The following is a 62,409-nucleotide window of genomic DNA, read 5'->3' on the forward strand; positions in this document are numbered from 1 at the left end:
GGGGATGACGGGAATGAGCCCAAACACCCAGCTGTCAAGCCCCTTCCTCAACCTTCAGGCTGGGGACTGAGCTCTCACCAGCCCCTTCCTGGGTTTTACCTAAATCACAGTTTGTACCAGAAATACCCTTAGAAATTAACCTTCTTCATGTTCCTCATGCTTTGGGTGGTTTACACTATCATGAGTATTACCTGAATAGAAAATCCAGACCCTGAATTCCTGTCTTCCTGCTCCCCCCCATTCAGGGGTTCTGGGGTGAGTCTGGGCATGTTTATTTTTAAACAGTTTTCTGGGTGATCCTGACCATCTGCCATGTTTGGACTCTCACAGGTTCACTTACTACCTTCACCTAAACACCTAATGCAGTAGGTGGCTCTCCCAAAGTCACAGCATTTACAGGCAAGGAAACAGAGGAAATGGCTTTCCAGAGACAGGAAGGAAAAGCACCCTGACTCCGTGCCATTCTGAGGATGGAACCCAGGGTCTTGCATCTGAGATGAATCCCCAGTATATATATAAAACTATATATAAAACTATATATATATATATATATATATATATATATATATATAACAATTTTATATGTATATAAAACAATCTTCAGTTTCTTTTTTTTTTTTTGGTTGTTGTTGTCAATGGATCTTTTATTTATTTATATGTGATATGTGGTGCTGAGGCTTGAACCCAGGGCCTCACACATGCCAGGCAAGTGCTCTACAACTGAGCCATGACTCCAGCCCTAAATCCCCAGCTTTTTTAAAAAAACTTTTGAAACAGGGTCTTGCTAAGTTGCTGAGGCTGGCCTTAAAAGTGTGATCCTCTTGCCTCAGCCTCCCGAGTCTCTAGGATTAGAGGCATGCACACCACACCTGGCAGGAATAGAGGAATTGCTTTGCTGTAGCTGTGGCTTCTTGCAAAAGTGGCTGGGGCAGAGCTACCTGCAGCCAAGGTTGAAGGGAGGGCCCTTGCCTGCACTGGTACCTGCTGCAGGGTTACAAGGTAGGGAGGGGCAGGATGAGAAGGCACTGACAGGAGTTATTTTCATGCTTTTGGTGAGAATAGGGTCTTTCTTTTTTTTTAATATTTTATTTTTTTTAGTTATTGGCGGACACAACATCTTTGTTTGTATGTGGTGCTGAGGATCAAACCCGGGCCGCACGCATGCCAAGCGAGCGCGCTACCGCTGAGCCACATCTCCAGCCCAGAATAGGGTCTTTCTGGGACCCTGCAGCCCAGAAACCTCTGCTCTGACTGTGCTGATAATCCCTCTGCCAACAGAAAGCAGGGGAGGGAGGGTGAAGCCCCCTCTGGTGTTTTGATGCATTGCCCTGAGTTCAAATGGTAGAATCTGGCTCTGTGGGATGTATAACTAAATGAATATTTGAAATGGTAATTAATGCAGGAACTTTCATTAACCACTTGTTATAGGCTGGAACTGCAGCATTCACTCTCATGTGGAAAGGGGCACAGTAGGATTTTGACAGGGCCTGTCACATTCTGTGCACCAGAATGTGTCCAAACCAGGGAGACCACCCTGAGAAATGGTACCTGATAGAGACCTGCCTAAGGCTTTAGATGAGCCAGACTCATGGGGGTGCTTGCACGGTAGTCATAGAGCCCATCAGCGTAACACTGGCCTGGCACTCACTATACAGTAAGCACCTTCACCAGTTAATTTTACCCTTCATGATGGGTAAAATTCTGGAGTTTGAGAAACATTTCTGAGCTAGTTAAGGGTCATAGAGTTGGAAAACAATATAGCCAAACCTTCAATCCACCTGGCACCAAAGCCTGCAGAGAGGAGGCTCTATCCAGTGGCTCTATGTGCCTTTCCCTAGGCATCCTGGTTATTCAAGGCAGGACTGCTTGTTGCATGTGGCTTTATATTCCCGGCTGTACTAGCACAGTTCTAGCAAAGCTGACTGAATTGAAACAGAAAAATGAAGTCCCAAGGGACTTGTCTCCATGCACACAAATCTACAGCTTCCATCGTTCACATGCAAAGCTGTATCAAAATAAGAATAAACTGCTCAGAAAATAAAATGGATTAAACAAAAAAAAATTGCATCCTATACAATTTTTTCACTTGGTTTTCTATGGAAAAATTTAAAAAAATATGATCGATACTGTGGGAAACCGTGTGCCAAAAATAAATTTTTATCATATTATCAATGGTTCTTTCAGAAGCTTTCGTTGCCTTTTCAAAACCTGGAAGAAGCAAGGTGGTCGATTCATTTAATTTAGAAGCGTGTACCTTCATCTGAATAATAAAAACCTTTTTAAAAGAAGTAATTCAACGGACATTGTTTCACTCGTACGACTGACTTTCGCAGCCCGTATCTGCAGTGAACCAAGGAAAGTGGCACCGCGGTAACCAGGGTAACCGGAGGGGAACTCCGGATACTCGCCCGCGTTCTGGGAAGCACGGCAAGAACGCTCCCAGAGGCTTGGCCCGCCGGCCACGCCGTAGACTGCGGTGCACGCCGGGCCTTGGCAACATGGCGTCCTCCTTGATGTGCTGATGAGAGGAGTTTCACTGTAGCTCCAAGCCAGAGGGCAAAACTCCTCTAGCGCAGCAAGCCCAGGTTGCCCGTTCTCTCCGCAGGTCGGTGTCGCCCGCTTCTCGGGACTCGTCCTCCGGCAGGAGAAAGCCACGGGGCCGAAGGCCAGCACCAGTCAGGCCGCGGGGACCCGGGGCTGAGGAGCCGGCCGCAGGCGAGCACGATGGGCCGGTCCTGGCTCCTGCCGCAGCAGCTCCGGCGAGTGCGGGATCCGCAGGGCTGAGACTGCTCGCGCGAGACCCGAGGCGTGCCGAACCTGTTCCCCTGGGCCGGAGGCCTCGGTCCGGTTGGCGCAGTCGGCGAACCCGCATCAAGGGCAGGCGGCCTGCCCGTCCCTGTCCTTGGGTCTGCCGAGGCGTTGGAGGCCGAGAGCGGGGTCGTTGCGAGGCCTGGAGGCCCTCGGCCCTTGACAGCTGGGCTCGCAGCCCCTCCGGGAGCTGAGAGCCTGGGACAGCCGGCGCCGCCTGGGACCCCGGTGTGCGTGTGTCTGTGCGGAGCTCCTTGGGCTGCCCCACTTGCCACCGGCTCTTCCCTCCCCACTTCGACTTCCCGCGCAGAGTTAAGAGAAAGGGTCCCGGACTTTTTGCTGAATAAGGATCTCCGCAAACTCTCCATCCATTTCTTTTCCGACCCCTCCTGTTTCTGTATCTTATTTCAGTGATCCTGGTACACACTAGTTTTTAAGGCTGGAGGTTCTCCAGCGCTTGCTGCCAAGGACTCCCCCACCCCCTCCCCCCCTGATGGAGTCCGAGATGCTGCAGTCGCCCCTTCTGGGACTCGGGGAGGAAGACGAGGCCGATCTTACAGATTGGAACCTGCCTCTGGCTTTTATGAAAAAGAGGCACTGCGAGAAAATCGAAGGCTCCAAATCCTTAGCTCAGAGTTGGACGATGAAGGATCGGGTAAGTGGATTCTCACGGCACCCCTTGCACTTGGTAGTTTTTCCAGGGAAGAAAGTTCAGACTTAGAATGAGTGTCGCTGAGAAAGTGTCAGTATTATTCCCCCAGCCCCCCCCACTCGTGTTGCAAACCAACCAAAGAGCAAAAACTATTTGATTCCAGTTTTTGGTTGAAAATGGGAAAGGCTATTTTGATTAGCTGTTATTCACTGGATGAAAACGAAATTTTAATTCAGACAATAAAAATTAAGCAAATTAAAAAATACAGCTTTGCAAGCATTACATGTTCTTGGATATACTTATTGCTGTTAATACTTAGAAGAAAGACAACTTGGAAAAAAAATTTTCTCACCCATGTAGTGTTAAGTGGGGTGAAGTGCAGAAGTTTGGTACAGTTACGCCAGGAAACTGGGAGACTACTGGAAAAGGTTTAACTGGTAACAAATTAATGCAAACTTCTTTTAAAGTTGCAGTGAGCTTCATCCTAGTCTTCTAAACTTTACTCCCTATATGTGCTTTCTTGTTGCTATAACTTGGACACATTTTCTCCAGTGGAAATTAGGGAGTCTGGGGTGTGGTGGGTTAGCGTTTGGGTCTAGGTCTTAGGAGTTCTCATGGTGTTGGATTGTGGACAGTGATTACAAGTAGGTGGTAGGTAGGAAAGAAACAGTCAATTTTGTTGAATCTGCCTTTCACCAACCCTTACCTATTCCCTGGTCTCCAAAGCAAAAGAGTGCTAATATATCTCACCTATGTACACTTATAATATGTCTTTTTATGGTTTGTTTTCTTTTAAGTTGCTTTTATTTGTGTGAACATTTCAGTGGTATAAAAGGAAAAGCTAGTCTGACAGTGTGTGACTTGCTCTAGGCTTATGTATATTTTTATAGAGGATTTTTTTTTTTTTAGTATATGATGTTGAAAATTTTCAGGGGCACTTGACCACTGAGCCACAACCCCACCCTTATTTTATATTTTATTTAGAGACAGAGTTTCACCGAGTTGCTTAGCACCTTGCTTTTGCTGAGGCTGGTTTTGAACTCGCAATCCTCCTGCCTTCGCCTCCCGAGATGCTGGGATTACAGGTGTGCGCCACTGAGCCTGGCTCAGTCACTCACTGTTAACCAGTGCTTCATTTGTTGTTTTGGCTTACTTTTGAAAGGTTAGGAAAATTTGTTTCATCCAAAAGCAGTTTAAAGAGTAAAGTTGTCATTGTGAAAGGCTGTATAAGTCTATCTTATGGACATCTTTAGTACTAATTATATAGTTAAAAACATTTGTGGTTGCTATGCATAGATGGAAAGAAATTTATTTTAAAGCAACTCTTTAATTTTTTCCTGTTCTACTCAAAGAGCCTTCTTATGTCATTCTTTTGAAATGTTGTTCCTTTTGCTACATTAAACCTATGCTCAAAACTTTTTTCAAAACTGATTAATGGATATATTTTCGATCTTTTAGTTTAAACATTAATTTATAAATGGTCAACATCCCCTCAGAAGCTCTTATTAAGAAAAATAAGGATTCTGTGAATCTTAGTAACTACCAAGATTGCTATTTAGAAAAGAGCAGGTGAGAAGGTTTGCTGTTTGTGACCTTTGCAATGAAGCAGAAAATCAACAGCTAACATTTTTAGCTACGTGAGAGTTTGGTGTCTTAAAGAGTTCTTGTAGTCTCTTTCCTCAGGTAGACCATGAGAACTTTTCAGCATGCCCTGCTAGGACAAAGGTTGCAAATCCAAATGATACTAAGAGTTTGAAGGAAGGTAGCATGAATGAATGAAACAAGCCAGATTTAAGAAGAATAATAGCACAGATTCAAAGGTAAATGGCTGCAGATGTCTGATGTGGTATATGATCATTTTTTGGAAGGTGGGAACATTGCAGCTCTGGAGCTTATGTGTCATAGCTAAAGGGGCAGCTGGGCCTTGGTTAGCCTTTTTTTTTTAAATAATGTGAAGTTTTCCAGTTTTGAAATCTTAGCTACTAATTCAGATATTATAAAACAAAAGCAGTTGTACACTACAGGCAGAACAAACCCTATTTGTGGGGCAGTTTTTGTCCAGTGGGTTACCCATGTATGACTTCTGCTCTATCATTGCAATGATTAGCAGCTGGTCTAACTCTGGCCGTTGTGAGCAGCCCGCCTCTTGGCCAACCTGTGCTGGGGCTCCTTCAACTTGATGGAGCAGGGCCTTTGTAAAGCAGCACCTGTGGATCTGCTTGTGCTGTATGAGGAGCTGCAGGTACCACTTCCTGGTGACTGTTCACTGCCCTGTGTGCAAGCTCAGTTTCTGCTTCCTGAGACTGATGTGGATTCTATATAGTTTTTATATATGTGTTAGTGCTTAGATACTGTGTCCTGGTTAGTGTCCTTGTTACAGATTCCTAAATTTATAGCTTCACCAAAGTTGACTAATGACCCCAAGAGACTTTCCTGCCCCTCAGCATCTGCCATCCTTCCAGCTATGGCACATGTTCATTCTCAACTAGGATTGCTTGTCTTTGTTTTTAGTCAGTCTGGTTTTCAGATACTTCTATTATCACATTTTAATTGCTAAGTTACTATTAGTTTGATATTGTCATTGTCAAATTATTTTGTTGTTTGGTTAATTCTGTGTATAGTGAATGATGCATACATGTATTAACAGTGTTTTGGCTTGTAATTTATAAATAACTAGACGTACATAAATTACAGTTCAAAATGAATCATTTATAAACTCGTGGCTAAACAGGTACATAAATATATGTATCTCCCCCATGTGTGTTTTGCTACAGTAATTTATAGTTATTACAGTTTGTTTACCTACTGGAAAGTGGGCATGGGGATAATTGGTTTCAGATGGATCTTGTGCCTGGAAGATGTGGGATGGAATCAGGGAGGCCTGAAAACTGTTGCTCTGAAATAAACCATTGACACACTCTGCATGTGTGTGGGACTGTTGATAAACATGCCCTTTACATGCATGTTGGGCTGTTCACAAATGTGTGTGCATGTGGGCAGGATCACTGGCCCACGTGTTCTGTCTGCATGTGTCTAGGCTCAGGGGCGCTGCTTTGTGGCCATCCTGTGAACATAAACCTTGCTTGGAGGAGGCAGAGAGGACACATTCAAGAAACAGCAGATGGGCAGTCCCGAGGTAGACCCTCTTCTGAGTGGTATTGCATCTCCCTGCCTCTCTCCTTCGCCCTGCACCCTCCCCTCAGCTGCTCTGGGAGGCTCTGTTGTATGCCCCTGGGACTGCTCTTTATGTGGTCATTGTTTGTTGCTGAATCAAGGTCCCTTCTCTGTCTTTTTAATTTTTTTAAATTTTTTTAAAATATTTATTTTTTAGTTGTAGTTGGACACAATATCTTTATTTCATTTATTTATATGTGGTGCTGAGGATTGAACCCAGGGCCTCACACATGCTAGGTGAGCGCTCTACCACTGAGCCACAATCCCAGCCCCCTTCTCTGTCTTAACCTATGTGACCTCTCAGCAGCCTTCCACGCAGTTGACCACTCTGTCCCTCGTACAGTTCTTTACTCACTTGGCCTCAGTGTCTCCCTGAAACTCTGGATTCTTCCTCAGTTTCCTTTATTGTTTGACACCTAATTGGCTAGTTCTGATGAGTGGCAGCCTCATCAGGCCCGTGATTTCAATGCCATCTGCATGCCCATGATGCTCTGACTCCATCACCATCTCGGATCCCCTTCATAACATGCCACACTGCTATTCATTCAGTTATTCAAGCTGTAAATCTAGAGTTTATCATTGATGCTTTCTCCTCATCACCCTCCATTTTCATTTGTAGATCCTATCACCTTTACCCCCAAAACATATTCCTTCATTTTGTGTCCTTGCTGTGTTCCCAGCCTAAGCTCCACCATCTCTTGTCTGGATGACTGCAGGTACATTCTGATTCTTGCACTGCACATAGTGGTCTTCTAAAGGTTTAAATCAGATTCTTCCTGGTGTTTTCCTGGCTTCCTAAGAGTTTGAGGCAGAGAGCACACTCTTCTCCTGGCTCACAAAGTCTTCCGGTCTGGCGGCAGACTTTGTGTCTGGCGCCTACTTGCCTTTTCTGTTTCCTGGATAGTGACACCTGAGATGCTCTTCCCTCTGGATCTTTGCACACCTGACTCCTCCTCCCTGGTTGCCCCATCTGAAGCAGCTACCCAGACACTTATGGCCATTTGTGATCACTAAATTTCCCTGACATCCTCCATGCTCCTTACTCTGTTAGTCTACAGTACAGTGCTTGGTGCATAGTAGGGATGCAGCAAAAATATACTGAAGGGTCCAGACATGGTGGCCACCCTGTAATCCCAGTGACTCAGGAGATAGAGGCAAGGGTTGCAAGTTTGAGACCAGCCTGGCAACTTAATAAGTTCCTGACTCAAAATAAAACAATAAAAAGGGATGTGGCTCAGTGATAGAGCCCTTGCCCTGATGTGCGAGGCCCTGGGTTCAATTTCCAGTACTACCAAAAAATAAAAAAGTACTGATGGAAAAGTGAACAGTGTACAAACGACTTCCACACAGATTACATCTCTTAAGGCTCAACATTATTATAGTTAGTTACTTAGGGATCCTGATCTCTGTTACTGATGAGGAAACTAAGGCTTTGATTTAAATGGCTTGCCTAAAGTCACTAGGTTATATGGCTGGCACTGAGAAGAAGCAGAACTTGAGAAACAAAGCCTAGTTGGAAAAAAGCAAAATACAAAATGGTCAAAATCTCTCTTTTTTTTTAGTTGTAGATGGACACAATACCTTATTTATTTATTTTTATGTGGTACTGAGGATCTAACCCAGTGCCTCACATATGCGAGGCAAGTGCTCTGCCACTGAGCCACAATCTAACCCCCCAAATGGTTGTAATCTTCAACTAAAAGGCTGAGAGCTTATGGGCTCTCAAACAGGATATATTAGGAGAATAATTTAGGTGGTGATGGTTACCTGGAAGTAAATGGGAGACCAGTGTTAAGCAGACTGGGAATGATGCTGGAGTCCAAGCTTAGCCCAGTGTACTTGCAGAGTGTTCCCTGTGCTCCCAGGGCTCCTGTGTCAGGACTGTCTCATGGTAACAGAAGACATTATTGGTCTTTACACCCTGCCCATTCTGGCACTGATGGTGCAAAAGTGACAGTGAATCAGACTGTGGTGTCTTAGCACGACTCCAGGCAGCAGTGCAAACTGTAGCCGTGGTTCCTGTCTTCTTTGCCATGCACTCACAGTGAAGAAAATTCTAGTTTCATGTGAGAATATCATTAATAAAGCAGTGAAAATAATTAGTTTTACTGAATCTCGACTCTGGAGCCCACAACCTTTCAATTCTTGGTATAATGACCTTTCTGCTACATGTGAGCCCAGTGGCTGTCTGGAGGAGGAGCCGAGGCTGCAGGCCAGCTCCTGCTTCCCTGGATACCAGGTGCCCCAAAGGAGTGCTGACAGGCCTGCTCTGGACATCAATGTTGGCAGTTGACAGGCACATGTTCAGATATGAGCAAGTGAACTGTCACTTTAAGAAAAACAACTGGCAATATTTGTTGCCAATGAGAAAATTTGAGCTTTCAAATGACAATTAGAGTTTTGGAAAACTTGTATCTCTTCCTGTGAGCCCCCCAACTCCCTGATACTTAAAGACTCTTATGATGACAACATGGTGATATTAATACATGTAACTTTTAAAATATCTTTATTTTCTTTGTTTTTATTTTATTTTTTATGTGGTGCTGAGGATCGAACCCAGTGCCTCACATGTGAGAGGCAAGCACTCTGCCACTGAGCCACAACCCCAGCCCATGCATGTGATTTTTTGACTGGTGTATAATGAATTATGTCTACTTTTGAAAACATCTGCATGATTCAGCAAACCAGTATTTCAAAATGACCAATCCATGAAAATGCAAAATCATTCATAGGCAAGTAATCCATTCAAAGTTAGACCAGTGGATTTTACTATTCACTGATAGGCTTTCACATTGATAGATGTTGCAACAAAAGTCTAAGAAACTCTCACTCAGTGTTGATAAAAATCAAAGGAGAATGCTCTTAGTTGTTTGGACACTCTGATACTCTTGCCCTTTCTAACCATGTGTCTTTCTTTGTGAGGTCAGATTTTCTTCCTATACTTCAACCAAAATAGCATATCATAACAAAATGAATGTGGAAACAAATGTTAGAATTCAGTTGTATTTTCTTTCTTTCTTTTAAAATTTTTTTTTTTTAGTTATTGACGGACCTTTATTTAATTTATTTATTTATATGTGGTACTGAGAATTGAACCCAGTGCCTCATACATGCAAGGCAAGTGCTCTACCACTGAGCTACAACCCCAGCCACCCCAGCTGTATTTTCTGAAGTTACATAGTAAAAAGATTTGGAAGAATGTAGCAGTGCCACTTATCTCACTAGCACCAAAAAACCCCCCAAAACAAAAAAACATTGGTGATTGAACCTATAGCCTTGTGTGTGCTAGTCAAGTGTTCTACTGCTGAGCCATGTCCCCAGCCCACACTAGCACTTTCTGAAGATATTTTTTGCATAGAAATATTGTTTGATACATAATGAGTTTATAGAGTTACTTTTAAGTGAATTAATTAATTATTTTTTTTTGTTTTAACCTCTAACATGGAAAATGATGATAAATATTAACTCATGAAAAAAAGGTCTTCAGGGGTCTCCAGAAATCTTTTTTTTTATGTTGATGGATCTTTATTTTATTCAATTATTTGTATGTGGTGCTGAGAATAGATCCTAGTGCCTTGCACATGCTAGGCAAGCACTCTACCACTGAGCCACAACCTCAGCCCCTCCAGGAATCTTTTTTTTTTTTTAGAGAGAGAGAGAGAGAGAGAGAGAGGAGAATTTTAATATTTTATTTCTTAGTTTTCGGCAGACACAACACCTTTGTTTGTATGTTGTGCTGAGGATCGAACCCAGGCCGCATGCATGCCAGACGGGCGTGCTACCGCTTAAGCCACATCCCCAGACCCCCTCCAGGAATCTTTAAGAGTGTAAAGGGGCCGCTGGCAAAAGTTTGAGAGTTGTAAGCATGGTTAAAAGAGTGGGCATCAGATGTAAACCAAGTGGTAGGGTTTGAGGAGATGAGGTGGTTGGCCAAAATGTCAGACAGTGACTGAAACTGACATTAGATTGGAGCCCAGAAGACCTAATAATTTGCACTCTTTCCATTCTCTCTTTGCCTGTGTAACTGTTGGGGGCTTCAGACTTGGAGCTGGGAGTGCTTTTCCGAAGAGTCAGTGTCTTGGAGAGGCATTGCCTGCCATGTAGCCTTACAGTGCAGGCAGGGCCTCCAGACTTCCACTGTGTCCAAATGGGGTATCACTGCTTGCTACCCAGTAGGATCTTTGAGTGGAGGAGAATCGACCCAATCTGGTGAGGAGGCAGACAGAAGTCTTTACTTCACTTGCAGCATGCTGTGCCCAGGAGGACAGAGACAAGCCAGCAGCTAATTATAGTACACTGATACATGTGTTGGTTATGATGTCTGCAGGGAGAATGACGCTATTACCAGGATAACCTTGGTTTTATGTTAAGTAGGAAATCATCTGAGTTGTACTTTTGTGAAACATAAGCTTTCATACTGACCAGTAGTAAACTCAGTAACCAATGACTTAATGTGCTTGTGGTTGGGGAGCTGCTTCTAGGTGTAAGCTGGGGAATGCCAAATATGATTTTTGTCCTCAGGGGCTATGGGTAGAGTGGAGGCTTTGGGGAGAGGTGATCCCAAGAGGAGAGGGAGCTGTGGTGTTCAAGGTGAGAGGTCACTGAACCCGAAAAGAGGCAATCACAGTAAGGCCGGAGGACAGGACATGGAGAAGGTAGAATCACTGGAGTCTGGTCAGAATGTGGGGCTTAAAGAGTGCACAGAGCTTGGGAGCGGGACATTGACCATCTGGTGGTCTTGTCACTCTCTTCATTGTACTTGAAATGTGAACTTTTCTTAGTGTGTCTCGGGTGAGTCTCAGGAGTGAAAGAAAACCATCCACCTAGATTAAAAAAAAACCCTGCTTTACGAAAATGTGCCATTTTCCATTTTGAGCAATGTGCTGTAGAAGAGTCCTGAAATGGATATGAATGCTTCCTCCTCATTATCACCATGTAGGATGCTAAAGCTACAGTCTTAACAAGGTGGTGTGTGGATTACGTGTGGGTGGTGACTCCAGGTTGCTGACTCTCCACCTTTACTCCAAACACACCAGAAGGGTACAGGGGTCTCTCTGTTTCAGCGGAGTGAAGTTTGAACCTTTTTCTTTTAATTAAATACATAGAAAAATGCCATTCTTGGTAAATTATTGGATTATGCATTGATGTCATAACAAGTTGTTAAACCTTGAACTTGTCAGGCACTGGAAGGTGTGACTCTGCAGAGAATTTTTGTACCTTTAGAGGCAGAACAGGAAACAGCTGGTGAGAAGACAGTCATTGATAACAGGTTTTAATTTTACCCAGCCATCATACTTTGTTCAGATGATTTTTGTTCTTGACTAGTACCATTTTGTATTTTTAAATTTTGGTGTAATTTTTAAATTTTTTTTAACATTTATTTTTTAGTTATAGGTGTATACAATATATTTTATTTTTATGTGGTGCTGAGGATCGAACCCTGTGCCTCATGCATGCTAGGCACTTTACCTCTGAGCTACAACCTCAGCAAATTTTGGTGTAATTTTAAGTTTATAGAAAATTTATTGGGCCGGACGCCGTGGTACAGCCTGTAGTCCCAGGAAGCTGAGTCAGCAGGATAGTGAGTTCAAAGCCAGCCTCAGCTACTAAGTGAGGCACTAAGCAAGTCAGTGAGACCTTGTCTCTAAATAAAATACAAAATAGGGCTGTGGGTGTGGCTCAGTGGTTGAGTACCCTGAGTTCAATTTCCAGTACCCCCCCAAAAAAAACAAGTTTGTTGAATAGCATAATGAACTTCCTTATACTCTTTTTTTTTTAAAGAGAGAGGGAGAGAGGGAGAGAGAGAGAGAGAGGAGAGAGATTTTTTTTTGTAATATTTATTTTTCGGTTATCGGCGGACACAACATCTTTGTTTGTATGTGGTGCTGAGGATCGAACCCGGGCCGCACACATGCCAGGCGAGCACGCTACCACTTGAGCCACATCCCCAGCCCTCCTTATACTCTTAAGGCAGATTCACCAGTTGATTACCTCTTATCTTGCTTGATTTATGAGTCTCCATTTTCATATGTGAAAACATATTTTTTCCCTGAATCATTGAAGAGTTCGTTGGAGACATTGTCTCTTTTTACTCCTAAATATGGATGTCTCCTAGGAACATGTCATTCTTTTATGTAACCCCAGTGCAGTTATAAAAACCAAGACATTTGTCATTTTTTTAAATTAATATATTTTTTTTAAGTTGAGATGGACACAATATCTTTATTTATTTTTAGGTGGTGCTAAGGATAGAACCCAGTGCCTCACACTTTCAAGGCAAGCACTCTCCACCACTGAGCTCCAGTTCCAGCCCTGTCATTGATATTTTTTAAAAAATAAAAAAATTTTAATTTGTTATATATGACAGCAGAATGCATTACAATTCATATTACACATATAAAGCACAATTTTTCATGTCTCTGGTTGTATATAAAGTATATTCACAGCATTTGTGTCTTTATACATGTTCTTAGGGTAATTATATCCATCTCCTTTCACCATCTTTTTTTACCCCATGCCCCCTACCATCTCTCCCTCCCCTTTGCCCTATCTAGAGTTCATCTGATCCTCCCAATCCCCGCTCCCCACCACAGTATGAATCAGCATCCTTAAATCAGAGAAAACATTTGGCATTTGTTTTTTTTGGGGATTGGCTAACTTAACTTAGCATTATATTCTCTAACTCCATCCATGTTCCTGCAAATGCCATGATTTTATTCTCTTTTAATGCTGAATAATATTTCATTGTTTGTATATAACACATTTTCTTTATCGATTCATCTACTGAAGGGCATCTAGGTTGGTTCCACAATTTAGCTATTGTGAATTGTGCTTCTATAAACATTGATGTGGCTATGTCCCTATAGTATGCTGTTTTTAAGTCCTTTGGGTATAGACTGAGGAGAGGGATAGCTGGGTCAAATGGTGGTTCCATTCCCAGTTTTCCAAGGATTCTCCATATTGCTTTCCATATTGGCTGCACCAATTTTCAGTCCCACCAGCAATGTATGAGTGTGCCTTTTCCCCCACATCCTCGCCAGCACTTATTGTTGTTTGTACTCTTAATAGCTGCCCTTCTGACTGAAGTGAAATGAAATCTTAGAGTAGTTTTGATTTGCATTTCTCTAATTGTTAGAGATGAACATTTTTTCATATATTTGTTGGTTGATTGTATATCACCTTCTGAGAAGTATCTGTTCAGTTCCTTGACCCATTTATTGATTGGGTTATTTGTTTTTTTGAGTTCTATATATACACTAGAGATTAGTGCTCTATCTGATGTGCATGTGGTAAAAATTTGCTCCCAAAATGTAAGCTCTGTATTTACCTCACTGATTGTTTCTTTTGCTGAGAAGAAGCTTTTCAGTTTGAATCCATCCCATTTATTAATTCTTGATTTTAATTCTTGTACTATAGGAGTCTTATTAAGGAAGTTGGGGCCTAATCCAATATGATGGAGATTTAGGCCTATTTTTTCTTGTATTAGATGCAGGGTCTCTGGTTTAATTCCTAGGTCCTTGATTCACTTTGAGTTGAGTTTTGTGCATGGTGAGAGATAGGGGTTTAATTTCATTTTGTTGCATATGGATTTCCAGTTTTCCCAGCACCATTTGTTGAAGAGGCTATCTTTTCTCCAGTGTATGTTTTTGGTGCCTTTGTCTAATCAATATGCATTAATGTCATAACAAGTTGTTAAACCTTGAACTTGTCAGGCACTGGAAGGTGTGACTCTGCAGAGAATTTTTGTACCTTTAGAGGCAGAACAGGAAACAGCTGGTGAGGAGACAGTCATTGATAACAGGTTTTAATTTTACCCAGCCATCATACTGTGTCCTCTATTCTGTACCATCGGTCTACCAGTCTATTTTGGTGCCAATACCATGATGTTTTTGTTACTATTGCTCTGTGGTATGGTTTAAATATAGCGATGTTACCTGCTTCACTCTTCTTGCTAAGGATTGCTTTAGCTATTCTGGGTCTCTTATTTTTCCAGTTGAATTTCATGACTGCTTTTTCTATTTCTATGAGGAATGTCAATGGGATTTTGACTGGAATTGCATTAAATCTGTATAGTGCTTTTGGTAGAATGGTCATTTTGACAATATTAATTCTGCCTATCTAGAACAAGGTAGTTCTTTCCATCTTCTAAGGTTTTATTTAATTTCTTTCTTTAGTGTTCTGTAATTTTCGCTGTGGAGGCCTTTCACCTCCTTTGTTAAGTTGATTCCCAGGTATTTTATTTTTTATTTTTTTGAGGCCATTGTAAGTGGGGTAGTTTTCCTTGTTTCCCTTTCCTGTCATTGATATTTAATACTATTAGTAACTTGCAGTTCACGTTAAAATGTTGCTGTTTGACCAATAATGTCCTTTTATTACCAATTCTGTCCTCTTCCACGCTTAGTCTTAGTATATAGAATCTTTTAAATTGAAATGTAACCTGTTTGAATCTACAGTTTCTTAAAAATTTTCTGACTTTGATTTTCCCTACTGTGGCAAGGGGTGCCATTTAGCTTTTTCTTGTGCAGTTCAGTGTCACTGGGTGCATTCAGGATGCTGTGTGTGGTGGGCCAGCTTTCTGTCCTGTAGTGAACACCTGAGATAATCCAGTCCACAGTCAGCTGGCTCCATGCTTTTACGACTGAGGCAAGGCAGCACACCATGGCTGCAGCCGTCAGAGGAGCAAAGCTGCTTCACCAGAACTGCTGGGCAGTGAAAAGAAGGAGCTGGGGCCCAGTGTCCCTGTTGAGGGCACCCCCCAGTTCAGTGTCACTGGGTGCATTTATGATGCTGGGTGTGGTGGGCCAGCTTTCTGTCCTGTAGTGAACACCTGAGATAATCCAGTCCATCCTTTGGATGTAGAGCATTGTATAGTTACTGTCTCTGGAACTTTCCACCTATAATAAATTCCAGCCCCTTATTCTGTCCTCTCCCATCCTCAGACCCACCGGGGTGCCCTGCTTTTCTTTTCCTCTTCCTTTCCAGATGTGATTTCGCTGTGCTGCCCAGGCTGGTCTCCGACTTTCGTGCTTTAGCAAACCTCCTGCCATTGCCTCTCAAGTAGCTCCCAAGTCTAGGTGTGTGCCAGGCACCTGACTTCACTGCTATACTTTCTGTCTTATGAATTTGTAGACTTTGATGCTTCTAAAGGGTTCATTTTGTAGAATGTCCCCAATTCCTCATCTTCAGATTGAGGTTCGCATTTTGGGTAGCAGTGTGTAGTAGTTTTCAGAGCATTGTACCAGAAAACATGTTGCTTGGTCTCAATAGTCTCACCTTTGGTCTTTTGATTCATTACTGTCATTACTGACTTTTCTTGCTTAGTGGGGACCTCCTTTGCCCTTATGTCATGCCAGTGTTGAACACGTACTTACTTCTGCGCAGCTGGAAGTTCCAGGCTCACCTTGTGCATTTTCTGCTCAGTCCTGGAATCTGCCTTTTCCCCAAGGAGGCCAGTTCCTGTTAGTGGAGAGTGGAATCTGGCAGCCGTGATCTGGGCGTTGGGTTTGTGCCTTGTTCCTGGCAGGGCGCATTGTTGGCAGAACCTCAGCAGAAGAGGTCTCATGGAGAGGTCTGCGTTTGTGGATGCTCACTCCATGCTGGGAACCTTGAGCACAGAGATAGCTTTAGTGCAGCCTTTCCCACAAGGCACGCTCTGCTCTTCCCCTTTTGTGCTTGCCTTGTCCTTCCTTGCCAGTGAGAAGCCACTCTAAGGTCCTCATCTACTCACTTGCTCAAGCTGGCGTGCACAGAAGTCTCTGAATCATAACCCATGCCTCTTGGGAAATGAAACCACTAAGGAGTTGATATTTATTTGTATTGATGTTTGAGGTAAATGTATGTACAGTGAAGTGCACACACCTGTACTATTAGAGGGTGAGGATTGGGGTTTGTCAGTGTTTTGTGGGAAGATCACTTTTTTTAAAATATACATATTTTTAGTTGAGGATGAACCTTTATTTAATAATATTTATTTACTTATATACAGCATTGAGAATTAAACCCAGTCCCTCACACATCGTAGGCAAGTGCTCTCCTACCACTGAGCCACCACCCCAGTCCTAAGATCACTGCTTTTGTGAACATCATAGGACCATTACATATAAAGTCTGGGACAGAACCTGGGGCGGTGTGGGACATAAAAGGATATAAGATATGGTTATGGCCTTGAGGAATTTTTATTAGAGAAAAATCATATCCTTATAAAAAGTCAAGTGGAAGCACAATGCAGCAATTATCCATAGGCCGTTTATTGACAAGGTGATGATTAAGGAGTTCTGCTTATTGGACTTCATTGGTATCTGTTGTGCACAGGGCACCTGCCTGAGCCCCCTGCTGGTGTAGTGGGTAGTGCATGGTGGGGGAGATGAAAATCTCTGTACTTAGGAGGAGTAACACAGGAAAAGGTCAGTTAATTTTCAAACAATTGACTTGTGGAATTTAGTTTAACTACTATTTATTGAGAACCTGCTGTGTGCCAAGCACCATGGTAGATACATTGGTGAATACTTACTGATTTGTGCGTGTGTGCTAGGATTTGTGTGGATGAGGCACATGCTATACCACTGAGCTGTACCCCCAACCAACAGCTCCTGCTCTTTAGGCAGTACCAGTTTCCTGGGGAAGATGTGGACACACATCAGGAGGCAGGGTGTTAGTGGCCCTGGCAGCTGAGTGTGAGGGTGGACAGAGGAGCTCTGAGGCAGTACGTGGAAGAGAGTAGAATGAACAGAGGCAGGGGGTGAGAGCCAGAGCCAGGCCTCACCTTCTCTCCCAAGGCCTCCTAGGAGATGCTGCTTCTGGCGCTTCTCTTCTCCCACAGCTCCTGTTACTGTGTGGCTTGACCTGGCTTTGTTTCTTATCATCAGCACTGCTACCACCCCAGCACTCAGTTATGTATTCCATATAACAAATGGATGTTGTTAGAGAACCAGGACTTTCCACTCCCCAAGATCAGGGTCATACTGTGTGGGCAATTTTGAATGTAGTTGGATCATGGGGGATTGATTCCAGGACCACCCCCTGCTGTGTGGGTACCAAACTCTAAGGAAGCTCAGTCTACATAGAATGGTGTAGTATTTGCAAATCACCCACACATATACTCCCGTGTACTTCGAATCACCTCTGTGTTACTTATGATGCTTAATACAATGTAAGGGCTATGTAAATAATTATTCAGCTGCATTGTTTAGGGTATAATGATGGGAGAAATGTCTGTACATGTTCAGTAGAGATGTTTCTTTTGAATATATTCTTTTTTTCTTTTTTTTTGTGGTGCTGGGGATTGAACCCAGGCCCTTGAGCGTGGAAGGCAAGCACTCTACCAACTGAGCTATATCCCCAGCCCTCTTTTGAATATTTTGATCCTGGAAGGTTGAGTCTATGGATGCAGAATTTTAGGATATGAAAAATTGACTGTATATATTTTTAGTAGTTTCTTCTTTGTTTTTTGGGTACTGTGGATTGAATCAAGGGATGAGCCCATCCAGCCCTTTTTTATTTTTTATTTTGAGACAGGTTCTTGCTAAGTTGCTAGTCTGGCTTTGAACTTGTGATCCTCCTGCCTCAGCTTCCTGAATTGCCAGGATTATAGGTGTGTACCTCTGTGCCTGGCTTCCTTTTTCTTCTTTTGTGGTGCTAAGGATTAAATCCAGTGCCTTGGGTATATTAGGCAAATACTGCACACTAGGCAAATATTCTACCACTGAACTACATCCCTAGACCTTTTTCTTTTCTTTTTTTTGTGTGGGGTATGGGAGATTGAACTCAGGGGCACTCGACCACCGAGCCACATCCCCAGCCCAATTTTGTATTTTATTTAGTGACAGGGTCTCACTGAGTTGCTTAGTGACTCTCTTTTGCTAAGGCTGACTTTGATCCTCCTGCCTCAGCCTCCCCAGCTGCTAGGATTACAGGCGTGCGCCACCTCGCCTGGCTTCCGTTTTCTTTTGAGACAGAGTTTTATTGCTAAGTAGTTGAGTCTGGCCTGGACCTTGCCATCCTCTTGCCTCAGCCTCTGGAGTAGCTGGGATTACATGCATGGCCACTGCACCTGACCTCACCCCCAGCTCTTCTGACTATACCTTTTTGATATCCTTGCCCTCGTAAGAGCTGAGACATTACAATAAGATGTACGCTAGGAAGAGAACTGGATTGTCCCCCACACTAGCTAGCTCTTACCATCTTTCCTGCTTCTGGAGGGTCCTAGTAAGCTTGGTGTAGTTTGAGGTAGTACATCCTTGGTCAGGCATCGTTTAGGCTTTCCATACAACAGTCCCTTTAGCTGCTATAGCAGTCCTATCAGCTACTTTTACACTGAGGACACTGAGGCAAGGAGGTTAAATTATTTGCTAAGGGTCACCTACCTGGTGGAGGGTGGAGCACAGGTTTGGAGCCAGGCAGTCTCCTGGGTCCTGCATTCTTGCCTGTGGAAGAATGCAGGTGCCAGTAAATGCTAGGCCATTGCCGGCACTCCAACTGTTTTGTCGTGCAGCTGGGTATTGACCTCTTCTTGTTTTACTTATTGACTTCTTTGTAAGTGCCTCTGCTGTACCATTTCCTCTGAGGGAATGTGAAGGTATAGACCCAGTTCATAACCCTGAAAGGAATTATAAACTACGTTGCAGATCAGCCTAGTGAATCTGCCACAGGGTTCTGATCCTGAGACGCTTTCGGAGTTGTGTAGGGTTGTTACATCACTCAGCCCTGCAGGGCACAGCAGCAGCTGAACCAGGTTTCAGAAGAGGAATCCCTGCTCACAGGGCTTCCCTGAAGGAGGGAGAACCTGGCTGCACCCCGAGGGAGGAGGGGTTGGCTGGTTGGAGTGTAGAGGGGGCGCCGGGGTGCATGGGATCCTGGGTAAGACGGGAAGCGTTTGTGGGAGACGATGATCATATTCACTTCAATGAGATTTACTAAAACATGTAAACATTTTAAGGAAGGGGCTTATCTTCTGATTTTTCTTGAGATCCTGATATTTGTTAGACTTGGTTTTATGCTTTTTTTAAAGAGAGTCTACCTTAAGGGACCCTAAGTACCTGGGTTTGGCAAGAACACCTCCCGCGTGGCAAGTGCTTTATGAATTGCTACAGAGGGAGCACACTGGGAACCAGCCGCCAGGCCGAGGCACAGCCTGCAGCCTCCTGGCTTTTCTGTGCCTTCCCCAGTCACCATCCATCCTGGGAAGCCACCCTCTTGGCCTAGATTGCCAGTCCGGTCCTTTCCCCTGAACCTCGTGACTCACTTGCTGCACTGTGTAAGATGCTCACTCTCAGCTCAGTGTGCCGTCCACCGTCTACAGCTCCGGCTGGCTTCTCCTGTGCGTCTAGCATGTATGTTGTTAGGACTGTACTGCAGTGACCCTTCTTCTATGCATCCTTTGGGAACCTGCACACTGATTTCTCCTAGGTAAAAGTGTAGGAGCAGAAGGCTGGGTGCTGGGACATGCACTCAGCCTCAGTGGACTCCACTGATCTGTTTCAAGGTAGTTGCACTCATCTGCATTTTTCCCAGCGTGGCGTGGAGTTGGGTTCTGCAAGGCCAGCGCTGGAAGCAGCCGGGTAGAAAAAGCATGAAGGCTCTCTCCCAGGTGTGTAGCACTTCTGGGAAGTGTCTGCCTCATAGTAGACACTTTGTAACCATTTGTTGCATGACTTAACCACGTGCTTTTGGTGATTTTGCTACATATGTTTTTATGGAGTATGTAGTTTAGTAGAAGCTGATTGCTGGGAAATAACTAGTTGTTTAGGAGGCAAGGGGAGGGCAGCTTTGGCACAGCCCCCTCCCAACAGTGGTGAGTATCTGTGGAGGCAACAGTAAACAAATGCTTCCTTGTGAAGGAGCCAGCAGAGGGGAAAGATTAAAGACACAGGAAGGCAGGAGAAGCTGCGCTGAGGGTGGAGGTGGGCAAGGGGCTCAGTTCTCAGAGCCATCTCACTCTGCACTCTGTGTCCCTTTCATATCTGCAAACATTTCTCGGCATGGATCCATCTATCTAGTCCAGCACTAGCAGGGTTTTGTTAGAGTCGAGTAACCCGAGGTTATTTAGAGAGGTCAGCCAACCTTAGGAATTCTTTTACTATTAAGTAACAGAGCCAGGAGTCCCAGCCTAGTGCCCTACAACTTGGACTCCTAGTGCCCACACTGCTCCCTGTTAATTCTCAGGGTGCAGCTTTTGTGGTTTCTAACGGCTCTCCTGATGTAGAGGTGGATTGTCTTGAACTTTTTCCGAGGATTGCAGATTTTTTTAATCTAAGAGATGTACTTTGGCGTGTGGCTGACCTTGGTCCAGGCTGTCTCTGTGGCCCTCTAGCTGTCTGCTCTAGCCTTAGTGTTCACATGTGCAAACTGGGTCTTAGACTGCCTGCCTTATGGTGCAGTGTTGGGATTTAGTGGGGGTAATACTTGTGAAGGACCTGGGATTGCAGGGAAACAAGGGACCAGTAAATGGCCTTCCTTATAGTTCTGAGGGCACTGGCTTGAGCCTCTTTGTATTTTTGTCCACATGCTCAATGTGGCAAAGCTAATAATCCACCCCATTCTATTTGTGTATGGTGGCTTAGATATTGTAAGTGATTGAATATTTGGAAGATAAAAGAGTAGAAACTGTAGCCTCTTGAGGCAGCTAGCCATACCTAGGATTTCTTTCAGTTGGTGGGGGGCAAAAGTTTCAACAAACACCATCCTAGTGGGTGTCCCAAGCTGGATGGCTTAGATTTCTCTCTCCATCTTTTCCCTTTTTTGGCCTAGGGCAGGAGCTCTCCTAAGATCCTTGTTCTATTTGCTCATGTTGAATGAAGGGAAAGTATTGCAGATTCATCAAAAACTATAGACTTTATGGGCTGGGGCTGTAGCTCAGTGGCGGATGCTTGCCTGGCATGTGTGAGGTACTGGGTTCAATCCTTAGCACCACATAAAAATAAAGGTATTGTCCATCAACAACTACAAAAAAAAAATTAAAAAAAAACTAGACTTTATGACATATTTCTTTAGGTTAGTGTTTGTGAATGCTCTACGGAAAATGAATCTGTTCTTATAAGCCATCACTCCAGATACTAGGTATCCAGTAATAGCTTTCACACTTTCTTTAGTGGTCAGATTAATTTCATTCAGAATGAGTATTCTTGTTCAAACAGTTCTGGGAATTTTCAGGATCTAAAGGGGGTGGAATTTTCAGGATCTGATAGTTATTATTGTAGCCCTATTTCTAATGAAGGTGCTACCAACGTGAGCATTTTCATTGCTCTACTTCGTGGTCTGTGAGGTGAACTGCTTGAGTTTAACAGGGAATTTTTTGGACATGTCCTAAAAACCCTTATTTGCTGCTGTATGTGCCTCTCTGGTTCTTCTACTCTGCATTTGTCACTTCCCCATTTGAACATTGACATTCCCTTGACCCAGCACTGTTCCAGGTAAAGTGCTCTTCAGGTAGGAAATTCTTCCATTCTCACCTGGAGGCAGATGTGGGGCTGACCTTTGGAATTTGGAAGTGGGTCTGAAACCACACTTCCTGCCGCCTGGATTTGGGTCTTTTGTTTCCTCATCTTGTTTGCAGGGCTTCTTCTTTATTCTGTCCAGGGATTCCCTTCTCTGAAAGCAAAGCCTAGGAACTTGTTGCTAAGATCTAGAACTTGAATTTCACCTGTGAGTTTTGGTTTGATTCACATTCTTCTGTGTTTGTGTTTGGGGTACCTTCTTACCCTTGCCTGGGTTCTGTGATGAAAGGGATCAAGCGATGACCACAGAGTGGCCTGGGGCTTCACGTGCTGTGTCTGCTGCAGGTGCCCTCAAGGAGCTCAGGTGCCAAAAGTGTGTCCGAAGGTTACAGTAGTCTTGGAGCTGGCTTTGTTCCCTTGTCCTCAATCCCTGACACTCTCTGGTCCTGCTGAGTAGGGCTGAGCCCTGGCCCTTGCTTATTTATTGCCTTAACATTGTGTTGATGATCAGATGTCCTGGTGCTGTGTCAGTGCTTTATATTGCTGTTCTTAATTTTGGGCAGGAACTCCTAATTTGTAATCTATTTTATTACCATATTAGAGGTTTTTTTTTTGTAGTTTTCACTTAACTATATGTATTTGAGAAGGAGTGGTCCGATTGTCCCTTATGCAAAAGAATTTTCTTCCAGAGGCATTTTATGCTAAGGAGATTCTATATATTATTTTTTCTTTCATTTGGTGACTTCCATAGAAATGCATTCTGAAAGTAGTGTGAATATTTTAAAAAATGAATGACTCTGCCTTTATCTTTACACAATTGTAAGCCTATTTTAAAATCTAGTTATAATAAATCCAAGCAAATCTGAAAAACTGGCTTTTATCCTAATTTTCCATAGAATGTTTATTGCAGCACTCATCCACTTGCTTACTTAGTATTTATTGAATGCAAATAAACTGCAAATAACTCTGCCATCAGTAGAGAGGGGATCATGTAAATGTGGTACATCAGTCAATAGATTTCAGTGCTGCTGGTAAAGACAGCGGAGTTACACTCTATATGTGCTGGTATGGGAAGTTTCCAAGATATTTTATTAAATAAAAACAAATGAGACATAGAACAGACTATATGATATGTTCCTATTTATTTTTATTATTTTAAAATTATTATTATTATCTTAAGAAAATGGAAAAAGAAGTTTTATTGCTTTGCTAGCAAAGGAGAAGCACAGGGGACTCCTGTTCCAGAGTCTGTGAGTCTGCCCATCAGAGGGTTTTTAAAGAGGTGTTTGAAAGACCACATTCCAGGTGTCCTCTGACAGGGTTGTAATTCACTTGTTAATTTGGAAGATTTCTTAGTGATCCTGTTTTTTTTTTTTTTGTTTGTTTGTTTTTTTTTAGGCACATATACTTATAAAATAATTGTTCATCTATGTAAAAATGTATGCAAAGATACAGACGGACAGGAGTGGGAGGTAGGATAGATAGACTTATACTTAAAAAAGTTTGCATTTTCCTATACTGTAATCCCCCCCTCCCCTAGGCTGGAGTTCTTGTGCATGCTAGGCAAGCACTGAGCTACATTAGCTTCTGTGCTATAATACTTAAAACCTGCAAGATGATTTTAATGTTAGTTAAAAAAATTGCCCTATTATAAGTCCTCTGTTGTGTATTAGATGTGTTTCTCTTGTTTTAATATTTTGGTGGTTTATAGCAAATCAGATTTATAGCATTACATCCTTAACTTAAATGTTATCAGAGTTTGTCTGCTAAGATGTCACACCCCGTTCCATGTGACATGAGAACTCTGAGATGACAGACTTCTGCATCCTTCTTCTTCTTCTTCTTTTTTTTTAGAGAGAGAGAATTTTTGAATATTTTTTGGTTCTCGGCTGACACAACATCTTTGTTTGTATGTGGTGCTGAGGATCGAACCCGGGCCGCATGCATGCCAGGCGAGCGCGCTACCGCTTGAGCCACATCCCCAGCCCATCCTTCTTTTTTTAAAAAATATTTTTATTAGTTATAGATGGAGACAGTACCTTTATTTGTTTATTTTTTATGTGGTGCTTAGACTCACACCCAGTGCCTCACACATGGCTAGGCAAGCGCTCTACCACTGAGCCCCAGCCCTCTGTGTCTCTCTTTTTGGTATGGATATCTGATTTACTTGTATGTTATAAACCCCATGCTACAGTGTTATCTTTGTATAAAATAGTTATCTTTGAAAGAAATTACAAAATCAGAAAATGTTTCACACTTCCCATGTTTCCATTTCCAGTCTGCGCTCCTTCGTGAGTTTGGCGTCTTCTTCAGCCTGGAGGATGCCAACATTCTCATAGTCTTGGTCTACTGGCAGCATGTTCTCTCAGCTCTTGCCTTTCTGGGGATGTCTTCATGTCACCTTCATTTTTGAAGGGTATTTTCCCTGGATGTGGAATTTGTGGTTGGCAGCTCTCCTTCTAGCATGGCTCTTTTGTCCCTGGTTTGTACCATCCTGGGGAGGGTTCTCACTGGGGAGTTTTTTGTTTTTTTGGTACTGGGGATTGAATCCAGGGGAGCTTAACCACTTAACCACTTAACCAACATTTCCAGCCTCCGACTTTATTCATATATATATATATATTATTCTGAGACAGGGTCTCACTGAGTTGCTTAGGGCTTTGCTAAGTTGCTGAAGCTAGCCTCAAATTTTTGATCTTCTTGCCTCAGCCTCCGAGTTGCTGGGATGATGTGTGTGTACCACCATACCTGGCCTCTCATTGTTGTTTTTTTTTTCCCTCCAGAATGTAAAGAGTCTTTTTTTCCTCAGTTACTTTTAGGAGTTTTCTCTTTATTATTGGAATTTGGTTGTTGGATTATGATGTGCCTATTCTGATTCTTAGATCTGTAGGAGTACAGTTTTTTACCAAGAGTTTGTAAAATGTACTGCCATTGTTTCTTCCATTTTTTTCTATTCCTCTTCCTGCTCCTCTTCAGTTTCTGGTTGTGCTTATTTTAGATGCTTGATGTTGTTCTGCTGAGGACCCCTTTCTTTGCTCAGTTTGGATTGTTTCTGTTGTGCTGTCTTCAAGCTTTCCTCTGTTCTCCTATGGCATCTGGTAGTTGTTCTTGTCAGGTCTTTTGGTCACAGTGATGCAAAGCTGACTAACAGCTATGGGCCACATTTTCCTGCCTTTGCTTACATCTAGTGATTTTGGTTGCATGATGGACCATAGTGATAGTCTAAAGAATGTTACGTTTTGAGGATCCACATTTTATTGTCTTTTTAAAATGGTAGCATTGAGTTTTATTCTGGCAGGAAGTTCATTTACTTGTGAATCAGTTTCATTCTTTCAAGGATCGTTTTCTTTCTTTTTAAAAACAGATCTAGGTTAGGGATTGGCACATTGTGGCCTGCAGACCAAATGTGGCCCCTGCTTAAGTCTTTGGGAACCCGGCCACATCATTCATGTGTTGTTTGCTGCTTTCATTCTGCAGTGGCCAAGGTGGATAGACTGTGTAGCCTCTGAAGTCTGGAATCTTGATTCTGGCACTTGCATAAAAAGTCTGAAGACCTCTGCCTGGAGGAGCCTTCACTCTGGGTCTAGGTTAGCCCTGTGCCCAGTGGCTTTGCTGTGTCTGCTGGTGTCCTCCCAGCTCTCTTCTTTCCGTATGTTGGAACCTGGTTTTCCTGGCCTTTTCTAGCCTCCTCTTCCCCAGTAGTTGTTCTTTGCTTGGTTTCCTGGAGTCTCACCAGGAGCGCACATAGCCTGTCATTCAGCCAGGAACTCCAAGTGACTCTGTGTGGGAATCTGGAGTCCAGTCCCTTCTCGGTGAGCATTCTTTTCTTGGGTACTTTGCCCCACCAATTCCAGGGTCTTGATAAGTTGCTGAGGCTGACCTTGAACGTGGAATTCCCCCTCAGCCTCCCAAGGCACTGGGATTACACATGTGTGCCACAGTGTAGTTGATTTCTTGATAGTTGATTTTTTGTAATTAATAAATTGTTCATTATTGGGTTTATTTTTTGTTGGACCTAATTTTCTCACAGTGGAGTATTCTTCTAACTTAAATATGCCATTAAAGTTTAAGATGACTTGGTGTATCCAAAAAATAGTGCAGATGAATGTCTGGAGGAGCGCCCCTGCCCCATCCAGGTGAGAAGCCTGCTAGTGCTCCGAGAGCCCCTCCCTGCTGGAAGGGAGAGAGGTATTTGCATCTCATTTGAGCTTTGGAAAGCTAGGAAGGTCAGAGGAGAAACTGAAGTAGTTGTTAAACATGCAGCAGGATTTAAGCTCTGAGAATCAAATCCTCTCCTGGTTGGTGTTACAGATCTAAACTGGGCACTTTGTCACGCAGTCTCAGGGCTCTGGATTTGACTTGCTACCTTGAAGGCTTAGTTAATTATACAAAATCCTCTTTGGTGCTAACAGCCATTGGAGCCCTGCAAGGAATAGTCCAACAGCTCTTTTCATTTACCTGGTTTATTTAAGAAGATCCATCCTATTCCTACTTGATTTTCTTTCCTTTTTAAGATAATGAAACATCTATTTACAGTTCAATCAATATTTTAAAAAATCATTTGTGAACTTCTGGTCAGGAAAGGGAACATTTCAGCACCCTGAGAGCCCTTGATGTGCCCTTTTATCTTCACTACTTTCTCACTCTAAGCGGCAAATCTTGCTCTTACTTTTTTTTTTTTTGGATATCTTTTTAGTTGTAGTTGAACACAACACCTTTATTTTATTTTTATGTGGTGTTGAGAATCGAACCCAGTGCCTCGCACCCCTGAGCCACAACCCCAGCCCCTGCTCTTACTTTTTTAATGGTTCTTAATGGTTTCCTATCCATGCATGCATTTCTAGAAACTGCACTTCAGTTTTACCTACATTGAGATTTATCTAAGTGATAGGCTGCATTTATTTATTTTTTTTGTGTTGCTCATTTCCTCAGTGGATTCTCCCAGGTGTTGAGTATGCGGTGTGTGTGCTTAACTCACCTTTGCCCTCTGTGAGGCTGCGATACGTGAGCACAACCCAGCTGGCTTACCCTTCCTGCTACCAAATCACAATGGAGTGAATTTTCTTGCTTGTCCTTGTGCCTGCAAGCACGTGTAGGGCACAAGGAAATTGCATGGTTTCTTTAAAAAAAAATGCCTATTTGGGTATTTTGTCTATTTTCTGTTGAGTTATCTTTTTATTATCGATTCTAGGAGCTTTTATATATTTTGTACTATGAATACATTTCCACTGTGAAGCTTGTTTGTTCATGATCTTTGTAGGGTCTTTTGACACTCTCAGATTTAATGTCAGATTTTGCAGTCTTTCCCTTTAGAGTTAGTGCTTCTTTATATTTTGTTTATAAGTTTTTCTTTCCTGAGTGTGAAGGTAATTTCTGTGTTCTCTGCAGCAGCTCTGTGTCTTGCCTTCCCTCTTGGGGGCAATTCAGGGCTCCAGTCTCTCTTTTCCCTGGTGGATCCAGAGTTCTTAGTTACTTAACACTGCTGAGGAGCATGTCCTTTCCCTTCTTGCACTGCTCTGTCATGTACAAAGCTGCAGTGTACTTGAGGTCTGCCTGAGGCTGTGTGCTTGTTCTGCTGGTCTCTCTTAATTGCTGGGGCTTTATAGAAAATCGTGTGAAGGCAGATCTCACACTAGTTTTCTTTGAGAATGTCTTAGCCATCTTGTTCTTTTGTGCTTCATATAAGTTTAAGTAGCAGCTTGCAAAGCTCAACTATACATTATCTGTTGGATGTTTGATTGAGACTGCATTGAGCCTGAACATCAATTTGGGGAGAATTGACATCTTTACAACATTGAGGCTTCCAGCCATGAGCATGGCATATCTCTTATATTTAGATATGTAGGTCCCCTGAATGAAATCATACTTTTCCCTATAGAGAGCTTGCCTGTCTTCTGTGGAAATTCTTTTAGGCATTCAATATTATCTTGATGCTTAAAAAAAAAAAAAAGGAACAAAAAGCATTTTTAGCTGTTTGTTTTTGTTGGCAGGTGAGAATACGATTTACTTTTTGCATCTTGTTTTAGATGCAGCATTCATAGTGTCCCCATCTCATGGAGACCCCCAGCAGCAGTGCATGCAGCTTCTCGCCCTCTCCCCGCTGCACCGACCTGCAGTACCCCCAGGGATGCCAGGCAGTGTATAAGTGTGTGCAGTGGGCACTGAAGAATTCTGCCTTCCTGTCTTCCATTCTAGAACCACAGAGCCGGGTGGATCAAGGGCTCCTGGCACCAGCTTCTCCAGCTGTCTTAGGGGCATTTCCAGGAAGTCAGGGCCATGAGAAGTCAGCCCTAGGTCATCTTCTCCTTGGCTGGGGAGGGTTCCACTTCATGATAGCTCTTGAGCTCAATGGGTTGGTGCTCAGGATTGGAATGATCAGGTCTGTGAATGCTCAGGAGAACTGCCAATGAAACCATTGAATCCTAAAGTGGTCTGTGCAAAAAAAAAAATTTAAAGTTCAGATTTAGGTTTTTATTAGCTTTCTGCATTTGTTTTTCTTTTTAAGTTAGTTTTGGTAAGTTACATTTTTAGAGGACTTTGTCTATTTCATCTAGGTTTTAAGTTTATGGGAATAAAGTTGTTCATGATATTCTGTCTCCATGATTATAATAATGTTCCTTTTTCAGTTGTGACATTCTGTATTTGCACATCCGCCCTTTTAATCTCCATTATTGCCAGAGGATTGTCTATTTTATTAACCTTTCAAGTAATTAGCATTCTTGACTCTCTGTGTTTGTTATATTTTATTACTTTACTTTTTAATATATTATTTCTTTCCTCTACCCTCCATGGCTTCACTTTATCCCCCTCAATTTTTTTCTTTTTTAAAAAAATATTTATTTTTTAGTTTTCGGTGGACACAACATCTTTATTTTATTTTTATGTGGTGCTGAGGATCAACCCAGCGCGCCGTACATGCCAGGCAAGCTCGTTACCACTTGAGCCACATCCCCAGCCCTCCTCCTCAATTTTTTGAGGGGGACATCTATGATACTTATCAGTCTTGAGCCATCTGCCTGTCCTAAGATATATGTATTTAGTTCTGGGAATTAAATGCTATGCTGCATTCAACAAGTTTTGAAGTATTTGTGTTAATATTCACTTTGAATTATTTTGTTTTTCATTTGACTTCATTAATTTGCTGCTTAAAAGTGTTTTGGAATTTTGAAACATAGTTTTCCAGGATGTACTTTTGGCTTTGTTGCATCTGATGAGAGTGTCTCTGATTTCAGCAGGGTAGCCTGTGTGCATGCCTGGCTAGGGGGAGCCCTTGACATTATTGTCACATGCGGATGGCGCCCCCTAGTGTTGTGGGTCATACAACTTGCACAATTCTTATGCGTTTACATTTTGAAATTTGTTGAGATTTACTCTGTGGACCTGCATATGGCCAATTTTTGTAGTGTCCACTATGTACTGGAAATAATGGGTATCCACAGTTGGTGCCACCTTCTTTATGTGTCCATTAAGTCAGATACTGTGGATCTGTCTTTACTGATTTTGACTACTTCTGTCAATAACTGGGGGAGCTGTGTTAAAACTTCACCCTAGGGATGGGGAGGTAGTTCAGTGGTAGAGTGTTTGTCTAGAATGCACAAGGCCCTGGGTTCCATCCCAGGACCTTCAAAAAGAAAACAGAAACAACAACAACAGCCCCACCCTGTGATAGTACGCATTGCTGCTAACTTTGCCCTGTGATTGCCCTGTGATCTTGCATGTCTGCTCTGGGCAGTGCAGTGATGGTCTGCATTTGCTGCTCTGTGCAGTCCTGGGCCCTGGTGTTGTGCTTCGCATTTGAGGCTCTGTTCCTCATTTGAAGTTATGCTCTTGCATTGCGTCAGCTCAGAATGCCTAGGTGTTCTTGGAGTCTGAGCCTGCTGTTGGAGGGGCCCTCTCCCGAATGGTGCTTTTGCTCTGTGTCTCTTTGGTATCAGGAATGTGCTTACACCAGTTTTCTCCTGGTGGCTGTTTAAACCTGTTTACACTGTTTACTTTTCCCTCTCTTTAGGTTGGCTCCTGTGTTTCTTATGTCTCTTGTAAACAGCTTACAGTTGGATTAAAAATATGCAGACTGGTGTTTTTTCTATTTTAATTGGACCACTTAGTCTATTTACTCTTATTTGGACCAAAACCTGCCATCTTATTTTGTGTTTTTTGTCCTGCCTGTACTTTTTGTTTGTTTGGAGTATTGGGAATTGAACCAGGGGTGCTCTACCAGTTACAACCCTAGTCCTTTTTATTTTGAGGCAGGGTCTTGATAAGTTGCCCAGGATGACCTGGAACTCCCGTCTACCTGCCTCAGTCTCCCAAGTAGCTGAGATTACAGGTGTTTGTCACCACACCCGGCTTTCCTTTTTTTTATGGATTGAAAATATTTATCTAGTTTCTTCCCCTTTACTATGATTTTTGGAAATCATGCACTGTTTCTCTTTCTCATAACAGTTCCCTAGAAATTGTGGTAGGAATGCTAAAAAAAAAATCAAGTAGATCAAGACCTTTGGTCCTTTTCCTGGACAATTCAAAATTTTGGAAATCACTAACTGCTTTGATTCTCATATGATAGTATTGTTGGTATTTCTATTTTTAGCACCACAAGGCTGGGTCTCTCTTACTTTATCTAGTCAGTGTCTTTTCAGGTCAACATAAAATTTATGCCTCTCTTTGCTCTTCACCTTTTTTGGACCTCAGGAAATCACTTATTTTGATATTTTAGAATTTCCTCTCCTGAGGGCCTGCTGATGCCCAGTTCTCTTTGTTAGTCTGAAAATGTCTTCCTTCAGTTCTCATTCTCCTGGGTGTGGGCTGTCGTCTGGTATTTCCTTGCAGCCCTGGAAGCTGCCAGCCACCTGCCCAGTGCTTCAGCTGTCTTGGTGTGCCTGCTCTCCACATTGGCTCCTCTCCTCAGCTTTGATTTTTGCTCATTTTCTCTTTAAATTTGTTGGGTTTCTTGAGTCTGAATTAGAGCCTTTCATCAGGTAAAATTCACAGCTGTTGTCACTTTGGATGTTGCCTATTTCATTCTACACTGTTTTTGAAACTAATTAGATGTATGTTCTCTCTCTTTTATGTTTTTCTTCATATTTTTGGCCTTTTTGGCTTTCTGTGCTTCATTGTGGACATTTTCTTCTGTTTTTCATTATTGAGTTCACAGATTCTCTCTTGATGAGGTTTAAGCTGCTGTTAGAAGGCTCTGGGTCCCCCCATCCCATTCTATATTCTGTTTAGTTCTCTCAATCTACTGAGTTTAATAATATATATATATATATATATATATATATATATATATATATATATATATATATATATATATATATATAGTTGTATTCTAATAGGTTACTTAAAAGAATTTTTCAAATGGAGTTACTTTTTGCATTGCATTTTTTTTTTTACTCTAGGCTTTCCACTTATTCTGACATATTCACGTCCCTATGTGAAAAAAGGTTACTGTAGTGTGCCTGCTTCCCAGCTGCAGCAAATTTTCAATTTGCCATTTTTACTTCACTTGAATAAATAGATATAGCATTGTATTATTTGGTAATTCCAATTTTGAATTTTTGGATCTTCTGTTTGTTGCTTAGTTATTCATTACCCCCTGCAGTGTGTTTGTTTATATGCTGTTATTTCTTACTATTCACTGTTTTCATCCTTGGAAAATTATTTGTTGGAATTAGGTGAATAATCATAAGGGATGAAGGTATCTCTGACCAGAGCGGATTCTTGTTGGCTTTTGTCAGGTGTTTGGTTCCAGTCTTTTGTTGGCTTTTGTCAGTTGTTTGGTTCCAGTCTGGGATCACTTTAAACAAGTTCGTGGCTCAGAGTTGCTTGGGCTATCTGGACATGGGAACCCAACTTGCAAAAGTGCATGAAGCTGACAGGAAATCACCTAGTGTGATTCCCCGTGATGTGTCGGGATGACTCTTGGGGTGTGTGTGGAGTGAAGAATGGTTTCAGAAAAAGCTTGACAGCTTCTTTTTGGATGATGAAAATGTTCTAATATTAGATCGTGTGGTTAGATTTAGCAAAACTCTAAATATTCTAAAATCAGTGTACAGTTGTATACTTATTACAGGTGACTTTTATGATATATAAAGTATAACTCTGTGGGGCGCCACAGTGCATGACTGCACTCTTCCCGTCCTGATGCCTCAGATTCTGACCAACCACTGCATTTGCTCTGGTTAGGGCAGAGTCTAGCTCCGATAGTAAGATGGTCTTCTTGTGGGATGTGTCCCCAGGGTTGAGTTACAGTCACCTGTCCGTGGTAACCCTGCTCCTTCTGACCTTTTTTGGATGGTAAAAGCCCACTTCCGAATGTGCTCGCTCTCGTCAGCCTCTCGGGACTTTCTCTTGCTCTCCCTCTTGGGGGGGCCTGAGGCCGAGAATAGAGAAGCCGCCCTGAAGCTTGTGTAAAGGTAAAGTGTGTCTCTTTTATTTGGTGTCCCTGCAAATTCACAGAGGGACCTTAAGTTCAGCTGCCCGCACAGGTTGGGGGCGGCATAACTCAATAAACTGTTAAAAATGCATGAGGCTGCTTGTGATTCTGTGTCCTCAGGGCCATGATTTTGTGTCTTTTCTCTAATGCTCTTGTCACTGCCAGGTTCCCTGGGGTGTGGGTATGGAGATGGCGCTTGGTCTGTGAGGATGGCCTTGTGCCTGGATTCTGGGACTCTCATCCTGGTTCCTGCTTTCGGCTGCTTTCTCCTTGAATCTTCCCCTCATCAGAAGATTCTCTAGGTCTGCGGAGGCCCACTCTTCTCCTTGGATTTTGACCTTCTAGTTTCATAGTCTCTGGACAGCTCCTCTGTGTTTTTATTGAGATTATAAATCAAAGAAAGGAAAACATTTGGTATTTGGTCTAGTTTACTCCTCCTCTGCACTGTCCCCACCTCCCCATGTGGAAAGGCAGGCCCCAGCAGCTGGCCCTCATCCCTGGATCTTGAGGTCTTTTCCTTTGCTCCCTCATTTCCTACAGTCTCTCGTGACTCATCACACACTTTCTGTGGAGTGGGGCTACTTTCTCTATTATATGTTAATGTCATCTCTAATCATACAGGTGACATTAAACAAGCGGTCTGGTGAATGGGGTGAGGCTGGGACTGGGTAGAAACAGCCTGTCTGATCCTATACTTCAAGGAAGTCTGCATCTTGGTTTTACCAGAATAGTTTTAGAAATGGAGCTAATTTTAGCTAGGTGTGGTGGCCCACGCCTATAATCCTAGCCTCTTGGGAGGCTGAGGCAAGAGGATTGAGAGTTTGAAGCCAGCCTCAGCAATAGAGAGGCACTAAAAAAAAAAGTAAAAAGAAACTGGTTTGATTTTTATGTGTAAGGTGTAAGTGGTGTTTGAAATAAAATAGTTGCATTGGTATGTTAGAATTTTTAATAAGGAAAATATTTTTTTGCAGTAATTATTACTATAGAAACATAGTTTTTATTCTTTTTGTTTCCTAGTGTTTCTGCTTAAGTATATTAAGCATTGGTTTTTGTGAATCACCCTTAGCTGTTTGCCTTTCTTAGTAAGGACAGAAAAGGAAAGGATGTGGCTTAGGAAAGACACCAGATGTACACAAAGAGAGGAGGGGTGAGATCTCAGTATAGGCACCAGCAATAAAATGCATGAAACAGCACTTTTGCTACATTAAAAATAAAAAAAGCCACATTTACTGAGCTAACAGCAAATGAAAATGAGGTTAATAATATATTTCTAAGTTCAAAATTTATAGTGTATTTACTTGCATAGAAAGAGCCACACGTTTTTCAAATGGAGTTACTTTTTGCATTGCATTTTTTTTACTCTAGGCTTTCCACTTATTCTGACATATTCACGTCCCTATGTGAAAAAAGGTTACTGTAGTGTGCCTGCTTCCCAGCCGCAGCAAACTGTGACACCTGTGTGGTTTATTTCAGATCCAGCCTCTTCCTGCTTCCTGTCCTAACCTCCTGTTTTAAGCCCCATAGCATTTTGTACTGCTTTGTACCCTGGAACACAAGTTACCTTTGTTTTATAGTTTTCCACTTGCAAGAAAGCAATATCATAGATTTGAAAAACCAAAGCATATAGTATTAAAATAGTGATAATGAAATAATGCTAGGAACCACTTAAATGAGCTTTGGCATTGCTTTTCCTGCCATTTCCCCAGTGCATTACCTTGCTCTCAGGGAGCCACAAACTCTATGTTGCACTCTTTTTTGTTTGCTTATGCAATTCTTCCATGTTACTCAATGTTATTTTTGCCAATTTTTAAACATCTTCTTGTTATTCTACACTTCCACACTTGCTTCTTGTTGGATATTCAGGTTTCTTCCTGTATAGCCCCTGTCCCTCCTGTGCTTGGACTGTCTCATTATCTTAGAGTCCGGGGAGTCAGCTGATAGGGTGAGAGGATGATGGAACCCCTGTGGGAGGTGGGAGTGAAGCTGGAGGACCAGCCTGGAGCCTCTACCTGCCTGGAGCGCTTGTTGCCTTTCTCTCTTTCTTCACTTCCCACATCTGTTCCCCCTGGTATACTTTAAAATGTTTTTGCAGTGCTGGGATGGAACCTCAGTGGACTCCCACGGCCCTCCAACTTCCTACCTCCAGAGTGGACGGTGGTAGGGGGTCACTTCCATCATCTGAGTTCTGGGTGCAGACTGCTGGCTAAAAGTGGCCTGAGTCTGTTCCCTTGCCTGGGGGCTTGTCCTGCTGCTGTGCTTTCTTAGAAATTCCTTGAGCCTCCTTTTATACATGCTCAGCCACTGCTTCCCATTCTCTGCTTTGTGGTTGGTTTCTGCTGGTGCAGAACCTGAGATTTTGTCTTAGGTTTCATTTGGCCTTTGCCAGATCTTTCTGGATTCCTGATTACTTCCTGGAGCTTATTTGCAATCTTCTCTGCTTAAGTCATTCAAGAATCAGGTAAGTGTACTTGCTGTGCCCTCCATTTTCAGGTAATTCATAAAGGTGCAACAGGGTGGTCAGGGTGCAGTGATTGGAGACTAGCATTCATCTGTAGAATACGTTCTCCTGTGTCCTGCTTCAGCAACATGCCTGTCTCCATCACTATTTTCTCAGAAGGGCTTTGAATCTACAGCCTTCCTGGAGGGAGAGGGTGAATAGCTAAGAAGCAGAAAGGGTTTCCTTCGTTATTTGAGGATTTACATATAATGAAGACATGGTAGGCTCAGACACCTTCATGTCAGTGAAAACACATTTAGGTGTTTCAGGCAAAATGTGGCCCAGCACTGTGAAATGCTGCCAGAATAGATGGATCAGACCCTGGTTATCAACTTCTGGCTGTGCTAACAGGTTCCAGCATCCAGATAAGGAGGAGAGAGCTTTCCAGCTTATGAACTGTTTTTTTTAAAACATCATTATTTTTAAAAAGAGTGTATATGAAATTAGAATTCTTCAGGGTGCATGGCTCAGGAAGTGAGGGGTTCAAAACCCTGTCTTCCAAGGAGATTCGGCCAAGCAGTTGGATTGGTTCAACTTAGAACACAGAGTATTCTTGGGCAAGTGAGACGGGTGAATGGCTTCCTAGATGTCAACAGTCACGAGGAGTTGGCTCTGCTCTTACACATACTTAACAAGAGAAAATTGAAGGTTTTAGAGGTGAAGTAATTTGAACTCGGAACTGGCTGTCTGCAAGGTGGCAGGGTGGGCTGGGGAATGAGGGGAGACATTCTCTGGTGGGAGTTTCTGATCAGCACAATCTGACTGGTGTCCCAGCATTGTCAAGCAACAGGGCAGACATTATTGCTCTAAGTGCTCTGAACAGCTTTAGATCATGTGTGTATTTTTTTCTCTTTTTTTTTGACAGCATGGGAGATTGAACTCAGGGGCACTCTATCACTGAGCTACATTTCCAGACTTTTAATTTTTTTTGGTCTTAAGACAGAATCTTGCCAAGTCACCTAGCTGGCCTCAAACTTGCAGATCCTCCTTTCTTCAACCTCCTGAGTCTGGGTTACAGATGTGCACCAACATGCTCAATTGTGTCTTTTCCCTTTGAGTTGAAGCATAAGGAAATATCCCAGTCAGGATCTGGTAAAGGAGATAGGAAACCTTCTGGGTACTTCAGTAGAGGGCATTAGTTAGGGAATTGATTTCATGGGAGTTGGAGGCTAGAAAGACAGACAAGAAAGCTTAAGATGGCAGAATGTAGCTAGAGGAGGCAGCTCGCACCTCTAGGACCAGGAGACAAAGTGAAGCAATAGAGAAGACCTGGGGAACTAGAGCTGGGACTGCAGAGGTTGGGAAACAGCCAGGTGGTGCTGTGTATGTGCCTGGGTGTGAGGTGGGTCCTGGGGGCACCAAGGAGCTGGGAGTGCAGGGGGCACGGTTCTTTTGTCGGCAGTCTTCCTCTGGTGTTCCTGATGGCAGAATCCAATAGAAGATTCTCTGGAATAGAGGTAGGAGTTGCACTCTCCTTGTGTCTGCATCTCCAGCAGAGGTTAGGAGGGCATCTGGAGAGTGGGCTCCTTGATCCCCATTGCAGGCTGCTCCTTGGGACAAGTAGCATCAGTTTGTCCGTTCTGTGTATTCTTTTTTTTTTTTTATTCTTTTGGTTGTAGTTGGACACAATGCCTTTATTTTATTTATTTTTATGTGGTGCTGAGGATCGAACACAGCACCTCGCACATGCTAGGCGAATGCTGTACGGCTCAGCTACAACACCCCCCCCCCACCTGTTCTGTGTATTCTTGAACCTTTCATGCAGCAGTGGTGGTTCTACTTGCTGTGCCTCTGTAACCATCTGATACACAGAGCCTCCACCGAGGGAGGGTGAATAGCTGAGACACACAGTGAGTTTCTGCTGGCTTGTCCACCTAATGAGCCTCTTTGCTTGCCCACAAGGGCCTCATGGACTCTGTGGACTCCTTTATGGCCAGAGGTTTTTGTAATGAAGCATGTCTTGGTTCATGCCTAGGGAAGCACATACATGGTCATCATGGACCACATGTGGATCTCACATTTCTCCCTCCAAGAGGCAGGGGTCAGAGCCCCACTTAATTCTCTTCAGTGATGACTACACATCTGGGCCTGCTGGCAGTGCACTAGAATTTTTTTAAAAATCAAGAATGAATTTCATTCAGAATTCAGAAACATTCAAGAATGTTTCAGAGATGTCCATGATCCATGTGGTTGAGAAATGTGCAACCTTCTTAGGAACCATACTCTTCACAAAAATCTGGATGTGGAGTAGTGAAGTTCCATTTGTAGAATCAAGAAGGTTCCAGTTCAGTTTCTTCTTAGCTTCTTTGATGAGCGTTTGTTCTCTTCGTAATAGATTATGACTGTGAGATTATTCTTGATGTAGTGCTGTGCAGGAAGAGAAGCCACAGCATCGAATCTGTGATGCTTTGCTTCTGTATTCAGAAGGAGAACCAGAATATTAGAATAGTTGCTTATTGCTCTTCAAAACAGCCAGGGCTGCCCTCCATATGCAAGCCTGCTTCTCTGTGGTCGGGCTGCTTCCCGACTGTAGTTTCTCTGGAATTACATATTTACTATTGGGATATACCTGTAATTTATATAACAATTTTTCTACTGTTAGATATTTAGTCTGCTTCTGATGTTTCAGTATTATAAATAATGATATATATATATATATTAAACCTTTGGTCCAGATTTCTGGCTATTTTCTTACTGTAGTTTTTAGAAGTGATGTAAAAAACTGGAGATGAAGCTTGTAAGGGGTGTTGCTGTGATTTTCAAAATTGCTTTTCAGGAAGGCTGGGCTACTTTCCATGCCCACTAATGGGATCAGAGAGTTTCCTTCTTTGTACCATGGGCAGTGTCATTTAAAAAAGTCTTTGCAGTTATGTAGATTTGATCATTTAATTGTTTTAATTATTAGTGTTACCATAAGTGCACTGAACTCTTTTGCATATGTTTATGAGTCACTATGATTGCTTCTTTTATTATTCTTTCATCTCTTTTGCTTATTTCCAAACACAGAAGTTGAAGGTGAGCTGCACCATATTAATACTCTGGGATTCTGCAGCCGCCTGGTTCTGAGAATTATTTTGTAACTCTTAGGACCTAGAGGGAGGCCCCTTGGGAAGTGCGGACTGGGGCTCAGGTCCCAACCCTTTCTGATCAGTGTGTGTCAGTGCCTTGGGTAAAGATTTGGTGTGCTTACCAAGTTTTCTAAGCCCAGGTAGTACCGTGGATGAGAAAATCACCATGATCATGCTGTTGAAGGACAGACTGCTGGAGGTGCTCAGATACTAAAGGGAGGTGTAGGAAGTCTTACCTGTAGTGTTCTCCCCGCTTCCTCCCCTTCTGCACTCTCCCTCTCTTCCTTCTTTACCACCATTCCCTCTTTCCTTCCTCCCCTTATTTCCTGCCAATTGCCTAAGTGCTGATGGACATTCAGAGTCCCTGTGACCACCCTGGGGAGTACAGAGCTGAGTGTGCAGCCCCTGATGGGTCTCCACCTGGGCTCAGACTCCTCTGTGCTCTGTGCAGTTGAGGCTGCAGGTGAAATATCTTATTTTGTTCTGGATCTTCTTTTTTGAGCGGTATTCGCAGAACTGACCTGATAGGGGGTGGTCCTGAGTGGTCTCTAAGTGACCCTGTGCCCCTCTGTGAGTTGCAGAGAGTGGGGGATATTGAGTAAGGGAGATAGGCTCTGGAAGAATGGATGACCCTCACCCAGGCTGAAAAGGGTGACCATTGGTCACTTGGGGACTGACTTGTACTTGCTGATAGTCATTGCACATAAACTCCTCCACAGGACAGACCTCACAGTTACTGGAGACCTGTCAGGAGGAATTGGAGGCCACTCCTAGGTGATTGAGGATTACTGTGTTGCTAGAAGGGTGCTTGCTGTCATGGAAGGAAGGATACCAGGTAGACCTGATTCAGGGAATAAGGGAATAGTTCAGCTCATTCCTAGACTTGTGGCCTTAGTGATTTTTTTTTGGGTGCTGGGGATTGAACCCAGGGTGCTCTACCACTGAGCCACATTTCTAGCCCTTTTTCTTTTTTTATTTTGAAACATGGCCTTGTTAAGTTGCTGAGTCTGGACTCAAACATGTGATCCTTGTGCCTCAGCCTCGTGAGTCACTGAGATTGCAGGTGTGTGCCATGGTACCTGGCTCCTGACTTAGTGGTTCTGAAATCACTTAGAACATTAATTTCCTGCAAAACAGGTATTGATGTGTGCTTCCCACAATTGATGTGTGTATCTAAAGATGTGATGTTGCTGGAGCCACCTGTTTCCCTTTCCTTAAAGGTTGCCTGTGTAGACCTGGTCTTGCAGCTGACTCTGGGACTCTCTTCATGCCTTTGGGTGAAGGTGACAGAAGGCTGATGGGTTGGTTTTTAAAGCATATCAGAATTTTTAGCCTCAGATAAACATTCAGTACTTGTAGAGCAACTGCCCACCAAGTTGCAAATTAGCAGATGGTGCCTGTCATCCATGTTCAGGGCATCTTTCTGCCCTGCATGCCATGCTGTAAGCCCAGAGGCTCGGGGTAGCATCTGAGGCCATTGCTCATGCTGTTTCTGCTCCTCTGTCCCTCGTTCTTACTACATAAGATGGGAATGATGGTATTGGTCTCCTGATCCTGGTGGTGAGATGGAGGGGTAACTAGGCACTCTGAAACAGTTACATGTTCTCTCATGATTGGCTCACCATGTGGCACAGGTGACTTGGACCTTCCAGCCTGTCATTGGCCGTGGGCAAACAGGGGATTTCGATTTTTCTTTTTTGGACTCTGTTGAGCAGAGAGTAAGACCCTTGCTTAGGAATCTGTGTTACTGAAAGGAAAGACTGGGGGGTGGGGTCTCCCTAATTCACTCTATCTCCTCTTCCAGTCCAGGGCCTGCTCTGCAGCTGGGGTTGATGGGAGAATGAGCCAGGCAGTGTCAGGCTAGGCCAGGCCCAAGGGGATCCTATCTTTAGTTTTTTGTTGTTGTTGCTGCTGCTGCTGTTCTGAATGCTTGGTTCCTTGAGTTCTTTCTCTGTCGGGAAGGGAACCAATTAGCATCCTGAATTGCACTTTGATGAAGTTTACTTTTGTTCATTGAGATTCTACTGAGAACTACAGAAAAACTATTCATCTGGGGGTTTCAGAGGAGGGTTGTGTCATGCAAAGTTTTTCTTTGAACTTATAAGGTTAGAACTCAGGGGAGCTAAAAAAAATTTAAACTTTATAGTGTGGCTCATAAATAACTTACTGCCTTTCAAGATGAGTGAATTCATTTGGGGGAAAGCCCTGTGGAGGTTTTCCTGCCCACATAGAAGAAAGAGGCCACTAGGATGAAGACTTCTGCAGTCCGGTCTGTGGGTGGATCGGATCCTGTGGGAGCCTACCGTCCGGGGAGTGCGACTCTGCTCTGATGACAGAGGAGGTCTTTTTCCAGGTGTGCTCTTTCTTCCTGACCCTTTCTATTTCACCACCATTTGCCCTTTACCGACGGTGGTGCACTGTGTAACCAGTCATATCCCTTCTCTGTCATTTGGAAAATGGATGCCATCAGTGTGTTACTGCTTTGATCTATTATTTATTTAGAAAAATTTTGTATCATGAGAAAATGGGAATTGTGTTTTGAACTTTGAATTCAATCAAGGCTTTGGTAGCTGGTGAGTCATGAAACTTTATTAAAACAAATGATCTCAGACATGTTAGATGTTTACTGACACTGTGTTACCAGAGTTGAGACATTTAAAGTGAGCCACACATTATTTATATGAACTCATAAAATACAGAGAGAGCATGAGCTGGTTGGGGCTGGATTCTGCATCCTTCTCCAATTCTGCCTCACTTCAAAAGACTGAGTATGTGCTTTTATGTGAACAGGTGTAGAAAGCTGGAGAAGGGTGTCAGCTGGAAATGGAATTAAGCCTGAGTTATGGAAGAATGTTCTTAGTTTTACAGCCTCCTATTACTGTTCTGTTGCTCCAGTTTATTTTTTCCCTTAGCATTCTGAAGCACATGGGGCTGCTCTGTCCGCCAGGGGCAGTTGGGGCACTGTGTGCATAGTCTGCAGCAGGGTGGTCCTGAGTGTGCACACTGCCCTGGGCACTCAGGTGGGCGTGCCTTAAAACATTGCATAGTTTAGGGGCAATTGTCTTTGTGAAGGTGAATTGTACTTGCAATCATTTGCATATGGCTCAGAAGTAAGACACTTATTTTATAATGTATAATATAATTTTTGGTTTAGGTTTTAAAGAATTGGAATGCTTGTGAAACAAATAAATTCCATAGTGATGAAAAGTTCAAAATTTGCAGTATTTCTGAAAAATATTCATCCTGAATCTACTTCCCTTTATAGTCCAGGTATATGTGCAGTTTGCTCAAAATTCCTCACATAGGGCCTTCAGCATTGCTTTGAGGCTGCTGAGCTGGTCCGTGGTGGTGGCGGCTGTGAGCTACGTTTCCAGCATAGATCATAATGCTTTTTGCAGTTTGTCAGAAGGCGCTCTGTGCTCAGGCAGATGGAGGGGCTGAGGCAGGATGTTGAGAATCTGTGAGGACATCAATCCTCCGTTTCTGGCACAGATTTAATTGTTTGGTTCGCCTGGGAAGCCATACGTTAACTTCTGCTTCAACCCTGCCCGATCTCGCCACAGATGCTAGCTTTACACAGGTCTATTTTTCTCTGAAATTGAACCTGAGAGACAAAAATCCACACTGGAGTTGTCATAGATTTTGCTAGATTGAGACTCATTGAGCTGATTGGATGCTTTCTATCTGCCCAGGTGATCCCTTATGTAGCAGTCAAATCGTCATCCCGGGGAACATGTCAGGAGAGCTGCCTTCTAAGATGGGAGTTTCTGTTTTTCATTTCCCCTAATATATGACCAAAATCCAGCACTTAACTCCCTGCCTCTCTTAGGTACTGGGGATTGAACCCAGAGGTGCTCTGTCATTGACTCCTTTTTTATTTTGAGACAGGGCCTTACTAAGTTGCTGAGGCTGGCTTTGAACTTGAAACCCTCCTGCCTCAGCCTCTGGAGTTGCTGGGATTAAAGGTGTGCACCACAGTGCCAGGCCTAAATTTTCTTCCTGAGAAAGTAATGATGAATTCACTTTGCTCTGGTCTAATGGAATCTGTGTTGGGTCAGCTCTCTCCTTTGGCCTCAGGGCCTGTGGTTTCCATCCCCAGAGGGGAGCCAGAGAGCAGCCTTCAGGTGACTCTTTACTTGTCCCACCTGGTCCCTTCTACTGCAAGGTCATCCCTGAGTAGGAGTATTCAGATGCTTCCAGCTCCTTGGGGTCTGGCCCAGGAGCTGAAGATTCTGCTGGGTTGGGTTTATGTCTCTGTGGTCTTCCTCACTTGCTCTGTGTGCCCTGGTTGTCCTTGTTCTGCAGACCAGATTTCAACAATCTCAAGGGTGAGAATGTCCTCGGAAATCATCTGTGGAATGAAAACATGAGCCTATTGTGGACCACTTCTTCTGTTTTTGTAACCTTTGTCAGTATTTCTAAATGTGCCATAAGGGCACAAAGATACATAACACAAATACATGTTGAAATGAGTCCCTGGAAGGCAGTGTTGGCGGCTGCAGGCAGGCCCTAGGCCACAGCTTCCCTCCCAATGCTGTACTTACCAGCCTTGCCCCCTGGCTTTCCTTTCTCAGTCTTACCTGAATATCTGTAAACTGCACGTGTTCCCGTGTGCCTCCCGCACCTGCAGAAGATCTGTCTGGTGCAGCTGGGGTCTTTTACAGTCACTGTTGTGCACCACCTGCCAGTATATGCATTTGTTGAATATTTGGGTTGCCCTTGCATATTGTAAATAATGCTGCTTTAGGCATTTTTATATAGGATTTCTGCTTCACAAGTGGAATTTTGGGGTGGTTGCTTAAGGATAGAATTGCAGGGTGACAGGGCTCAGTTTTAGAAGATAACTGCCAGTGACTTTTCAGAAGGTTGTGAGCTCCCACCAGCAGCACACAGGCCTGCCGTTGTGCTCTCTGCCAGCACACTGGTCTTTATTTCAGTCGTTTCATGGGTATGGTATTTTGGTTTTAATTTTCCTTAAATTTAAATTTTTTTCTTTTTCGAAATTGTTATTTACTAATGGGGTGAATGTGATAATGTTTTGGTATATATACACATTGTGCAATGATTAAATCTAGCAAATTAGCATATCCATCACAGGGTGAGAACATTTAAAATGTACTTTTTGGGGAACTGGGGTTACACTCAGTGAGTAGAAGAGCACTTGTCTTGCATGTGTGAAGCCCTGGGTTCCATCCCCAGCACTACTAAACAAAACCAAAAACAACAAAAAGAACCCACAACTGTTTTTTTTTTTAATATTTTAGTTGGACATAATATCTTTACTTATTTTATTTTATTTTGTGGTGCTGGGGATTGAACCCAGGGTCTTGTGTATGAAAGGCAAGCACTCTACCAACTGAGATATATCCCCAGCCCTATTTGTTTATTTTTATGTGGTGCTGAGGATTGAACCCAGCGCCTCGCACGTGCTAGGTGAGTGCTCTACTGCTGATCCACAACCCCAGTCCCCCTCCCCCAACTATGTTTTTAGCAAACATCTTTTTAGGCTTTCTTTTGGTAAATAGGAACAGGTGAGATTTGCTACTGCAGTGCATGTGTGTGCATATCTTCCCTGAGGCTTGTGCTTGTGTTGAAATCTTCTCACCTTAAGGTCAAGATTTGTCCCAGAATGTGTCCTAAAGCTTTACAGTTTGGTGCGATTTGCTTAGGTCTGGTAACTAGGGTGCAATAACTCCTGGTATGGCCTGGAAGTTCTGTGTCATGCCTGCTCTCTTGGCATAATTATTCGTATCATCGTTTTTCATTCAACAGTGCCCCATGTGGATGGCAAGTTGCACCGACTACTACTTACTGGTATTGGGCTTTGCATATGGAGTGAAGGAGGAGTCCAGTTTCACTTTGTTCCATATAACTATTCATTTGTCCGATACCTTTTATTTCCATGGACTGAGGTTATTCCTCTACAGTGGTCTCTGGCATTGGCTTGGGCGTGCCACTGGCCCTGCCTCTGGCACTCTGTGCTGCCCTGGGTGTGTCTTTCTGTGTCAGCACCACACTCTTAATCTCTGTGGCTTCATATGATCTGAAAAGCAAGCTGTGGCATCTGGTGTTCAGGAGGACCTCTCTGCTTCTTCCCTTTGCCTTGCATACACATCTTGGGATCAGCAGCTCTGATTTCCCTGCTGAAGCTCTGACGGAGTCCGCATAGATGATTCAGCCAGAGACTTGATCTCAATAATAAGTTTTCTAATTTTCTGTGTGGAGGTCTTTCACATCTTTTATTAGAATTATTCCTAGTTATTTAAAGTTTTAAATGCTATTTTGATGATGTCTTAGAAATGTTTTCTCATTTGCTCTGGTGCACACAGGAACATAGTTGGTTTTTATGAACTGATTTGCATGCAGCAGCCTTGCCGAATGTTATAATTTGGATATTTATCCTCATATTTGTTTGGATCTAAAAACACAGCCATCGTCTTTTGCAAATGGTGCCAGTTTCTGTCTTCCATCTTTACATTTTCTCTTTTTAAAACTATGTCACACCATCTAGGATTAGTGTTGAATAGAAGGGGATATCCTTGACTTTCTTCTTACCTCATAGGGAAAGGTTTTAGCCTTTTACTACTAAATGACAATTTTTGCAGAGTTTTTATAGATAGGCTTGATCAGAATAAGGGAGTTCCCTTTCCTTGCTGTGAGAGTTGTTTTGATAAGGAGTGTGTGGTTGGTTAAGAGCCTTTCCTGACTGGGTGGGTTGGTCAGCAGCCTTCCCTGCTTGGATTTGTTGCAGTGGAGGAGCATGCTCTCAGGTGCAGAGCTGCTCTGCAGGTTGAGCCTGGCTGTATCCACTTTGGGACACAGGTCTTGAGCTCTTTCTGTATAACGAAGTTATTTAAGATTTTTGCCCATTGTTATTGATGAGAATGACTCACTGATTTTGTTTAGTTTTGTCTTTTTGGTACAGTATTTATACCAACATTATTCTAGTCCAGAATTATGATTTTGGGAGTGATTTCTTATTTTTCCTATTCTCTGCCTTTTAGCAGGATTTGTAGAACTTGTTGTCCAGATCTTGATTTTTTTTTTTTTTTTGGTTACTGGGATTGAACTGAAGGGTGCTTTATCATAGCTACATCCCCAGCCCTTTATATTTTGAGACAGGGTCTTGAGATCATGGCTGGCCTCAAACTTGGGATCCTCTTGCCTTAGCCTCCCGAGTAGCTGGGATTATACAAGGTACACAAGCAGACGCATAGCCTGTTCTGTTGTGAACACCTCACAGGTGAGATGCTGGGGGTGGTCCTGAGTTGAGGTTGAGGGAAGAGTGGATCTGGGGTTCTGTTGTGGTAGAGGTGATGAACATTAGTATAAGTTGAGTACAGTTGTTGGACAGCCTGTCGACTGACTGTTGTCTTTTGTTGTTTAGCAGTTCACAGTAAACCGGAGCTTTATAATTTTTCACTTACTTCCATGATCATTCAGTGTCTTACAGAACAGGAGGTTTAGTTAGGCAAACAGGTCCTAGGAACATTAATTTTGAGTATTCCTGAGATGCTTATCAGAAACATAGAAAGCCCGGTTCAAGGGGTTTCAGGTCATACAAACTCAGTGTAGTCCAGTGCTCAAGGTCTGCTGGCCGTCCTCAGGGGTTCTTTAGGACGCTTTCAGTGTTTGTGAGGGGGGTTTGCATTTCCCCTGTCGGTGTTTCTGCTGGGTGCAAAAGCATGATGGGCAAAGATGTTGGTGTCTCAGTGGCTCCAATGGCACCATCCATGCATTCTTGCTAGCCTGTTACCAGCACCCCAGGCCAGAGGTACTGCTGGGGTCCCCACCGACTGGATTCAGTTGCCTGACTGCATCAGAAATGAGAGAAAGGGCTGGGGATGTGGCTCAAGCGGTGGCATGCTCGCCTGGCATGTGTGTGGCCCAGGTTCGATCCTCAGCACCACATACCAACAAAGATGTTGTGCCCACCGAAAAATAAAAAATAAATATTGAAAAAAATTCTCTCTCTCTCTCAAAAAAAAAAAAAAGAAAAAAGAAAACAGCACAAACATAAGAATTTAATCACAGTTTGGACCAAACTGGGGTGACAGCTAATCTGCCTCTGTCCATCCTGCAGGAACATTGCAATTCATAGGTACAAAAGCCAGGAGTTATGTGGATTTAGCAAGCTGTGGTCCAGTTTTTCAGCCTTGCTGTCAACTCCCAGTCTTTGGAGTCAGTTCCTCTGTTCCCATTCTCAGCGTGGGAAAGTTTAGTTGCAGAAAAACAATGGATCAGGAAATTTGGGAGGTGGGGGCTCTGTTACAGCCTTGCACTTGCGATAACAAGTTTTATTTTGTTAAATCTTGCGCTTTTGTTACATGTGTTTTTAATATGTTCAAGCACTTCTGCCACACGTGGAGGAATCTGGGTGTCTGAAGGGCTTCCCTTGGGTGCTTGGTACTGCAGTGGGCTTGTGTTTTCTTCCCCCACGGAGCACTGCTTTTCCTGAAAGAATGACTGACATAATGTTTTCAAAAAATGGGTGAAGTGAGGGCTGTGGCTGTGGCTCAGTGGTGGAGCGCTTTCCTAGCATGTGTGAGGCACTGGGTTCGATTCTCAGAGCCACAAGAAAATAAATAAGTAAATAAAATAAGATATTGTGCCCCATCTATAACTTAAAAAACAAAAAACAAACAAAAAGAAATCCACCCAAAACCTAAAAAACCATGTCTTCTGGTTTGAGTATAAGGTGTCCTCCTGAAAAGCTCATGTGGCCATGCAGGAATGTTTAATGATGAGATTATGAAAGATGTGACCTCATTAGTGGATTAATCCATTTGATGGATTCATAATTTGATTGAATTACTGGGTGGCAACTAGGTTAAGCTGGAGGAAGCAGGTCACTGGGTGGGCCCTTAGGGATTATGTTTTGTCCCAGGTCCCTTGCCTGCTTCCTCTCTGTATCCTGGCTGCCATGAGCAGAGCTGATCTCCTCCAGCAGCACTTCTGCCATGATGTTCTGCCTCATCGTAGGCCCAGAGCAGTGCAGCTTGCTGACTGTGGACTGAACCTTTGAAACTGAACCAAAATAAACTTGTCCTTCTTAGAGTTGTTCTTGTCAGATATTTTAGTCACAGTGATGAAAAGCGACCAACACACCATGCCATGTGTGGGTCAAAGAATCACTTAAAGTATGAGGTAGAATAATAGATTTTAATGTAACAGTGTGAAAAAGTTATTGAAATGGTTTCAGATTCTGTACTGTAGATGACCTTTAAGAAGCTACCCCTAGGGGCTGGGGATGTGGCTCAAGTGGTTGCACGCTTGCCTGGTATGCATGAGGCACTGGGTTCGATTCTCAGCACCACATAAAAATGAAATAAAGATATTGTGTCCACCTAAAACTGAAAAATATATATTAAAAAAAAAAGAAGCTACCCCTACTTGAGGTTTGGCACAGTAGCAGAGTATTGGGGTTAGGGATTTAGCTCACTGGTGGAGTGCTTGTCTATATGTGCAAGGGACCCTGAGTTTGGTCCTCAGTCCTGAAAAGAAAAGTATTGACAGTTATTTGAAAAGACTGCATTTAGTATGTAAGGCTGGATTTTCTTTGTCTTCAGCTGAAGCAACACATTGTGCAGATTGCATTTTTTCTTATTTTTTGGTTCTGGGGATTGAACCCATGGGTGCTCTGCACTAAGTTACGTCCTTAGCCGCCTTATTCTTTATTTTCAGACAGGGTCTTGTGAAGTTCCCAGACTGGCCTTGAATTTATGCACTTTCTGCCTCAGTTTCCCGTAGCTAGAATTACAGGTGTGCATCACTGTGTCCAGCTCACTAAAATGTTTTGTTTGGGAAAATAATCTTTTTTTTTCTCCCCCTGTGGTGCTGGGGATCAAACCCAGGGCCTAGTGCATGCAAGGCAAGCACTCTACCAACTGAGCTATATTCCCAGCCTGAAAATAGTCATTTTAAAAAAAAAATATTAAAATGCCAAGTTGGGTGTGGTGGGCACACCTACAATCCCAGTGATACTGGAGGCCAAGGCAGGTGGATGGCAAGTTTGAGGCCAGCCTGGGCAATCTAGCAAGATCCTATCTCAAAATTTTATAAAATTAAAAATAAAAATATCATTTATGTTAACATGTAACTTTTTTGGGGGGGGGTACTGGGGATTGAACCAAGGGGTGCTTAACTACAAAGCACATCCTCAGCCCTTTTTATTTTTTATTTTGAGATAGGGTATTGCTAAGTTGCTTAGGGTCTCACTAAGTTGTTGAGGATGTCCTTGAACTTATGATCTCCTATCTTAGCTTTCCCAGATACTGGGATTATAGGCATGCCTGGCTGTGATTAATTTTTTATTGTTAATTTAAAATAAATCAATAAAAATGAAAAAACCCTCATTTTAATTTTCAAAATGATAAAAGCTGATAATTATAGCTGGCAAAAGCTTTTACAGATCTTCCATAATTGTTAGGAGTATAAAAGTGTCTGGAAAATGAAAGTTTGAGAATGGCTGGTTTGTAGAAAAGAAAATACTTAGTGATCTTGTAGTTCTTGGGATGCGGGAGGTGAGGCCGGGCGTTTCAGGTTGATACTAGCCCCTCCTGCCAGCAGAGGCGGATGTCTCTGTCAGTGCTCCGCAGCAGGCTGTGAGGGAATGTGAACACGACCACCCCCTTGGCCTCCGGGTCTCTCTGAGCAGTGAGTGCAGCGCAGTGTATTTCTTCTCTTCATCAACCTCGCACGCCCCTCTGTGGGAGGAGAGCTTGTTGGAGGACTGTGGGGCCTGCAGAAGAGCAAAGCCCTAAGCACCACACAGGGAAGCAGCCGGTGCTGAAAAGTGAGTGTTTTAATTAAAAATATCCATCACCCAGTGGCTCTTCTTTTCCTTTATTTCTCAAGTGTGGCAAACGCTAATAAACAGTGGTTGCACTCTGGTTCTGTCGTAATTGTTGGTTGGCGAGTAGGACTTTTTCCTCTTAGTGCTTTCAGATAAAACCCTGCAACGTCTGTCCTCATGACAACTCTCCCTTTTTATTTTTATTTTTTTGTTACCTAATAGCAGTTTTTAAAATCATCATTATCATTATTATTTGTTCTTTCTATATACATGGCAGTAGAGTATATTTGACATATCATGCAGACATGGAGTATGACTTCCCATTCTTGTGGTTGAACATGATGTGGCGTGTGAACATAGGAAATTTATGTCCGATTCATTCTACTTTCTTTCCTATTCCCGTCCCTCCCTTTTAAATTTTGGCTTATGTGTATTTCAGAAGTTAGAGATAAAAGGTTATAAGAACCTTCAGGAAATGCCTGCACTGTTGTGTGTGACTGAGAGCCAGAGATGGGGAGAGTTGGGGTGGGGAGAAAACAGCGCCTGCATCATGGGCACCCTTCCCCACTCAACCGTGCTTTGCTCCTGGGCTGATTGTTGGGTGGATTGACCACTGAATTGATCTGGAGGGAGAGGAATCCCAGAGTTGCCTGGAGACAGGGTTCCATTGTGTAATCTCGGGAAATCTCCATCAAGAGCATGTCAACTTTCTCTGCCAACACTGTTTTACTGAAATAGGCAAAAGTATTCCAGGTAATGAATGATCCCTTGTTCTTCCTTGTGTATATGCCCTTTTTGCCTTTGAAGTGGTGGTAGTGAAAAAGTTATTCAGATCAGGGGAAGGGTGTTGGAATTTATGAACATTTTTGTGTTTATTGAGTGGGTTGATTTTGGGGGGGTGCCTACTGCAATGTAGTAGAGGGGATGTATATTGGTTTTTTGATCTTGTGGAAATTGACCTTTATATCAGTCCCCAAGTTTTATTTTAAAACATCTTGTTTTATTAGGTAGAAGAAAAGTCAAAGCACAAGAAATAGAAGCCCAATCTTTTAGTATAACCCCAGGGCTCCCCACTGAGAGCACAGACTGCTGCTTCTGAGGTGGTGGGTGGTGCGTTGGGCAGCAGCAGCTGGGCAGGGGTATTCCGAAGTGTGAGTACACCCTTTGTTGCTAAGAGGTGTTGGGTTTGGTTTGGTTTTACCCTTCTCACCAGTGTTGCCAAGCTCTTTTGATTTGTCATACATGAGTTCTGGCCATTGTAGGGCAAAGAAGGATCCCCTCTATTCCCCTTGGTTTTTATGTGGGCTCTTTGGCTGAATATAGGAACCAGATTAATACAAGAGGTGATTAACAAGAGAAAAGCATAGAAATTTTATTTATTTTATATGTACCTGGGGATCTTCACAGGATTGAAGTTGGAAGAAATGACCAAAGCATGATGCTTATATACTTTTACACCCAGAACAGTAAATGTGTGAAGGATTGACTGGTAGGCAGATGGCTACCTAGACTGGGGTGGTAAACTCTGGGAATGTCACTGTATGAGGGAGGTAGAAGCTTGTGGAAATGAGCATTGCTTCAGAGTTTAATTTAGATTTGCTACAGCCCAGTGGCTAGTCTCTGGTGATCTCTTTTCCAGTGTTGGTATGGGAGGGACATTGCTTCTGAAAGGGTCTTCATGGCTTGCTGCATGGAGGGAAAGGCATACCCAGGGTCCTTCCTGCAGTTACATGTCCTGATGAGCTGGTTTAGCTTAACATAATCAATACTGCATGGGTCTGCTTTGCCTTCATGCCTTCACCATCAGACAGCTGCCCTGTGTTCAGGGTACAGGGTTTTGGGGAGATCTTGCTGGGGACTTTGTAAAATGTGATGGAATTTATCCCTACCTTTTGGACCCATGCAAGTTGAGTCTTGTTAGCTTTTCCATTGCTATAGTTTTCATCTTACCAGGTGGAACTAGGGTGGTTAGTTTCCTGCAAGTACTACTTAGGTGGAAATGTTGGGCAGACATGCACACTGGAGTGTGCTGGGAGCAGGTCATCTGGGGCAGGTATGGTGTTCGCATTTTTTCTCATTAGTATTTCCATTTTATTTTAAGGAAACCAGTTTATTCCTGCTGTGTTCTCATGCTCAAAATTTCCTATTGAAATTGGAATCAATAAGTAGGGGATTGACCTATCAGCATCTTTGAATGTTAAAAACTTAAGAAAAGTCTGCTTGTTTTCTTAGTTAAATCTATTATAGTATTCTGTTCTTGAGTTTTCCTTCTCTGCTCTTCAGAGGTGCCTCAGAAGTTGGCAGGTGCCCTGAGGCTCCATTTCCCCTGGTTCTTCAGGCAGGCATCATAGAGCTCCAACTTCTTGTTGTTTCAGATGTCTTAGTAGCTATTTATCCAGGATTGTGGGCGTGGGTGAGCACGTTATGTATGCATGAGGTCATGGCTGATGCTAGGGCCATTTGAGCAATTCTCTGTTGTGATGAGAAGGATGTCCATCTGACATTTTAAAATTTCTAAAGTTGTGTAACTGTTTCCTTTTATTATTTTATCCTTTAGGATGGTGTTATGGTGTCTGTATTTGGGATCTCTGGCTGAGTGAGGAAGCATTTTGGAGGAAAGCCCCATGCTATTTTAATCCTAATGGTGCTGATTCTGTTATGTAATTTACATGAACTCAGAGGTTGGCCTGAGAGTTATGGAGTACAACAGAGATCTGGCCCATGTCACAGGTTTACCAAAGCAAAGGGAAGTTTACTTTTTTTTTTTTTTAACTTGAAAATGTTGTGGTTGTTTCTTGGGTTGTCCATCCAGCGACTCTGCCAGGCTTATGCTTTGCACCTGCTCCTTTCCCCACTTGTATGGGTTTCCCTGATGTGCAGTGAAAAGTAGGAACCACTGTGGAGGTTGGATTTGTGGTCTGCCTCCCTCATCACGCTGTTTTTGTGATGAAAATACTTCATTCAACAAGAATAATTTCACTTTTATTTACACAATATGACCTATGAACTTTCTTGAGTAAAATTGAAAATAATTTAAAATCTAATTTTTCTTAGAATCTATAAGGGATGGCAAAAGAGCTAGAGCTCAGGGCGAGGAGCATTCGGCATAGATAGTTGTTAGCCTGAGAGCATCAGCTCTAGTGGAAGGCTCAGCCTGTAATCAAGTACTAACAGGCACTGAGTGTTGGGACTGGTGGAAAGGTATGTTTTTGACCCAGTGCTGTCTGTCAGGCAGCCTGTAATTGGTGGTGGCTGGTGCATCCCCTGGGTTAAAAAGGGAGAAAGTTGGTTACCATCTGGCTGTGCAGATGTGGAGCTGTGTTGAATCCCTCAGGCTCCCCCTGCTTTGATGATTCAGCAGAGGCTGCGCTAGACTCACCATGGGTACTCATGGCTGAGGTGTACTGCAGTGAAAGAACACGGAAGCAAACAAGTCAAGGGAACAGGGGTGTGGGCTGAGGTCTGTAGGATGCCAGGCACAAAGTTCCAAGTGCCCTCTCCTAGGGAGTTCCACCAGACAGGCTTAATTCCTCTGGAACAAGTTAGGGCAGCATATATGACGTGTTGCCAACCAAGTGGTTCTTTAGAGAATTAGTCCCCAGTGTTTCTGTTGGGTGTTGGTCTTGGGGGCACTCTCTATCTGGCAGATACCAAAACACTAGGCTCCCAGAAGGCATGATCATATTATTTGTACAGATGGTTGAGGCCCAGTGAGCCACTCTTATCACCAGGTGGTCGGAGCTCCCAGAAGTCCAGGCTGCCAGCACCCAGCCCCCAGCCGAGGGTCCACTCTGCATGCAGTCTTTTCCTGGGGACAGTTTAGGTGTGCTGTGTTAGGTCCTCTCTGGGCAGGCACCCAGTTACCTTTTTCTTTTGGATTGACATCTCTTTCTAAAATACAGAGAATGGGAAAACTAAAGGGTAAAAGACAAAAGAGCAAATACTGACACATATATCACTGCTTGAAGTTTCCAACTGACCTGTGACACGTGATGTAGGTGTAGTCACCAAGGGTGAGTGGAAGGTAAGTGGGGAGATGAAAAGACTTACTTCTTTAGAATTGTATGGTAAATATGGGTAGAAACTGAACTTTCCTGAGCTTTGCTGTATACATACTAAATGCTGGTAGAGTTGCTTTTGTGAGAACATCCTTGAAGTACCTATAAAATGTATTTGTATTGCAAAAGTGGTTAAAGTAGTTTTCTTAGTCTTCATAAATTTGGATAATATTATTAAGCAAAATAATAGGCTAGTCTTTAGATGGAAGAGACAAAGAAGGAGAAATTTGTCTCTGGAGCAGAGTAGCTAATGACACTGTTCCCTGTTATTCTGGAAGGTAAACTCCTGTGGTGTTGGCTGCATTCCTCATGGCCATCTGTGTAGCGCATGGTCCATTGCAAACAGGAACATCTGCACGACTAGGTGAATGCAGGTGGTGGGTGACGTCATCGAGAGCTCCTTAGGTGTCAATTATCCCTAGGTCCAGCTGGGCTTCAGTCAGCTTCTGAAGGCAGATGGGCCCATTCCTAGGGTGGGGCAAAGAGAAACATGAATTTAGTGGACTTTTAAAAAAATGAACTTGAGTACAACATTGTAAGTAATAGTTAATCCATGTGTTGTGGTCCGTATTTCATCCAGGCTCTCAGATACCTGGAGCTAAGGATTTAAGGGTAGGTTTTCAGTTAGGAAAGACTGAGTACTCTTCTGTTTTAAATGAACTGTTTAAGATGATTGCAGATTTTACAGTATGCAAAATGATGGAGACCCCATATACCTTTACCCCGTTTCCTCTAGTGCTGATATCTTGAAAAACTCTGCTGTAGCATCACAGCTCAGATTTTGGCATCCATGCAGAATGTTCTACCAACACAGATCCCTCCTTGCCCTCTGATAGATGCCGCTCCCAGCCCCCCAAATCACTAGAAGTCCTCGTTGCTATAGCTTTGTCATATCAAGAGTGTCTTATAAATGGAATCATATCATACATATGGGACTGGCTCTGTTCCCACTCAGCATGATTCTCTGGATAGCCGTCTAAATTGTGAGTGGAAGTTACTTGTCCCATTTTGTTGCTGGGTGCCCAGAAGTAGATCTGCACAGACATGTTCAGTTGAATCTCAAGGAATGTGTGAAAACAGTGCCGTTCAATGAAGTTTTCAGCAAGCAGTGCTATGTCCCAAGAAAGGGCTTCGCTCAACACTTCACCCCTGCACACCAGCTACACAAAGTGAACACCCCAACTGCAAGACTCCTGACCTTAGAACCTCTAGAAGGAACAAGAGAACCTTCCTGACTTTGCATTAAGATACAGGAGGCATAAGCCACACGATCTAGTGGCACATTGAACTGCATCAAAATCAAACACTAGCTTTGAAACATACCATTGAGAAAAGGAAAGACAGGCAATGACTGAAAACTGCCAAGCATACGTCTGACACAGACTTGCATGTGGTATGCATAAGAACTCTCAGAATCCCACAACTGGGAAAATGCAGCCCAGTTAAAGAATGGTGGCGAAAGACTTGCATGGTCCTTTCCCAGGTGAGACACACAAGTGGCAGATGATCACACGGAGGACCACCGCAGAACCGACCTGCACTCAAGGCAAGATTGGACTAGCCAGGGATGGGAAGCCACTGGCGTGCCCCTTCTTGGCTAACACGGGTGTGTAGGCACTTGGGGGACATTTGGCTGCTTCTCATAAAGTTAGGAGCACACCCCAGCAACCCACAGAGGAACCTAAGAAGTTCATGCAGAAACCTATACATCCCACCACCAGCCTCTGCCCCCTGGCCTTCCTGGGAGACGCAGTGGGCGGCAGCTCACTGCCTGGCTATGATGGCCCAGGGCTGCATGCCCCCTTCCTTTGCAAGTTAGGCTTCTCTGGAAGGGTGCCCATCAGGTAGCGGTGGCCGTGGATCTCACACTGGAGATTTTCTTGGTTTTTATTTTGGCCTGAAACATCATCATCCTACTCTTACTGTAGAGCAGTAGTTCTCCAAGCTAGTCACCCTAGGCTGGTGCCATTTCTTTTTTTTTTTTTTTTTTAATATTTATTTTATAGGTATAGTTGGACACATGCCTTTATTTTATTTATTATTGTTATGTGCTGCTGGGGATCAACCCAGGGCCTCACACGTGCTAGGCAAACACTCCACTGCTGAGCCACAACCCCAGTCCCCTGGCTGTCATTTCATTTGGCACTTTAAATTTGACTCCATGGGGGCTAGCGTTAGAGCTCAGTGGTAGAATGCTTACCTAGCACGTCTGAGGCACTGGGTTTGATCCCCAGCACAACACAAATACATAAATAAGTAAAATGAAAGTATTGTGTCCATCTACAACTAAAAAAAAAAAAAGAAAAGAAAAATTTGACTCCGTGATGCCTTCTTGCTAACGAGAAGCCAAGGTCAAGCTGTGTGGGTAGGAAGGTGTCAGTAGCGGAGGGAGGAGACAGGCATCTAGGCTCACCCGCCCTGGGCTGCTCCGCCCTGTCTTGTCCTGGTCCCGGACCTGAGCATCTGAGCTCCCGAGGCTGCTGCTTGTCAGTGACATCTCTTTTGAAGTGTTTGTGGGTTCCCTGTGACTGACCTGACCATGAGGAAATGTCCCTTAGCAGCTGCTCCTCCAAGAAGAGCCATCTCAGCCTGGTAGAAGGAAGCCCATGTCCAAAGCCAGTCCTTCCCTGTAGGCGTCGGCACCGTGGGCAGGGCCCAGCAAGGCCCAGCCGAGGGGCTGCACAATTCAGACATGAGCATCTCTTATCACCAAAGGCAAGAAGGCTGGAGGGCTCCTTAAGAGTGGACCCCTGTGGGGAGTCACAGAGCAGGGCACTCACTGCAAGGTGGCCTTGAGAGCCAGGCACACAGGTGGAGGAGGCCAACCTTCAGTACTGAGGCCAAAGAGTGGGTCCTGGGGAGGGAGGCTCACCACACACAGCTGACCCCCTGCCTGTCTGCTGGAGGATGCTGAGGGCACCTGCAAGGCAGAGGGCCTTCTGTGTCTGTGTGAGAGCCCCTTGGGCCACCCTCCCTTCCAACTTCAGGCTGGTGTGTGCGCAGAGCACCGAGGCAGGTGGGGACAAGGTGCAGGCCTAAAGGTTTTGGAGAGAATGGGTCTGAACAAGATGAGCAACTGAAGTACTCAAGGGGAAGAACAGAGAAGGTGAGGCCCGACCCGTCTCCCAGCTTCCACCAAGTCCTCCTTCCCACCCCGGGGACAAGCTGGAGGCCACAGAGCTCCCCTGCAGGGATCCCAAGCCGGCTCCAGAGAAGCTCTGTGGCTTCCAGATGCCCAGAGACCACAGGTCCCATTGCCCTGCTGCCAGCTTCCCCAGTTGCCCGACAGGAAGTGAGCACGGAGTCCCACACTGCGAGAGCATGGGGACAGGTGTCCAGAGCGCCTGGCTGCCCTGTGCAGGGCCCACTGTTGGGCATGGTGGAGCATGATGTCCAGGACAGGGATCTGACCCCCATGTGGGGTGCAGGCGAGGCCAGCACAGGGCAGAGGATCATGTCCCCCTCTCTCCTTCTCAGATGATGGCGCCATCAGGGTGTGGAAGAACTTTGCTGACTTGGAGAAGAACCCAGAGATGGTGACTGCATGGCAGGGGCTCTCAGACATGCTGCCCACCACACGAGGTGGGTCTGGGCTCTTTGGGGAGGAAGTCCAGAGCTGCAGGGGTCACTGTTCCAAGGCCTCTGGACCAGCTCCCTACCAGCCACCCATTCACATCAGAGTCCCCAGTTCATTAGTAGGTGGCCTCTCCTGATAGCCATGAGGCTTACAGGCCCAGGGTTCTGAGTGCCTTTGAGTCTTGGGTATGGCCCTGAGCTCTGGTCACACCTGTCCTGGTGTGAAGCTGAATGTGGCTTGGAAACACACTGTGGTTAACTGGCCCTGAGCAGCAAATGTCACATGTTCTTGAGGACCAGTGTGGTGGGCTGCCCAGGCTGGTGAGATCGGCAGCCACCAAAGCAGCTCTGGGCGTGGCTTTGCACCATCCAGCAGTTTGGGAGGACCACCAGGTCAGCCTTTCCAGGCCTGAGTTTCCAGAGCCCTCTGTGCATCTTGGAATGGCCACCTGTGAGCACAGCCCTCTGACCCTGGTGACACCAGGTGAGGTTACTGTGGCCCACCACTGGCTGCTCCTCCTCCTGCCTGTGATTTCCACAGCCCCATCCGAGTCCTCTTCCCAGCCCCTGTTTGTGTGGGGCCTCTCCTGGTTCTCTCAGTTCTGTCCCTGCCCTTCTCTCCTGCAGAGAACATCAAAATGAGCCCCTTCTCTCTGGACCTTGCTATTGAGACAAATTATAAGCAAGTAGAACCTCACTCCTCCCATAGCCAGTGTGTTTCTGGGTCGTCAGCTGCAGAATCTAGGTTCACAGGGAGACCTGCCTTCCAGAGCTCTCTGTCCTTGCCCATCTTTAATGTGGAGTCACAGCTGCCTGTCCTCGGGCCACAGGGCCTACAGGGTGTTGGAGGGATGTGCCAGGGAACCTTCTGGACTCACATCTTAGTGTTTTGTAAGAATTCTTACATTAAAAGTTCAAGATAAAGGGAAGATGAGTGAGAAAACTCAAGATGGTTGAGAAAACTCAACCTTGACCTCTGTAAAAGTTTTATATGGAGACTCAGTGTCCGATCTCCCCAGAGAAAACTAAACTAGACCACAGGGCTGGGGCAGGTGTCAGAGAAAGAGCAACACAACTACCGTCCCTGAAACCCTAAAGAAAGACCAGAGGCCCTCCTCTGTGTGGGGCCGGGGGTGTCCTCGCTACATTGTCCCAGTGGTTGGTTACACCCTCCCACGTACGTGAGAAGCTGTGCCACAGGACAGCAGTGGTCTCTGAGAAGACACAGGCAGAACCAGACCATCCTCCACACCCTGTCAGTCAGGGAGGGCCCCAGTCCGTTCCCAGGGTGGAGCGTGAGGCTGCCAGGGCGAGACTGTCCCACCACCTTGGCCCCGAGAGCAGTGTGATGGTCCAGCCTCGGCCTGTGAACGTTGACCTGAGCCTTTGGTCAGTGGTTACTATTCATTAACTGGAGCAACCAAGGAGGTATACAGAGCAGCAGCCCCAAGGCTGGGGCAGGTGGCCATGCAGAGGCACAAGCCAGAGGCAGAGCTCCCCAAGTCACAGAGGTCAGTTCTGGGCTGGCCACAAAGCTGGGCGCCTAGCCACTGGCTGGCAGGCACCAAATCTACAGCTGTGCTCCAGGGCAGCGCAGGGCGAGGCTTGGCTCTCCACTACCAGGCCTGGGATGCGGGTGGCTGGTCTGACTTCCACGCTCTCTGCTCTGTCCTGCCTTGTCTCCCTGTTTTAAGGAAAGAATTAGCTCTTTGGTCAGGCTGTGTATCAGGACACACATCCAAGGCCTGTGTCCAGGATTCGTCAAGCAGGGATCGGACCTCTGCCTTCTGGGGAGTGCAGTGTCTCCCAGTCCAGTACTCAGGGTGAGCAGGGCACAAGCACACTTTGAACTGGCGCATGGTGCCCCCATGGCTCCTGCTCAGCGAGCTACACACACCTGGGCACAGCAGCCTCCCCTCCAGAATCCCTTCCTCTGCTCCACCAAGACCTCCACGCTGCAGGCTTGGCTACCCAGGACCTAGGGCTTGCTTCCCTCTGTAGGGCAGATGGACAGACATCAGCACTGTCCTAGAGGACTTCCACATCTCTACTCAGCTGGGTCTCTCAAGTTGCAAACTGGCTGTCCAGGTGTACCTAGACGTGGGGCTCTGGCCTTGCACAAGGTGCCATCAAGCCCACCTGCCCCCACCCCATGCTATGTGGTTGGTACCTTGTCACATGACTTCCACGTGGGGACAGGTATGCCCTCCCTCCAGGGACATCCAGGTCCCAGCAATGTTGTGGCTCTCCTACCTGTGTTCTCCTTTTCCACAGAGGCTATTTGAAGAAAAGAGGACAGTGGCCAGAGGGTGGGGCCCAGGCTGCACGAGGCTATGGTGCCTTGGTTGGAAGCAGGCGGTAGGAGCAGCTGGAAGGCCCAGGGCACAGGAGGATGAGGTGGTGGCACCACAGGACAGCCGGGACCCAGGCTGAGCTGCGTCCTGGGAGAAGTCTCTGGTCCAAAGAGGGTGACTCATGTGCTCTGGGTTCCTTGCTTCTCTCAGCATTCACCAGGTGCCAGTCCCCACAGACCCTCATCCTGGACCTTAGCCTGCCTGGTGCCCAGGCAGCCGACCACACCGGCCAGATTGCATGGACACTTCCTCTTCAGTTTCCCTCCCTTTTGTTATAAGGCGACCACAGCTGGAGAAAGTATGTGGTGCAGAGCACGTGGCCCCACAGCTCCCCTCCGGGGCTGCTTACTGCGCGAGAAGACACACTTAGATGTGGCCTGAGATGTGGTTTCCACCAGGGAATAGCTAATATGACTGTCGGTGGAGTGCCTCACAGACGTCTGAATGGCAGCTGCCTCTCTGGACCGGGTCGGAAGACCCTCAGAGGGAAGAGCAAGTGGGGGAGGTCAGACTCCCGTGCAGCGCTGTGCTGCTCCGTGTGGAGGAGGCAGGTTTTGCAGCCCAGGGGCACGTGCACATGTGGCCGCAGTGCAACTCCTGGGGCAGGCGCGCAGCTGGGCAGTCGGGTGCCACACTCACGAGGCCCTGGGCCCCCCCAGCCCCACCCCCCAAAAACCAAACTGCTGGGGACTGTCAGATCTGGGTGGCGGGTTATAAGGGTTTATTTCCACCGTGTTCCTTCGTGTATGCTCAAAACCTTTATAATTACACAGTTAAAGCCGTGTGGGGCTGGGGACGTCGGTCAGCAGTGGGGCACTCACCTGGCATGTGGAAGGCCCTGGATTCCATGCCCGGCACCACACACACAAAATATTTTTGTATTAAGTAGAAACTATGATGCGAGTGTATAACTCCCTGTCCAATTCCAGACAGAAAAGGACACCCTCATTTCTTTCCTTCCTATTTTTAACCGGGGCTCCTCTGCGTTGCCCAGGTCAGTCTTGAACTTGGTGCTCCCACCTCAGCCTCCCAAGTGGCTGGGCCCCAGTACTCTTCCCTCTCGCAGATGCCTCAGTGTGGAGGGTTCCAGGGCAGGCTGCCACCACCGCAGCAGCCTGAGCTCGTTGCCCTGGGAGCCCCAGCCTGGGTTCAGGAGGAGGTGGGGACCTGCCCAATGGTGGGAGGGGTGGCAGTGCTCCTTGGAGCCGCTGACTGAGTGGCTGCCTGGAGTAGCCCCAGGGACTGACCCCGTGTCCCGCTTGCCTCCCCAGGAGCTGGGATGGTGGTGGACTGGGAGCAAGAAACTGGCCTCCTCATGAGCTCAGGGGATGTGCGGATTGTCCGGATCTGGGACACCGACCGTGAAACGAAGGTGCAGGTAACCATGGTGGGCCCCACAAGCACCTCTGGTCCCTGTGCAGCCCCTTCCCCCAGGCTCTTCGCTCCCCCTGCACAAAACAGACCCCTTGCTCAAATAACCCAGACCCAGATCTCCAGAGCAAGCTCGGTCTGTGCACGTCTCAGCCTTCCAGGGAAGCAGATGGGCAAGATGGCGCCTGCTGCTGGCGAGAACAGACTCCCAGCCTCGGAGCTGATCACCACCTTGGCTGCACATTAATCATGCACCTGACCCTGCGCTGCAGCATAATTAAGTCTAAGCTAATCCTGATCATTTTTAAATATTGTCTTATCTGGCAGATTAGGGAGTATCAGAAATCAGCGGGGTGAAATATTTTAAATTAGAAGATTAACTATTCGTGTGCTTTTCAAAGCTTTTTTTTTTTTTTTTTTTTTGAGAGTGAACCCGGGGCTTCTCAAGTGCTGAGCATGCGCTCTGCCACCAAGCCACAGCCCCACCGCTTAAAGCATCTTTTCTTTTTAGTTTTAATAAAGAAAGGGATCTGCACTGGTTTTGCCTAAGACACCTGTGAGAGGGCCATACAGGCCGCCTGCTAAAATCCAGCTGTGCCCACCGCTTTAGGAGCAGAGGCAAGACCACAGCTACCTCAGGGATGCACCTGAGGGCTCTAGCCCAGGACACCCTTCTCTAGAGTCCCTGGAGAGGCACAGGGCAGAGACCTCCCCACCCTCTCCTGTCCTCCCTACCGATGGAGAGACATTGGCCCCTTGGTGGCAAGAAGGCTGCTTGCTCCACATTGCTACAGAACTGAGCCAGGAAGGAGGAGTGACAGGAGCTGGACATGAGGCTGGACCTCACCACTGTTAGGCACTGTGGTGACGCCCGGGAGAGCTGCAGCCTGAGGTCACCTCCTCTCACAATTACTGTGCTCGGAGATCCCATGATGGCACCAAACAACTTTCGTTGTGCTCCTGCTGGGGAGCTTGACAGGTGCCCACTCCTCAAGGGCAAAGCATGGAGACCCTAATGCTCAGATCCGTCTCCCTGTGGAGTGTAAGGGCCTCCAGAGCCAGAGTGTCCCTGGCCACCCACCTCCTCCCCCACTCTCAGCTGCCTTCGCCCAGAGCTGTGGTCCTGGTGCCTTCCTATGTATTTTGTTGCCTCAAGGTGCAGGGAGAAGTGGGGGGGCTCTTGCAAAGGCCTGCCCCTCACACAGAGTCCACATGTGCAGATTTCCCGCAGCGTCCCCACTGGGGTTGGAAAGCACGCGTCCCTCCCTGCCCCCACAGGCCCATCTGCTGCCTGCAGCTCCCCCTGCTGGCGTTCACCAGTCCTCCTGCTGTGTGCAGCCACCAGGGGAAGCAGGGTCCACGCTTCCGCTCTTCCCTCGACTGATCAGGAGTCCTCAGGGGTAGCTAATAGGAGTTCTCCTTGCCAAAGTGTACTTTGTCTCTCTTCAGGAAAGAGGGAGATGGTGTTGGGAAGTTTAATTGGCCAATAGCCAGGTGGCCCTGGGTGCCTCCAGGATGCTGCCGGAGCTCGGCCTGCCCTGGCCAGTGCGCAGGTGCAGGGCAGGTGTTCAGGCAGATCTGGCTGCACCGAGTCCCATGTGCCCCTGCCCTTCCCTCCCATCTGAGCTCCTCAGCCTGCGATGGCCTCTGGCAGGTGGAGGCAAAGGCCGCAGTCCCCAGGGAGGGAGGTGAGGCCCATGTGGGCTTGGGGTAGCGGTGCCCCATCTCAGCCCTCTCTGTCTGGGCCAGGACATCCCCACGGGCGCCGACAGCTGCGTGACAAGTCTGTCCTGCGACTCCCACCGCTCGCTCATTGTGGCTGGCCTTGGTGATGGTTCCATCCGTGTCTACGACAGGAGGATGGCGCTCAGCGAATGGTAACTCACCCCCACCCCCGTTTTTGCGGCCCCTGCCCCTCCACACAGCAGCAGTCACCTCACTGCCCACCGAGGAGTCCCAGCTGCTCAGTGGGACATGATGCTTTCCCCAGGAGCCCACAGCAGGTTTCCAGCCAGGCATGTTCCATGCAGGCCAGTCCCCGTGGCCGTGGAAGTGGGTGGACGGCCTTGGGCATGCTGGAGGTTGTTCCTGGAGAGAACGGCAGTGGGGGGGTCCTGGAAAGGCCCCACCATCTCAGCCTCCATCTCACATGGGTTGTGGGCCGGGCGTCCCCGTGGTCCTGTTCCTGGTGTC

General features: G+C 45.0%; 1 long non-coding RNA gene across 1 annotated transcript; it reads left to right on the forward strand.

The window, feature by feature from the left end:
• The first annotated feature begins 3,022 nt into the window (after window positions 1-3,022).
• Window positions 3,023-58,996, forward strand: LOC144251773 (uncharacterized). The gene is made up of 3 exons (XR_013342745.1): window positions 3,023-3,463; window positions 56,393-56,497; window positions 58,766-58,996. It is a non-coding gene; the product is annotated as an uncharacterized LOC144251773 (long non-coding RNA).
• The last annotated feature ends 3,413 nt before the right edge of the window (window positions 58,997-62,409 follow it).

This window comes from Urocitellus parryii, unplaced genomic scaffold, assembly GCF_045843805.1.
Source record: "Urocitellus parryii isolate mUroPar1 unplaced genomic scaffold, mUroPar1.hap1 Scaffold_205, whole genome shotgun sequence".
In the NCBI taxonomy this organism is placed as follows: Eukaryota; Metazoa; Chordata; class Mammalia; order Rodentia; family Sciuridae; genus Urocitellus; species Urocitellus parryii.